The sequence below is a fragment of the Pezoporus occidentalis genome, unplaced genomic scaffold (genome assembly GCF_034315485.1).
Source record: "Pezoporus occidentalis ecotype Australia unplaced genomic scaffold, CSIRO_AGI_Poc_V1 ctg373, whole genome shotgun sequence".
Taxonomy (NCBI): Eukaryota; Metazoa; Chordata; class Aves; order Psittaciformes; family Psittacidae; genus Pezoporus; species Pezoporus occidentalis.
Window position 1 is genome coordinate 67,486 of NW_026915695.1, and position 62,552 is coordinate 130,037.

General features: G+C 60.9%; 10 protein-coding genes, 1 long non-coding RNA gene and 1 other non-coding gene across 21 annotated transcripts; 7 read left to right on the plus strand and 5 right to left on the minus strand.

The window, feature by feature from the left end:
* Positions 1 to 268: 268 nt before the first annotated feature.
* Positions 269 to 19,509, minus strand: NPR1 (natriuretic peptide receptor 1). Of its 5 annotated transcripts, none has more exons than XM_062631741.1 (21): positions 18,807 to 19,508; positions 15,389 to 15,588; positions 13,873 to 13,986; positions 13,481 to 13,616; positions 12,828 to 12,919; positions 12,609 to 12,744; positions 12,438 to 12,522; positions 12,228 to 12,348; positions 11,019 to 11,093; positions 10,837 to 10,918; positions 10,627 to 10,731; positions 8,881 to 8,952; positions 8,643 to 8,802; positions 8,397 to 8,552; positions 6,917 to 7,085; positions 6,665 to 6,762; positions 4,829 to 5,021; positions 4,572 to 4,746; positions 2,625 to 2,723; positions 643 to 734; positions 269 to 492 (listed from the first exon to the last, which is right to left on the minus strand). In XM_062631741.1, the coding sequence occupies exons 1-21, from the start codon at positions 19,477 to 19,479 to the stop codon at positions 430 to 432; spliced, it is 3,096 nt and encodes a 1,031-aa protein (XP_062487725.1). In that variant the 5' UTR covers positions 19,480 to 19,508; the 3' UTR covers positions 269 to 429. The 5 variants fall into 5 exon arrangements, with proteins under 5 accessions (XP_062487725.1, XP_062487724.1, XP_062487727.1 ...); XM_062631740.1 differs by having other exon boundaries at positions 271 to 492; positions 6,665 to 6,811; positions 10,841 to 10,918; positions 18,807 to 19,507; XM_062631743.1 differs by lacking the exons at positions 269 to 492; positions 643 to 734; positions 2,625 to 2,723 and having other exon boundaries at positions 4,625 to 4,746; positions 6,665 to 6,811; positions 6,940 to 7,085; positions 10,841 to 10,918.
* Positions 5,184 to 8,468, plus strand: LOC134170386 (uncharacterized). Its single transcript, XR_009967262.1, has 3 exons — positions 5,184 to 5,237; positions 8,000 to 8,039; positions 8,362 to 8,468. It is a non-coding gene; the product is annotated as an uncharacterized LOC134170386 (long non-coding RNA).
* A 550-nt stretch (positions 19,510 to 20,059) lies between the features above and the next one.
* TRNAM-CAU (transfer RNA methionine (anticodon CAU)) lies at positions 20,060 to 20,131 on the minus strand. The gene has a single exon. It is a non-coding gene; the product is annotated as a tRNA-Met (tRNA).
* Positions 20,132 to 20,332: 201 nt separating this feature from the next.
* Positions 20,333 to 25,335, plus strand: ILF2 (interleukin enhancer binding factor 2). 2 transcript variants are annotated; one of them, XM_062631746.1, is made up of 14 exons: positions 20,333 to 20,427; positions 21,058 to 21,097; positions 21,532 to 21,576; positions 22,328 to 22,432; positions 22,672 to 22,749; positions 22,894 to 22,996; positions 23,076 to 23,141; positions 23,299 to 23,415; positions 23,532 to 23,610; positions 23,686 to 23,773; positions 23,854 to 23,915; positions 24,611 to 24,725; positions 24,798 to 24,888; positions 25,032 to 25,335. In XM_062631746.1, exons 1-14 carry the CDS (start codon positions 20,423 to 20,425, stop codon positions 25,190 to 25,192), a joined length of 1,155 nt encoding a protein of 384 aa, XP_062487730.1. In that variant the 5' UTR covers positions 20,333 to 20,422; the 3' UTR covers positions 25,193 to 25,335. The 2 variants fall into 2 exon arrangements, with proteins under 2 accessions (XP_062487730.1, XP_062487729.1); XM_062631745.1 differs by having other exon boundaries at positions 20,347 to 20,427; positions 21,058 to 21,117; positions 21,534 to 21,576.
* Positions 25,336 to 25,372: 37 nt separating this feature from the next.
* On the minus strand, positions 25,373 to 26,782 carry SNAPIN (SNAP associated protein). The gene is made up of 4 exons (XM_062631747.1): positions 26,628 to 26,782; positions 26,327 to 26,373; positions 25,819 to 25,937; positions 25,373 to 25,716 (listed from the first exon to the last, which is right to left on the minus strand). The coding sequence occupies exons 1-4, from the start codon at positions 26,756 to 26,758 to the stop codon at positions 25,612 to 25,614; spliced, it is 402 nt and encodes a 133-aa protein (XP_062487731.1). The 5' UTR covers positions 26,759 to 26,782; the 3' UTR covers positions 25,373 to 25,611.
* Positions 26,783 to 28,254: 1,472 nt separating this feature from the next.
* CHTOP (chromatin target of PRMT1) lies at positions 28,255 to 35,891 on the minus strand. Of its 2 annotated transcripts, none has more exons than XM_062631749.1 (6): positions 35,733 to 35,891; positions 34,691 to 34,772; positions 33,064 to 33,217; positions 30,074 to 30,257; positions 29,816 to 29,953; positions 28,255 to 29,041 (listed from the first exon to the last, which is right to left on the minus strand). In XM_062631749.1, the coding sequence occupies exons 2-6, from the start codon at positions 34,753 to 34,755 to the stop codon at positions 28,839 to 28,841; spliced, it is 744 nt and encodes a 247-aa protein (XP_062487733.1). In that variant the 5' UTR covers positions 34,756 to 34,772; positions 35,733 to 35,891; the 3' UTR covers positions 28,255 to 28,838. The 2 variants fall into 2 exon arrangements, with proteins under 2 accessions (XP_062487733.1, XP_062487732.1); XM_062631748.1 differs by having other exon boundaries at positions 30,074 to 30,260.
* A 2,441-nt stretch (positions 35,892 to 38,332) lies between these two features.
* On the minus strand, positions 38,333 to 40,674 carry S100A1 (S100 calcium binding protein A1). Of its 2 annotated transcripts, XM_062631759.1 has the most exons (4): positions 40,550 to 40,567; positions 39,021 to 39,093; positions 38,698 to 38,846; positions 38,333 to 38,597 (listed from the first exon to the last, which is right to left on the minus strand). In XM_062631759.1, the coding sequence occupies exons 3-4, from the start codon at positions 38,836 to 38,838 to the stop codon at positions 38,454 to 38,456; spliced, it is 285 nt and encodes a 94-aa protein (XP_062487743.1). In that variant the 5' UTR covers positions 38,839 to 38,846; positions 39,021 to 39,093; positions 40,550 to 40,567; the 3' UTR covers positions 38,333 to 38,453. The 2 variants fall into 2 exon arrangements, with proteins under 2 accessions (XP_062487743.1, XP_062487742.1); XM_062631758.1 differs by lacking the exon at positions 39,021 to 39,093 and having other exon boundaries at positions 40,550 to 40,674.
* Positions 40,675 to 42,681: 2,007 nt separating this feature from the next.
* Positions 42,682 to 44,046, plus strand: S100A13 (S100 calcium binding protein A13). The gene is made up of 2 exons (XM_062631754.1): positions 42,682 to 42,996; positions 43,867 to 44,046. The coding sequence occupies exons 1-2, from the start codon at positions 42,847 to 42,849 to the stop codon at positions 43,999 to 44,001; spliced, it is 285 nt and encodes a 94-aa protein (XP_062487738.1). The 5' UTR covers positions 42,682 to 42,846; the 3' UTR covers positions 44,002 to 44,046.
* Positions 43,991 to 47,138, plus strand: S100A14 (S100 calcium binding protein A14). Of its 2 annotated transcripts, none has more exons than XM_062631750.1 (4): positions 43,991 to 44,070; positions 44,919 to 45,019; positions 46,382 to 46,528; positions 46,639 to 47,138. In XM_062631750.1, exons 1-4 carry the CDS (start codon positions 44,001 to 44,003, stop codon positions 46,756 to 46,758), a joined length of 438 nt encoding a protein of 145 aa, XP_062487734.1. In that variant the 5' UTR covers positions 43,991 to 44,000; the 3' UTR covers positions 46,759 to 47,138. The 2 variants fall into 2 exon arrangements, with proteins under 2 accessions (XP_062487734.1, XP_062487735.1); XM_062631751.1 differs by lacking the exon at positions 43,991 to 44,070 and adding an exon at positions 44,146 to 44,720.
* A 3,221-nt stretch (positions 47,139 to 50,359) lies between these two features.
* On the plus strand, positions 50,360 to 53,230 carry S100A16 (S100 calcium binding protein A16). 2 transcript variants are annotated; one of them, XM_062631753.1, is made up of 3 exons: positions 50,360 to 50,490; positions 52,578 to 52,739; positions 52,827 to 53,230. In XM_062631753.1, the coding sequence occupies exons 2-3, from the start codon at positions 52,584 to 52,586 to the stop codon at positions 52,989 to 52,991; spliced, it is 321 nt and encodes a 106-aa protein (XP_062487737.1). In that variant the 5' UTR covers positions 50,360 to 50,490; positions 52,578 to 52,583; the 3' UTR covers positions 52,992 to 53,230. The 2 variants fall into 2 exon arrangements, with proteins under 2 accessions (XP_062487737.1, XP_062487736.1); XM_062631752.1 differs by lacking the exon at positions 50,360 to 50,490 and adding an exon at positions 51,642 to 51,879.
* A 2,752-nt stretch (positions 53,231 to 55,982) lies between these two features.
* On the plus strand, positions 55,983 to 57,075 carry LOC134170394 (protein S100-A4-like). Its single transcript, XM_062631755.1, has 2 exons — positions 55,983 to 56,136; positions 56,877 to 57,075. The coding sequence occupies exons 1-2, from the start codon at positions 55,996 to 55,998 to the stop codon at positions 57,039 to 57,041; spliced, it is 306 nt and encodes a 101-aa protein (XP_062487739.1). The 5' UTR covers positions 55,983 to 55,995; the 3' UTR covers positions 57,042 to 57,075.
* A 1,474-nt stretch (positions 57,076 to 58,549) lies between these two features.
* Positions 58,550 to 59,501, plus strand: LOC134170395 (protein S100-A4-like). Its single transcript, XM_062631756.1, has 3 exons — positions 58,550 to 58,672; positions 59,021 to 59,175; positions 59,278 to 59,501. Exons 2-3 carry the CDS (start codon positions 59,038 to 59,040, stop codon positions 59,440 to 59,442), a joined length of 303 nt encoding a protein of 100 aa, XP_062487740.1. The 5' UTR covers positions 58,550 to 58,672; positions 59,021 to 59,037; the 3' UTR covers positions 59,443 to 59,501.
* Positions 59,502 to 62,552: the final 3,051 nt, after the last annotated feature.

Sequence of the window (62,552 nt, forward strand, 5' to 3'; positions counted from 1 at the left end):
AGGGATGTGGGGCACAGGAGGGACCCCGCTGTGGGGCTCAGGACCGGCCCCATCACCCCATGTCCACATCACCTTTATTATAAAATTAGAGCTCTCGTGACCCCCCCCCGGCCCCACACCCCCCCACAACCCCCACCCCCCAGCCCCCCCAGGCCCCCCAAGCCCTGCACCCCCCCTTTCCGGTGCCCGTGCCCGGGGGGTCCCATGGGGTCCCCCCCGGAGCAGCCGGGGTGCACTGGGATGCGTTAGGATGCATTGGGGTGCATTGGGATGCACTGGGATGCATTGGGGTGCATTGGGATGCACAGGGATGCATTGGGGTGCACTGGGGTGCATTGGGGTTCATTGAGGACCGGGGAGGGGGGGGGAGGCTCGGAGGCGGTGCCTGGTGCAGCCCCCCCCGGGGGTCTGGGTGCTGCTGGGGGGGGGTCAGCCCCGGGTGCTGCCCCCCCGCTCCCCCAGCAGCCAATAGGTCCTCACCTTCCCCTTGCCCTATGGGGAGAGAGGGGGGGGGATCAGACAAAGGGGGGGGGGTCCCAGGGTGCCCATGGCCCCATCGGGGCTATGGGATGAGGATGGGGGGGGGGGGGGGATGGGGCCCATTGGGGCACCCATGGGGGTGGGGGAGGGGGCAGGACCCACCTTCATCTCCACGTCCCCCCGGAGCTCCAGCTCGAAGCAGCCGAACTCCTCCAGCACGGCCTTGGTCGCGGCGGAGATGTGGATCTTCAGGGCTGGGGAGCGGCGGCACCCATGGGTGCCCATCAGCACCCATAGGAGCCCATCAGCACCCATAGGAGCCCATCAGCACCCATGGGTGCCCATCAGCACCCATAGGAGCCCATCAGCACCCATAGGTGCCCATCAGCACCCATAGGAGCCCATCAGCTCCCATAGGAGCCCATCAGCACCCATAGGAGCCCATCAGCACCCATGGGTGCCCATCAGCTCCCATAGGTGCCCATCAGCACCCATAGGAGCCCATCAGCACCCATAGGAGCCCATCAGCTCCCATAGCTGCCCATCAGCACCCATAGGAGCCCATCAGCACCCATAGGTGCCCATCAACAACCGTGGGTGCCCATCAGCACCCATAGGAGCCCATCAGCACCCATAGGAGCCCATCAGCACCCATAGGAGCCCATCAGCTCCCATAGGTGCCCATCAGCACCCATAGGAGCCCATCAGCACCCATGGGTGCCCATCAGCTCCCATAGGTGCCCATCAGCACCCATAGGAGCCCATCAGCACCCATAGGAGCCCATCAGCTCCCATAGCTGCCCATCAGCACCCATAGGAGCCCATCAGCACCCATAGGAGCCCATCAACAAGCTTGGGTGCCCATCAGCACCCATAGGTGCCCATCAGCACCCATAGGAGCCCATCAGCTCCCATAGGAGCCCATCAGCACCCATAGGAGCCCATCAGCTCCCATAGGTGCCCATCAGCACCCATAGGTGCCCATCAACAACCGTGGGTGCCCATCAGCTCCCATAGGTGCCCATCAACAAGCTTGGGTGCCCATCAGCTCCCATAGGTGCCCATCAACAAGCTTGGGTGCCCATCAGCACCCATAGGAGCCCATCAGCACCCATAGGTGCCCATCAGCACCCATGGGTGCCCATCAGCTTCCATAGGAGCCCATCAACAAGCTTGGGTGCCCATCAGCACCCATAGGAGCCCATCAGCACCCATAGGAGCCCATCAGCACCCATAGGAGCCCATCAACAAGCTTGGGTGCCCATCAGCTCCCATAGGTGCCCATCACCGCCCATGGGTGCCCATCAGCAACCGTGAGTGCTCATCAACAACCATGGGTGCCCATCACCAACCGTGGGTGCCCATCAGCACCCATGGGTGCCCATCACCAACCATGGGTGCCCACCAGCACCCACAGTTGACCATCAGCACCCATAGGAGCCCATCACCAACTGTGGGTGCCCATCACCAACCATGGGTGCCCACCAGCACCCACAGGTGACCATCAGCACCCATAGGAGCCCATCACCAACTGTGGGTGCCCATCAGCTCCCATGGGTGCCCATCAGCAGCCATGGGTGCCCATCACCAACCATGGGTGCCCAGCAGCACCCATAGGAGCCCAGCAGCACCCATAGGAGCCCATCACCAACCATGGGTGCCCATCACCACCCATAGGAGCCCATCAGCTCCCATGGGTATCCATCACCAACCATGGGTGCCCATCAGCACCCGTGGGTGCCCATAACCACCCATAGGTGCCCATCAGCTCCCATGGGTGCCCATCAGCTCCCATAGATGCCCATCACCACCCATGGGTGCCCATCAGCTCCCATAGATGCCCATCACCAACCGTGGGTGCCCATCAGCTCCCATAGATGCCCATCACCAACCGTGGGTGCCCATCAGCTCCCATGGGTGCCCATCACCCATAGATGCCCACCAGCTCCCATAGGTGCCCAGCAGCACCCATAGGTGCCCATCACCACCCATAGATGCCCAGCAGCTCCCATAGGTGCCCAGCAGCACCCATAGGTGCCCACCAGCTCCCATAGGTGCCCAGCAGCACCCATAGGTGCCCAGCAGCACCCATAGATGCCCAGCAGCTCCCATAGGTGTCCCTCAGCACCCACGGGTGCCCTCACCTTCCCCATTGGACTCCATGCGCGAGGCCGTGTTCACCGTGTCCCCGAACAGGCAGTACCGGGGCATCTTGAGCCCCACAACCCCGGCACAGACGGGTCCTGGGGGGCACCCAGTGAGCACCCCCCATAGCTCCCACCCCACATGGCCCCACTGCCCCCTGGGCTCCATGGGAGGGCTGGGTGCCCATTGACCTGTGTGGGTGCTATGGCCCTGTCCCCATCTCTCCTGACCCATGTGGGTTCCCTCTCCCCATTGACCCATACGGCTTCCATGTCCCCAGCCCCACTGACCCCATATGGGTCCACATCCCCATTCCCCTCCATGGGTCCCCCCTCCCCATTGCCCCCCATGGGTCCCCCATTCCCATTGACCCCCCATGGCTTCTCTATCCCCATTGACCCACATTGGTCACACGTCCCCATTGACCCACATGGGTCCCATGTCCCCATCCCTATTGACCCATATGGGTTCTCCATCCCTATTGACCCCCATGGGTTCCCCATCCCCATTGCCCCCATGGCTTCCCCATTGCAATCACCCCCCATGGCTCCTCCATCCCCATTGCCCCCCATGGCTTCCCCATTGCAATCACCCCCCATGGGCTCCCCCATCCCCATTACCCTCTATGGGCTCCCCCATCCCCATTGTCCCCTATGGCTCCCCCATCCCCATTCCCCCCCATGGCTCCCCCATCCCCATTCCCCCCCATGGCTCCCCCATCCCCATTGCCCCCCATGGCTTTCCTATTGCAATCACCCCCCATGGGCTCCCCCATCCCCATTACCCCCCATGGCTCCCCCATCCCCATTGCCCCCCATGACTTCCCCATTGCAATCACCCCCCCATGGCTCCCCCATCCCCATTACCCCCAATGGCTCCCCCATCCCCATTCCCCCCCATGGCTCCCCCATCCCCATTGCCCCCCATGGCTCCCCCATCCCCATTCCCCCCCATGGGCTCCCCCATCCCCATTCCCCCCCATGGCTCCCCCATCCCCATTGCCCCCCATGGCTCCCCCATCCCCATTGCCCCCCATGGCTCTCCCATCCCCATTCCCCCCCATGGCTCCCCCATCCCCATTGCCCCCCATGGGTTCCCCATCCCCATTAACCCACATTGGTCACATATCCCCATTGACCCCCATGGGTCCCACGTCCCCATCCCCATTGCCCCCCATGGGCTCCCCCATCCCCATTGCCCCCCCATGGGCTGCCCCATCCCCATTACCCCCCATGGCTCCCCCATCCCCATTGCCCCCCATAGCTTCCCCATTGCAATCACCCCCCATGGGCTCCCCCATCCCCAGTGCCCCCCATGGCTCCCCCATCCCCATTGCCCCCCATGGCTCCCCCATCCCCATTGCCCCCCATGGGCTCCCCATCCCCATTACCCCCCATGGCTCCCCCATCCCCATTCCCCCCCCTGGGCTCCCCCATCCCCATTACCCCCCATGGCTCCCCCATCCCCATTGCCCCCCCATGGGCTCCCCCATCCCCATTACCCCCCATGGCTCCCCCATCCCAATTGCCCCCCATGGGCTCCCCATCCCCATTACCCCCCATGCCTTCCCCATCCCCATTACCCCCCATGGCTCCCCCATTGCAGTCACCCCCCATGGCTCCCCCATCCCCATTGCCCCCCATGGGCTCCCCATCCCCATTACCCCCCATGGCTCCCCCATCCCCATTCCCCCCCATGGGCTCCCCCATCCCCATTACCCCCCATGGCTCCCCCATCCCCATTCCCCCCCATGGCTCCCCCATCCCCAGTGCCCCCCATGGCTTCCCCATCCCCTTTTCCCCCATACGTCCCCCATCCCCATTGCCCCCCATGGGCTCCCCCATCCCCATTCCCCCCCATGGCTCCCCCATCCCCATTGCCCCCCATGCCTTCCCCATCCCCATTCCCCCCCATGCCTTCCCCATTGCCATCCCCGCCCCACTGACCCGTGTGCACCCCGATGCGCAGGCGCAGCTGCTGCTGGGGCCGGTGGCGGATGCGGAAGGAGCGCACGGCGTCGAGCAGCGCCAGCGCCATGCGCGCCACCTCGGGCGCGTGCTGCCGCCCGTTGCGCACCGGCAGCCCCGACACCACCATGTAGGCATCGCCGATGGTCTCCACCTGCGGACCGAGCGCCGTGGGGTGCCAACAACACCCAACAACACCCCCCAATGCGGGGGTCCCCATCATCCCCACCCCAAACCTTGTAGACGTCAAAGTGGTCGATGATGGCGTCGAAGCAAGTGTAGAGGTCGTTGAGCAGCGTCACCACCTGCATGGGCGTGCTCTGCGCCGACAGCGCCGTGAAGCCCACGATGTCGCTGAAGTAGATGGTGACGCTGTCGAAGGCCTCCGCCGGCACCGTCTCGCCCCGCTTCAGCTGCTCCGCCACCGAGCTGTGGGGTGGGGATGGGACATGGGGGGGGGGTGTCCACAGCTGCTGTAGGCATCCCCAGCCATGCAGGGGTGCTTGGATGCACCCATCAGCAGGTCCAGCCACCCATCAGAATGTCCAACCACCCATCACCATGTCCAAGCACCCATTAGCAGGTCCAACCACCCATCACCATGCACAACCACCCATCAGCAGGTCCAACCACCCATCACAGGAGGTCCAACCACCCGTCACCAGCTCCAACCACCCGTCACCATGCCCAACCACCCGTCACCATGTCCAACCACCTGTCACCATGCCCAACCACCCATCACAGGAGGTTCAACCACCCGTCACCACGTCCAACCACCCATCACCGTGTTCAACCACCCGTCACCATGTCCAACAACCCGTCACCAGCTCCAACCACCCGTCACCAGCTCCAACCACCCGTCACCAGCTCCAACCACCCACCCACCCACCCATCACCGTGTTCAACCACCCCTCACCAGCTCCAACCACCCCTCACCACGTCCAACCACCCCTCACCACGTCCAACCACCCATCACCAGCTCCAACCACCCATCACCATGTCCAACCACCCAACCACACATCACCACCTCCAACCACCCATCACCATGTCCAACCACCCATCACCAGCTCCAACCACCCGTCACCAGCTCCAACCACCCCTCACCACGTCCAACCACCCATCACCAGCTCCAACCACCCATCACCAGCTCCAACCACCCATCACCAGCTCCAACCACCCATCACCATGTCCAACCACCCAACCACACATCACCACCTCCAACCACCCATCACCATGTCCAACCACCCATCACCAGCTCCAACCACCCATCACCAGCTCCAACCACCCATCACCACGTCCAACCACCCCTCACCACGTCCAACCACCCATCACCATGTCCAACCACCCATCACCAGCTCCAACCACCCATCACCAGCTCCAACCACCCATCACCACGTCCAACCACCCCTCACCACGTCCAACCACCCATCACCATGTCCAACCACCCATCACCAGCTCCAACCACCCCTCACCATGTCCAACCACCCATCACCATGTCCAACCACCCAACCACCCATCACCAGCTCCAACCACCCCTCACCACATCCAACCACCCCTCACCATGTCCAACCACCCATCACCAGCTCCAACCACCCCTCACCACGTCCAACCACCCATCACCACGTCCAACCACCCCTCACCACGTCCAACCACCCATCACCATGTCCAACCACCCATCACCAGCTCCAACCACCCCTCACCATGTCCAACCACCCATCACCATGTCCAACCACCCAACCACCCATCACCAGCTCCAACCACCCCTCACCACATCCAACCACCCCTCACCATGTCCAACCACCCATCACCAGCTCCAACCACCCATCACCATGTCCAACCACCCAACCACCCATCACCAGCTCCAACCACCCATCACCACATCCAACCACCCATCACCACGTCCAACCACCCACCCACCCATCACCATACCCACCCACCCATCCCCACGTCCCAGCGCCCCCCCCAGCAGGGCAGGATTGTGTGCGTGTGTGTGTGTGTTTGCGCGATGCTGCCGTGGTACCCCACAGCGCGGTGGCTGGGGGGTCTCTATAGGGACCCCCATGGACGCTCACTGGGGCAGGATCTGGTAGAGCAGCGCCTCCGCCTTGCGCTTCTCCTCCAGGTAGGCCTGGGTGCGCTCCTCCACCAGCTCCTCCAGGTTGTTGGCGTACTGCTCCATGCGGGACAGCAGGTTGTCCAGGATGTTGCTGCTGCTCCCCCTGCGGGCAGGGGCTCAGCACCCATCTGGGGACCCACAGGGGTCCATCCGCCCCCCCCCCCCGCCGCGGTGGGGCTGGGGCCGGGGATGGGGATGGGGTCGGTACCTGTTGAACCTGCGGAGCTGCACCTTGATGTGGTTGAAGTCCGGGCGCTCCAGGGGGTCCTCGGCCCAGCAGAGCTGCATGAGCTGCCCCAGCTCCTCCAGCTGGCACCCCACGGCGGCCGAGGGGCGGAAGCTGGGGCGCTCGCCGCTCTTCACACGCTCGATGATCTCTGGGGAGGGGGACGGCAGCACCCGTCAGAGGGGAGCAGCACCCATCAACTGGTGCCAGCACCCAGCGATAGGTCAAAGCACCCATCGACTGGTCTAAGCACCCGTTGGTAGATCCAAGCACCCGTCGGTAGGTCCCAGCACCCATAGGTAGATCCAAGCACCCATCGGTAGATCCAAGCAACCATCGGTAGATCCAAGCAACCATCGGTAGATCCAAGCAGCCGTTGGTAGGTCCAAGCACCCATAGGTTGATCCAAGCACCCATCGGTAGGTCCAAGCACCCATCGGTAGATCCAAGCACCCATCGGTAGATCCAAGTACCCATCAGTAGATCCAAGCAGCCATCGGTAGGTCCAAGCACCCATCAGAAGATCCAAGCACCCATAGGTTGATCCAAGCACCCATCGGTAGGTCCAAGCACCCACCGGTAGATCCAAGCACCCATCGGTAGGTCCAAGCACCCATCGGTAGGTCCAAGCACCCATCGGTAGATCCAAGCACCCATCAGCTCATCCAATAACCCATCAGCAGGTCCCAGGACTCATCAGCTCATCCAAGCACCCATCAGGAGGTCCAAGCACCCATCAGAAGGCCCAAGCATCCATTGTCAGGTTCATGCACCCATTGTCAGGTCCAAGCACCCATCAGAAGGTCCAAGCACCCATCACAGCACATCCAAGCATCCATTGTGAGGCCCAAGCACCCATCAGGAGGTCCAAGCACCCATCGGAATGTCCGAGCACCCATCAGAAGATCCAAGCACCCATCAGAAGGCCCAAGCACCCATCAGAAGATCCAAGCACCCATTGTCAGGCCCAAGCACCCATCGGAAGGCCCAAGCATCCATTGTCAGGTCCAAGCAGCCATCAGAAGGTCCAAGCACCCATCGGAAGGCCCAAGCACCCATCGGAAGGCCCAAGCACCCATCAGAAGATCCAAGCACCCATCGGAAGGTCCAAGCACCCATCACAGCACATCCAAGCATCCATTGTCAGGCCCAAGAACCCATTGGAAGGCCCAAGCACCCATCGGAAGGCCCAAGCACCCATCGGAATGCCCAAGCACCCATTGGAAGATCCAAGCACCCATCAGGAGGTCCAAGCACCCATCGGAATGCCCAAGCACCCATCGGAAGATCCAAGCACCCATCGGAAGGCCCAAGCACCCATCAGAAGATCCAAGCACCCATCGGAATGTCCAAGCACCCATCAGAAGATCCAAGCACCCATCGGAATGTCCAAGCACCCATCAGAAGATCCAAGCACCCATTGTCAGGCCCAAGCACCCATCGGCTCCTGCTGCCCCCCAACCTTTGGGGCTGAGGTCCATGCCCTCCACGTAGAAGACCCCGTTGCGCAGGGCGATCTCCTGCAGGATGATGCCGAAGCTGTAGACATCCCCCTTCTGGGTACCACGGCCCGGGGGCTGCTCCATCCTCAAGAGCTCGGGCGCCGTCCACAGCTTCTCTGTGCCACCAAGAAGGGTGCTGAGGGCGAGCGGGGACCCCGGGGGTTGGGTGCTGGGGGGTGGTGGGGGGGATAGGGTTGGGTGCTCACTGGCGAAGAGGGCATGGGTGTCCTCCCCATCGGGGGGCAGGCGGAAGCTCTCCAGCCCATAGTCGGTGATCTTGAGCACGAAGCGGCTGTCCACCACGCAGTTGGAGGACTTGAGGTTGCCATGGGAGACGATGACGCCGTTGTGCAGGAATTGCATCCCCTGGGTGGGTGGGGGGGGGGTCAGGCTTGCGGCTGATTCCCGACGTCGGGAATGGGGATGCTGGGATTGGGCTCTTACCTTGACGATGTCGTGGGTGAGGGAATAGCGGAACATCCAGTCCAAGGTGATGCTCTCGTTCTCCAGGATGTCCTGAGGAGCACAGCACCGCCAGGGATTGGGCCGGGATGGGGACCAGCACCCATCGGCTCCGCCCACCCCAGGCACCCAGGGAGCATCGCCAGCCCCGATGGGTGCTGCAAGCAGCCCCATCCCCAGTGGGTGCTGGATGGAGCATCCCCAACCCAATGGGTGCTGGAAACAGCCCCATCCCCAATGGGTGCTGGATGGAGCATCCCCACCCAAATGGGTCCTGGAAGCATCCCCATCCCCAGTGGGTGCTGGATGGAGCATCCCCAACCCAATGGGTGCTGGAAACAGCCCCAGCCCCAGTGGGTGCTGGATGGAGCATCCCCACCCTGATGGGTGCCGGATGGAGCATCCCCAGCCCGATGGGTGCTGAATGGAGCATCCCCACCCTGATGGGTGCTGAATGGAGCATCCCCACGCTGATGGGTGCTGAATGGAGCATCCCCACCCCGATGGGTGCTGGATGGAGCATCCCCATTCCAATGGGTGCTGGATGGAGCAGCCCCATCCCATTGGGTGCCGGATGGAGCATCCCCACCCCGTTGGGTGCTGGATGGAGCATCCCCAGCCCGATGGGTGCCGAATGGAGCATCCCCACCCCGATGGGTGCCGAATGGAGCATCCCCACCCCGATGGGTGCCGAATGGAGCATCCCCACCCTGATGGGTGCCGAATGGAGCATCCCCATTCCAATGGGTGCCGAATGGAGCATCCCCACCCTGATGGGTGCTGGATGGAGCATCCCCACCCCGATGGGTGCTGGATGGAGCATCCCCATTCCAATGGGTGCTGGATGGAGCAGCCCCATCCCATTGGGTGCTGGATGGAGCATCCCCACCCCGATGGGAGCCGAATGGAGCATCCCCACCCCGATGGGTGCCGAATGGAGCATCCCCACCCCGATGGGTGCCGAATGGAGCATCCCCACCCTGATGGGTGCCGAATGGAGCATCCCCACCCCGATGGGTGCCGAATGGAGCATCCCCACCCCGATGGGTGCCGAATGGAGCATCCCCAGCCCGATGGGTGCCGAATAGAGCATCCCCATTCCAATGGGTGCCGAATGGAGCATCCCCAGCCAATGGGTGCCGAATGGAGCATCCCCACCCCGATGGGTGCCAAATGGAGCATCCCCACCCCGATGGGTGCTGAATGGAGCATCCCCACCCCGATGGGTGCCGAATGGAGCATCCCCACCCCGATGGGTGCCGAATGGAGCATCCCCATTCCAATGGGTGCTGGATGGAGCATCCCCACCCCAATGGGTGCCGAATGGAGCATCCCCACCCTGATGGGAGCCGAATGGAGCATCCCCACCCCGATGGGTGCCGAATGGAGCATCCCCACCCTGATGGGTGCCGAATGGAGCATCTCCACCCTGATGGGTGCCGAATGGAGCATCCCCACCCTGATGGGTGCCGAATGGAGCATCCCCACCCCGATGGGTGCCGAATGGAGCATCCCCATTCCAATGGGTGCTGGATGGAGCATCCCCACCCCAATGGGTGCCGAATGGAGCATCCCCACCCTGATGGGAGCCGAATGGAGCATCCCCACCCCGATGGGTGCCGAATGGAGCATCCCCACCCTGATGGGTGCCGAATGGAGCATCCCCACCCCGATGGGTGCCGAATGGAGCATCCCCACCCCGATGGGTGCAGGTGGTCCCTGGGGTACCTGCAGGCTGCCCCGGGGGCAGTACTCGGTCAGGATGCAGATGTTGGGGGGGTCGGTGCAGGCGCCGATGAAGCGGGTGAGGTGCTCGTTTTGGACATCCCGCATCTGAGAGAGGGGAGCAGGGGCTGGGAGCGGCCCCACGGCCCCACGGCCCTCCCCATAGCCCTCCCCATGGCCCCATAGCCCTCCCCACGGCGCCGCGCGCTTCACCTACGTGCTTCAGCTCGAAGAGGACCTTGCGCGTGAGCTCGATGCGCGGGCGGTTCAGGTGCTTCACGGCCACCAGGTTGCCCTGGGAGGGGGGCACAAAGGGGTGGGGAGGTGCCTCCCACCCCATATCCCCCTGGGAAAGGGGGGGGCTTTCAGGGCCAGGCCAGCCCGTGCCGGGGTACCTTGTAATAGGCGGTCTTGGCGTAGACCTGGAACTGCCCCTCTGTGGTCATCAGGGAGCCGTAGTTGGAGCCCCTCTGGATGGGGAGGGAAGCGGCGTGAGCCCTGCCCCTGCTCCCCATCACCTCCAAACCCTGACCCCATCACCTCCAAACCCTGACCCCATCACCTCCAAACCCTGACCCCACCGCCTCCAAACCCTGCTCCCCATCACCCCCAAACCCTGATCCCCATCACCCCCAAACCCTCACCCCACCACCCCCAAACCCTGACCCCACCACCCCCAAACCCTGCTCCCCATCATCCCCAAACCCTGATCCCACCACCCCCAAACCCTGCTCCCCATCACCTCCAAACCCTGATCCCCACCCCCAAACCCTGACCCCATCACCACCAAACCCTGACCCCATCACCCCCAAACCCTGCTCCCCATCACCCCCAAACCCTGACCCCATCACCCCCAAACCCTGCTCCCCATCACCTCCAAAGCCTGACCCCATCACCTCCAAACCCTGCTCCCCATCACCCCCAAACCCTGCTCCCCATCACCCCCAAACCCTGACCCCATCACCCCCAAACCCTGCTCCCCATCACCCCCAAACCCTGACCCCATCACCCCCAAACCCTGACCCCATCGCCCCCAAACCCTGCTCCCCATCGCCCCCAAACCCTGACCCCATCGCCCCCAAACCCTGACCCCACCGCCCCCAAACCCTGACCCCATCACCTCCAAGCCCTGACCCCATCGCCCCCAAACCCTGACCCCACCGCCCCCAAACCCTGACCCCATCACCCCCAAACCCTGCTCCCCACCGCCCCCAAACCCCGCTCCCCACCACCCCCAAACCCTGCTCCCCACCACCCCCAAACCCTGAACCCATCACCCCCAAACCCTGCTCCCCATCACCTCCAAAACCTGCTCCCCATCACCTCCAAACCTTGATCCCCATCACCTCCAAAGCCTGATCCCATCACCCCCAAACCATGATCCCATCACCTCCAAACCCTGACCCCATCACCTCCAAACCCTGACCCCATCAACCCCAAACCCTGACCCCATCACCTCCAAACCCTGACCCCATCACCTCCAAACCCTGACCCCATCACCTCCAAAACCTGATCCCATCACCCCCAAACCCTGCTCCCCATCTCCAAACCCTGACCCCACCGCCCCCAAACCCTGACCCTCCGCCTGCTCCCCACCACCTCACCAGGGACAGGGTGAGTTTGCTGCCGGCGCTCCGCAGGTGCTTCTCCAAGCTGCTCATCTGCACATCTTCCCACCGGATCCGCCACAGCTCGGCCGCCAGCTCCTTCTCCAGCGCCAGCTTCCTGCTCCAAGGCAGCATCCCCATGAGACCCCCCCCCACAACCCCAAAACCCCGTCCATCCCCACCACCTCTGGGCACAGCAGCACCTACCTATAGATGAAGAAGGAGGTGACGGTGATGGCCAAGAGGATGAGGCTCACCACAAGGGACAGGACCTCCAGGGTGGACAGGCTGCCTGCAGGGTGACAGGAAGCCGATGGGTGACCGGGTTGTGTGGGGGGGTCCATGGCCTGTGTCCCCCCCTCTATGGACCCCGCTCACCTTTGTGGCACTGGGGGTCACTGTTGTCAAAGCCACAGGGGGGGACATCGGAGGGGACCACGTTCCCCGGCCAATGGATGGCGCGGCCCGGCACCATCTGGAGCTTCTTGGTGGTGCCGTTGTAGTTGGCCACAATCTGATGGGGGATGAAGGGGGGAAGCGGGTGGGAGGAGGCCCCCGGTCGCCCCACGGGAGGGGTGCTCCCCTGTTGGGGCTCACCTGGAAGTCCCCCCGCACCGGGTCCATGTCCCAGAGGGAATAATCGCTCTCCCGGTCGCCGTTCTCATCGATCTTCAGGAAGCCGGTGACGCCTGAGGGTGAGAGGTGGGAGGTATGGATGGGGTGGGGATGGGGTGGGAATGGGGTGGGGATGGGGATGGGGTGGGATGGGAATGGGATGGGATGGGATGGGATGGGGATGGGGATGGGATGGGGATGGGGATGGGATGGGATGGGATGGGATGGGGATGGGGTGGGGATGGGATGAGGATGGGATGGGAATGGGATGGGGTGGGGATGGGATGAGGATGGGATGGGAATGGGATGGGGGGGAATGGGATATGATGGGAATGGGATGGGATGAGATGAGATGGGATGGGGATGGGATGGAGATGGGATGGGATGGGGATGGGGATGGGATTGGATGAAATGAGATGGGATGTGATGGAATGGGATGGGATGGGGATGGGATTAGATGGGAATGGGATGGGGATGGGGATGGGGATGAGGATGGGGATGGGATGGGGATGGGATGGGATGGGATGGGATGGGATGGGGATGGGATGGGATGGGATGGGATGGGATGCAGATGGGATGGGATGCAGATGGGATGGAGATGGGATGTGATGGGATGGGGATGGGATGGGACCCACCATAGAAGGTGCGGTTCCACATCTGGCGGGTGACGGCGGTGGCGTTGCTGATGGAGCCGCCGCGCTCCAGCGTCTCGTTGAGGGCCTGTGCGTAGAGCAGGACCCCGTCGTGGAAGGCGGCCGCGATGAAGTTCATCTGGGGGCATGGGGACAGCTCGGCATGGGGAACGGCTTCAGCTCCATCCCATGTCCCCTCGTCCCCATGTCCCCGTCTCCATCCCATGGCCCTCAGCAGCTCCATCTCCATCCCATGCCCCATCTTCATCCCATACCCCCTTGCCCCCAGCTCCATCCCGCATCCCTCAGCAGCTCCATCTCCACCCTATAGGATTTGTCCCTTATCCCAGTTCCCTTCACCCTTCAGCTTTCCCGTTGCCATCCCTATATCCCACCAAGCCGTCCTTCATGGAGAAGTTGAAGTGAGCCATGGCCTCCTCCTTCAGCCGCGCCAGGAAGGGCCGGTACTCAGGGTTTGTGGGCTCCTTGTAGGTGATGATGGTGACAGCCTGGGAAGGGGAGAGCGGGTGGAGCTGGGACACAGGGCCATCAACTGCAACCCTCCAAATGAGGAGCACCCATTGCATCATGATGCTCACACGATGGGTACTGGTACCACACATGATGGGTACCGGTATCACACACAGTGAGTACCAGTGTCACACACGATGGGTACCGGTATCACACACGATGGGTACCGGTATCACCCACAATGGGTACCGGTATCACACCCCATGTGTACCGGTATCACACCGACGATGGGTACCGGTATTACACATTATGGGTACCGGTATTACACACAATGGGTATTGGTGTCACACATGATGGGTACTGGTGTCACCCACCATGGGTACCGGTGTCACACACGATGGGTACCGGTGTCAGCCATGATGGGTACCGGTGTCACACACGATGGGTACCGGTATCACACACGATGGGTACTGGTGTCACACATGATGGGTACCGGTATCACACACTATGGGTACCAGTGTCACACACAATGGGTACCGGTGTCACCCACGATGGGTACTGGTGTCACCCACGATGGGTACCGGTGTCACACACGATGGGTACCAGTGTCACACATGATGGGGACTGGTGTCACCCACCATGGGTACCGGTGTCACACACGATGGGTACCGGTATCACACACTATGGGTACCAGTGTCACCCACGATGGGTACCGGTGTCACACATGATGGGGACTGGTGTCACCCACCATGGGTACCAGTACCACATATGACGGGTACTGGTACCACACATGATGCGTACTGGTATCACACACATGCTGGGTACGAGTATCACACAGGATGGGTTCCAGTGTCACCCATGACGGGTATCGGTATCACACATGATGGGTACCGGTATCACACACATGATGGGTACCTATATCACACATGATGGGTACCAGTATCACACATGATGGGTACTGGTATCACACACAATGGGTACAGGTATCACACACACAGTGGGTACCAGTATCACCCATGATGGGTACTGGTATCACACACAATGGGTACTGGTATCACCCATGATGGGTACCGGTGTCACACACATGATGGGTACCGGTATCACCCATCATGGGTACCGGTATCAAACACGATGGGTACCGGTATCACCCACGATGGGCTCCGGTGTCACCCATGATGGGTACTGGTGTCACACACACGATGGGTACCGGTATCACCCACGATGGGTACCGGTGTCACCCATGATGGGTACCAGTGTCACACACGATGGGTACCAGTATCACCCATGATGGGTACCGGTGTCACACACGATGGGTACCGGTATCACACACGATGGGTACCGGTGTCACACACGATGGGTATCAGTGTCACCCATGATGGGTACCGGTATCACACACGATGGGTACCGGTGTCACCCACGATGGGTACCGGTGTCACCCACCTCGAAGGCCCTGCGTGCGGCCGCGTCGTGGCGGTCCCCGCGCCTCCATGGCCGCTGGGGCTCGGGGAAGCGGCTCCCCTGCAGGCTGGCCCCGAAGATGTCGATGTAGAAGAAGACGAAGTCCCCGCGCGTGAGCCCCTCGCGCTCCGCCTGCAGCAGCAGCTCCCGCAGCGTGCCCGGGGCGCAGCACACGTAAACCACTGCGGGAGGGACACGGCGGCAGCCCTGAGACACCGCGGCCCGGCCTATGGCAACCGGGGACATCCCCATCCCTGCCTATGGCAACCGGGGACATCCCCATCCCTGCCTATGGCAACTGGAGACATCCCCATCCCTGCCTATGGTAACCAGGGACACCCCCATCCCTGCCTATGGCAACCGGGGACATCCCCATCCCTGCTTATGGCAACCGGGGACATCCCCATCCCTGCCTATGGCAACCGGGGACATCCCTGTGTCCATCCCCCTGCTCCATCCCATGTTCCTCAGCAGCTCCAGCTCCACCCCATTTCCACAGATCCATTCCATGTCCCTTGTCCTCATTTTCCCAGCTCCACCCCGTGTCCTGCAGCAGCTCCAACTTCATCCCATGTCCCAGCTCTATTCCATATCCCCATGTCCCAGCCCCACCCCATATCCCCTGTTCCCATGTTCCCCAGCTCTATCCCATGTCCCTCAACAGCTCTAACTCCATCCCACATCCCCTGCTCCATCCCACGTCCTGCAGCACCTCCAGCCCCATCCCATGTCCCAGCCCCATCCCATGTCCCAGTTCCATCCCATGTCCTGCAGCAGCTCCAACTTCATCCCATGTCCCAGCTCTATTCCATATGTCCATGTCCCCAACTCCATCCCATGACCCTCAGCAGCTCCAGCCCTATCCCATGTCCCAACTCTATCCCATGTCCCAGCCCCATCCCATGTCCCAGCCCCATCCCATGTCCCAGTCCCATCCCATGTCCCCTGTTCCCATGTCCCAGCCCCATCCCATGTCCCCTGTTCCCATGTTCCCTGTTCCCATGTCCCCTGTTCCCATGTCCCAGCCCCATCCCATGTCCCCTGTTCCCATGTTCCCTGTTCCCATGTCCCCTGTCCCCATGTCCCAGCCCCATCCCATGTCCCAGCCCCATCCCATGTCCCAGTCCCATCCCATGTCCCCTGTTCCCATATCCCCTGTTCCCATGTCCCAGCCCCATCCCATGTCCCCTGTTCCCATATCCCCTGTTCCCATGTCCCAGCCCCATCCCATGTCCCCTGTTCCCATGTCCCCTGTCCCCATGTCCCAGCCCCATCCCATGTCCCAGCCCCATCCCATGTCCCAGTCCCATCCCATGTCCCCTGTTCCCATGTCCCCTGTTCCCATGTCCCAGCCCCATCCCATGTCCCAGCCCCATCCCATGTCCCCTGTTCCCATGTCCCAGTCCCATCCCATGCCCCTGTTCCCATATCCCCTGTTCCCATGTCCCAGCCCCATCCCATGTCCCAGCCCCCCCCCGCCCCATGTCCCCTGTCCCCATGTCCCAGCCCCATCCCATGTCCCAGCCCCATCCCATGTCCCCTGTTCCCATGTCCCAGCCCCATCCCATGTCCCCTGTTCCCATGTCCCAGCCCCATCCCATGTCCCCTGTTCCCATGTCCCCTGTTCCCATGTCCCCTGTTCCCATGTCCCAGTCCCATCCCATGTCCCAGCCCCATCCCATGTCCCAGCCCCATCCCATGTCCCCTGTTCCCATGTCCCAGCCCCATCCCATGTCCCCTGTTCCCATATCCCCTGTTCCCATGTCCCAGCCCCATCCCATGTCCCCTGTTCCCATGTCCCCTGTCCCCATGTCCCAGCCCCATCCCATGTCCCAGCCCCATCCCATGTCCCAGCCCCATCCCATGTCCCCTGTTCCCATGTCCCAGCCCCATCCCATGTCCCAGCCCCCCCGCCCCATGTCCCTCGCTGCCCCCCCCCGCCCCATGCCCTGTGCCCGCTCCGGGCAGGGGCCGCAGGGAGCCCCCCCTTTCCCCCCCGTTGCCCCCCCCATGCCCGTTCCAGGTTTCCTGTTTTCCCGACTCCGCTTCCTCCTCCCCGGGCCCGATCCCGGCAGAGCCCGACCCCGGCCACGGAGCGACCCCGAGCCTGCCCCCGATCCCCCGGGATCCATTGGATCCAATGGGACCCCAGGGAACTGCCCTGTGAGGGGGGGGGGGGGGGGTGTCCGGCCGCGCCCCCCCCCAACCCCAGCGCGGCACCCACTGGGCACGGCCGGATGGCACCCACCCAGCGCCAGCGCCGCCGGCACCACCCGTTGGCTCCGGCTGGAGCGGATGGGGACGGGATGGGAGTGGGAATAGAATGGGAATAGGGAGGGAATGGGATTGGGATGAGAATGGGATTGGGATGGGAATGGGGATGGGATAGGAATACAGATAGGAATGGGGATGGAAATGGGATTGGGATAGGAATATGGATAGGAATGGGGATGGGAATGGGATTGGGATAGGAATGGGGATGGAAATGGGATTGGGATAGGAATATGGATAGGAATGGGGATGGGAATAGGAATGGGATGGCAATAGGGATGGGGATGGAAATGGGATTGGGATGGGAATAGGGATGGGAATGCAGATGGGAATGGGAATAGGGATGGGAATGGGGATGGAATAGGGATGGAATGGGGATGGGAATGGGATGGGGATGGGAATGGGGATGGAATAGGGATGGAATGGGGATGGGAATGGAATTGGGATGGGAATAGGGATTGGAATATGGATGGAATGGGATTGAGATGGGAATGGGGTGGGAATAGGGATGGGAATGGGAATAGGGATGGGAATGGAATTTGGATGGGAATAGGGATGGGAACAGGAATGGGAATAGGGATGGGAATGGGAAGCGAATTGAGATGGGAATAGGAATGGGAATAGGGATGAGAATGGGGATGGGAATAGAGATGGGAATGGTGGCCATGCTCAGCAGCCCCCAGTGGGTCACAACACGGGGTGAGGGCAGCACCCATGAGTGCAGTCATACAACACGCCTGTGCAGAGCCATGTAAAGTTGGGTAGAGCCAAGTCAAGGGGAATGGGGTTGGAAATGGGAATGGGGATGGGGATAGGGACGGGAATGGGGATGGGAATAGGGATAGGGATGGGGATGGGGATAGGGATAGGGATGGGGATAGGGATGGGGATGGGGATGGGGATGGGATGGGAATAGTGATGGGGATGGGGATGGGGATAGGGATAGGGATGGGGATGGGGATGGGAATGGGACAGGGGCTGTCGGCCGCCCTCATCATCTCCCAGCTGCTCACAGCACGGGGTGAACGCAGCCCCTTCAGCCGCCCGCACCCGCACCACCCCGAGCCCATCCCCGCTCATCCCCCTTCCCCTACCGATCCCCATCCCCATCCCCATCCCCGGCACCCACCGCGCCCCTTGTGCTTGATCTCCTGGATGATGAAGGAGAAGTTCCCCCCGCCGCGGAACACCACGTCCAGCACGGTGAGGTTGCGCAGGGCCGGCAGCTGCACGTAGAGCCCTTCGGCGGCGAAGAAGTAGGGGCGATCGTCGACCTTCTCGTCCCAATAAACCAGCAGCGCCCGGCGGGTCCAATTGAAGCGGCGGTGGAGCTGCACCCCCAGCTCGCCCAGCTTGCGGTGGCTGGGACCGGCTCTGGTCGTGAGCCCGAACTGCTCCCGTTTGTCGTCGAAGCCGTGAGCCTCGGCCCCGGCCGTCACCAGCGGCAGTCGCCAGTGGCTCGTGAAGCGGGCGACCGGCGCCGCCGTGTACACGCAGCCCGGCCCGAGGAAGGCTGCGGGGTGATGGGCGAGCTGCAGGTCGACGGCGGCCAAAGGCGCGGCCATCTCGGAGCAGACTCCGTGCCCGTCCTCGCTGCTGCCGAACACCCAGCGCAGGGTGAAGCCCGGCAGGAGGTCGGAGCGGGCGTTCACGGCGCCCACGGCCAAGCGCACGGCGGGGCCCACGCGTGGCCAAGCCCAGGGGTAGCTGAGGTTGCGCTCGGGCAGGACCACGGCCAAAGTCAGCGCCGTGGCCGTCGCCGTCGGTGCCGCGCAGCAGAGCGCGGCCAGGACCGCGAGCATCGCCCCACGGAGAAGGACTTTGGGACTGCCCCCCCCCACACCCCCCCACCCCACCTCCTCCTGCCCTCCAACCCAGCGGCACAACGGGGCTGAGCCCTTCCTTCCCCCCCCCCCCGTTATCATCCACACCGAGCTTAACCCCTTCCTGCCCGCCCCGGCGGAGCGCTGCGGGACGGGGCCGCCCCGTGGTGGGTGCGGGAAGTTCCACCCGTGGGGTGTTAAATGGGGGGGGGTGTGGGGTGTGTTAAGGGATGGGACCCCCATGGAAAAAGGGGGTGCTGGGACCTCCCAAACTCGCCCCACGGAGCCGCCCCGTCGGGGTTCAATGGGGCTCGGGCACCCACGGGGAGGTGAGCGCGGGGCGGTGCTGCTCCGGTTCCCCCCCCCCCCGCCCCATCCCACCCCACCCCACCCCACCGGATGCGAGTTGGGGGTTTGGGGACACGGGGAGCGCGGCCTCCCCCCGACGCTCCCAACGCACCGTGCGCCCCATAAGTGTGCGATGGGGGGGGGTGTGAGAGGAGCGGCGGCAAAATGAATGTCATTAATTAAAGTGTTAATGAAGGGGAAAAAAAGAAGCTAGCAGAGGATGGTTTCGATCCATCGACCTCTGGGTTATGGGCCCAGCACGCTTCCGCTGCGCCACTCTGCTGCTGGCGCTCACCGGCGCTATCAGCGCTGTAAGTACCGACTCCGCTTTGCGCATGCGCACCACCCGCTGCTGTGTTACTGCCCATCGCGCGCCCTCCAGCGGCCACCCGCGCCATCACCGCTCTTGTTCCCCCCCCCACGCTTTGATCGACATCTGCTTGAGCCAATAGCGTGTCACCTCCGCGCTGGCAGTGGGCGGGCCTAAGCCTGCGTGAGCCAATAGGGGGAGAGGTTGTTGCGTGGTGCCGGCAGCGCAGAGCGGCGGGGTCTCATTGTTGGGCACGGCGGGATCATGAGGTGCGGGGACGGGAATGGGAATAGGAATGGGGATGGGATGGAATGGGAATGGGGACGGGAATGGGGATGGGATGGGAATGGGGACGGGAATGGGGATGGGGACGGGAATGGGGATGGTGATGGGATGGGAATGGGGACGGGAATGGGGATGGGGATGGGATGGGAATGGGGACTGGAATCAGAATGGGATGGGGGTGGGAATGGGGATGGGGACGGGAATGGGGATGGGATGGGGAAGGGATGAGGATAGAGATGGGAATGGGGATGGGATGGGAATGGGGACGGGAATGGGGAAGGGATGGGGATAGAGATGGGAATGGGGATAGGGATGGGGATGGGAATGGGGACGGGATGGGAATGGGTATGGAAATGGGGATGGGATGGGAATGGGGATAGCAATGGGATAGGGATGGGGATGGGATGAGAATGGGAATAGGATGGGGATGGGAATGGGGATAGGGATGGGATGGGGATGATGGGAATGGGGATGGAATGGGAATGGGATGAAAATGGGATAGGAATGGGGACAGGGATGGGAATAGGATGGGATGGGAATGGGGATGATGGGAATGGGATGGGGATGGGGGGGTCCCGGTCCCCGTTAACGCCGTTCCCTTCCCTCTCCCGCAGGGGCGACCGAGGCAGAGGCCGCGGCGGACGCTTTGGTTCCAGGGGAGGCCCTGGCAGTGGGCGAGTCTGGCTTCTGCTCTAGCGAGGGTGGCTCTTTAGCACGGCAGGACCTAGCGGGGGGGGCCCGCGGCCGCTGCGGCCGCGCTGTGGGGCGGCAGGAGCCGGGGATTGGGGGGGGGAACGGAGCTGGCAGCGTAGTGCAGGAGAACGATGAGGAGTAGAGCACCGATGGGGGGGGGGGGGTTGGAATGGAGCGGCCCCTCCGGGCCGGTGGGCACAGGGGAGCCCCGGTGCGCGGCCATTGCCCGTAGGCACCGGGGTGTGGGGCTGAGCTATGGATAGCGGGGCTCAGAAGAAGCCTTTCCCGTTTCTATAGGGCTTTTCCGGCGTCTCCGGGCTGGGCTGTGGGGTGGTTGGGATCCCCCCCTTCCCCATCAGAGGATAAAGTTGGTTCTTGTCTTCTTTTATCCCTTTAGGTTCCGGCCCTTTGTGCCGCACATCCCCTTTGATTTCTATGTCGTGAGTAAGCTGTGTGCAGGGGACAACTCGTGTAAAGCTGCATCCACACCCCCAGTGTGCTGGGGATGGTTTAGGGTAGCCGGAGGCAAGGAGCACACTGGAGATGCTGTTGGTTCCGTAACCAACCCCACGTAGATCGCCTTGTGCGGAGTCTTTGTGTTACCTGGGATGCAGTGGGGTAGCACCCACAGTCAGTGCTTCCAGTGAGGCTTTTCTGCCTCTCCCCACCCCAGGACCCCCAGCTCTTTGTCACCCAGACCCTGGAGCTGGGCCCATCGGGTGCTCTCCAGGCTCTTTGGGCTGTGTCAGTGGTGGAATCGCGCTGCATTGGGAGGAAGGGAGCTTAAAACTCCTCCTGGTCCAAGCGCCTGTGTCCAACGTGGCCTTGAGCACTGCCAGGGATGGGGCAGGCGCAGCTGCTCCGTTCACCCCATTCCAGTGTCCCATCACCCGCACCGGGAAGAGCTGCTTCCTCACAAGGAGCAGCAGCAACGTGCATGTACCCCCTTTAGACGAGGACCTGATTCCCTCCTCCCGCCCCACGTCTTCCCTTTAGGACCTGTGACATCCAGAGCAAACAGATGCATTGAATCATCCGTTCCAGGGACTGAAACCCCTCTCCCTAAACCCCTTCCTCGTTAGACCTGCCCTGCCTGCATGCTGGACAACGTGACAGTGTGGTTCTGAAGGCACCACAGTGTGGTCCAGGCTCTGGGGGCAGGATGGAGCTCATCCCTGCTCCCTTTTCCAGTGTGAAATGGCTTTTCCCCGCGTGAAGCCGGCCGCGGATGAGACCGCCTTCAGCGAGGCCCTGCTCAAGAGGAACCAGGACCTGGCTCCCACTGCTGCCGAACAGGTTCTGGGTCAGAGCCCTTTGGCTGCATGGGAGCAGGGGGTTAGGGAGCCCGGAGCGTGGGCTGCAGCGTGCTTCAGGGAGGGGCCCTGCAGGTGCTACGGGAGCAGAGGTCTGCGGGCAGTGGGGTTTCAGTGTGGGTCTCCATTACAGAGCAGGGCTGTGTGCGTGGTGCTGGGTGTTCTGAGGGGGGGGGACGGACAGAACTGACCCACCCCCCCTTCCATGCACTTCCTTTCCAGGCCTCCATCCTTTCCCTGGTGACCAAGATAAACAACGTGATCGACAACTTGATCGTGGCACCGGGGACGTTCGAAGTGGTGAGGCCAAAAGCAGGGGGGAGATGGGGGGGGTGTGTGTGTGTGTGGAATTCCATGTTCCTGCTCCCAAACCTGCCTCCGAGGGATGCTCGGATGTGGCCCGTGGGTTGCGTTTCCTCATGGTTGCTCTGCTCTTCCCCACAGCAAATTGAGGAGGTTCGTCAGGTGGGCTCCTACAAGAAGGGGACCATGACCACAGGCCACAACGTGGCCGATCTGGTGGTGATCCTCAAGATCTTACCCACCCGTGAGTGCTGGCCGCGTGTCCTCCTCCTGGCGCCAGCCTCAGCCCTGCTCTCACCCCTGCTCCTTCTCCTTCTTCCCAGTGGAAGCGGTGGCAGCCTTGGGGAACAAAGTTGTGGAGAGCCTGCGAGCTCAGGACCCTGGTGAAGGTGGGATGGGGCCTCTGTCCCTATGGGCTTGAGGGGGGCAACCACTGCAGCTCAAACCCCTTGAGCCCTGGTGCCCAGCTGGGGTATGTGCCCCCTTTGCTGGTGTCCTGTCCCCCCCCCAGCCCTTCCATGAGGAATTCTCCCTCTGTGTCCCCAGTCCTGACCATGCTGACCAACGAGACGGGCTTTGAGATCAGCTCGGCCGACGCCACGGTGAAGATCCTCATCACCACGGTGCCCCCCAACCTGCGCAAGCTGGACCCGGAGCTGCACCGTGAGGGCTCCCTGCTGCCCACGGGGGGGAACCCTTCCTGGGGCCCGGGGAGCTTCCCAAAGGCCCATCCCTGTGCTCCTTCCCGTTAAACCCAACCCTTTGTGCTGTACTTGCAGTGGACATCAAGGTGCTGCAGAGCGCCCTGGCTGCCATCAGGCACGCGCGCTGGTTCGAGGAGAACGCGTCGCAGTCCACGTGAGTTGGGGCCTCCAGTGGGAATTCCGCCCTGGAAGAGCCTCTCCTGAGCCGCCTTCCCGTTGTCTGCCCCAGGGTGAAGGTCCTGATCCGGCTGCTGAAGGACCTGAGGATTCGATTCCCCGGCTTCGAGCCCCTCACGCCCTGGATCCTGGACCTGCTGGTGAGCAGACGACGGGAATGCCGGCAGCGGCGTTCCCGGCCTCTCATCCCAACGCCCTCTTTGTGTGTTCACCTCTGCAGGGCCACTACGCTGTGATGAACAACCCCACCCGGCAGCCCCTGGCTCTCAACATCGCCTACAGGTCTGGGGCTGCTTCCTTCCCTCCTAGAAATCCCTGTTTTGAACACATCCAAGGAAAGCAGCAGCATCCCATAGCCTTGGAGGGACCTTTCCATGCTGGAATGGTCTCCTAACCTCAAACCATCTCATCCCATAGGCTTGAAGGGACCTTTCCATGCTGGAATGGTCTCACTCCGAACCTCAAACCATCTCATCCCATAGCCTTGAAGGGACCTTTCCATGCTGAACGGTCTCCAGACCTCAAACCATCTCATCCCATAGGCCTGAAGAGACCTTTCCATGCTGGAATGGTCTCCGAACCTCAAACCATCTCATCCCATAGCCTTGAAGGGACCTTTCCATGCTGGAATGGTCTCCAGACCTCAAACCACCTCATCCCATAGCCTTGAAGGGACCCTTCCATGCTGGAATGGTCTCCGAACCTCAAACCATCTCATCTGATGGGCTTGAAGGGACCTTTCCGTGCTGGAATGGTCTCCCTCCTAACCTCAGACCATCTCATCCCATAGGCCTGAAGGGACCTTTCCATGCTGGAATGGTCTCCTAACCTCAAACCATCTCATCTGATGGGCTTGAAGGGACCTTTCCATGCTGGAATGGTCTCCTAACCTCAAACCATCTCATCTGATGGGCTTGAAGGGACCTTTCCGTGCTGGAATGGTCTCCCTCCTAACCTCAGACCATCTCATCCCATAGGCGCTGCCTCCAGATCCTGGCTGCGGGGCTCTTCCTCCCCGGCTCCGTGGGCATCACGGATCCCTGTGAGAGTGGGAACTTCCGAGTCCACACGGTCATGACCCTGGAGCAGCAGGTGAGCTCCTGCCCTGCTGTGGGACGGGATCAGGACCCCTCCGGGCCCTGACCGGGCCCTCTTCCCCTGCAGGACATGGTGTGCTACACGGCGCAGACCCTCGTCCGCATCCTCTCCCATGGAGGCTACAGGAAAATCCTTGGCCAAGAGGGTGATGCCAGTTGTAAGTGGGGCTGGGGCCAACGCCTGGCACCGTGGGGGCTCTCACTGAGCTGCTGGGAAGCCTCCTGGAGCAACGGGAAGGCTTCCATGGGGCTGGGGTTTGGCTGTGCTGCTCCAAGCCCTCCCCTCGTGTTGGGTTTGCAGACCTGGCTTCGGAGATGTCCACGTGGGATGGGGTGATAGTGACGCCTTCCGAGAAGGCTTATGAGAAGCCTCCAGAGAAGAAAGAAGGGGAAGAGGAAGAAGAGAACCAGGAGGAACCTGCTGCAGGTGAGGAAGAGGAGAGCATGGAGACGCAGGAGTGAAGGTGCCCATGGAAAGCCTTGGGGGCTGCTGCAGTGCCCCAAGCAGAGGCTGTGCTAGAACCTGAGCAGAGGAACGAGCCCACGACCTCTCCCTTGGCTGTGTTTTTATAAGCTGCCCATTAAAACGTTTCCCCCCTTTTGGAGCACGTCCTGGTTGGTTCGAGTGCAAGACCCACGATGGGAAAGGGGCCGGGATGCAGTCGTCAGCCCATCAGCACCTCCTTTATTACAGCACCTCCAGCTCTGCCCAGCCAACTGTGGCTCTCCCCTGCTCCTCACCCTGGAGGCCATCTCCATGCCACAACCAAGGCGGGGTGGGGGGGGGATCCCTGCTCCCCTCCTGGCCCATTCCCATCATTGTCCTTTTGTGGGGCTCACACCCCCAGCAGCCCCCAGCTCGTGGGGCTCTGGGCACAGCCTCACTTGCCCGGCAGCCCCTGGGGGTAGGCCCCGGCCGCCTCCAGCATCGCTCTCCTCCGCACTGTCTCCTTGGCCACGCTGTGGTTGAGCCTCCGCAGCCGTTCCTGTGCCAGGGGAGGAGGAGGAGCAGCGGCAGCCGTCAGGATGGAGGGGATTGGAACCCCCGTTTGCTCCCCATTCCCCCCCATTGGGATGCCTGGGCTGACCTGAGCGTTCTGCAGGATGTTGTTGACCAGCACCACCCGGCGCCGGGCGTTCAGCAGCTTCTTCACGTAGGGGTCGAGGTCCAGGGCCACCTTCTGGTCCTCATTGATGCGGCAGAGCTCTGGGGAGAAGGGGGCAGAGGTGGGGGGGGGAGGGGGGGGGGGCATGTCTTGGGCATGCCCCCCATATCCTGGAAGTGATGCCCCCATATCTTGAAAGTGATCCCCCATGTCTTGGAGAAGCCCCCCATGTCTCGGAGGTGCCCCCCCACGTCTTCGAGGTGATCCCCCCCATGTCTTGGAGGAGGCCCCCATGTCTTGGAAGTGACCCCCATGTCTTGAAGGAGCCCCTCATGTCCTGGAGGTGCCCCACATGTCTTGGAGGTGCCCCCCCATGTCTTGAAGGTGATGTGTCCCCATGTCTCAGAGGTGCCCCCCATGTCTTGGAGGTGGTGCCCCCCATGTCTCGGAGGTGATCCCCATGTCTCAGAGAACGCCCCCCCAGTCTCACCAGTGGCCAGGCTGTCGATGTGCTCCCGCAGCTCCACCTGGCTCTCCCTGCGGAGGTCACAGCTCCATGCCCCACGGCCCGGACACCCCAAACCCATCCCTGCTCCCTCCACCGCGGACCCAGCGCCCCATTACCCCTCCCTCCAGCCCCGTGCCCACCCCAAACGCTCCCTGCGCTCCCCACAGCCCAGCCCCAAACCCCTATGTCCCCACGCAGCAGCCCCGAGCTCCCCTCAGGCCCCGTCTCCCCCCAGGCCCCGTCCGCCCCGGTTCCCCCCCGCCCCGTTCCGCCGCTCCCGGACCTGACGGCATGGACGTGCCCATCGAGCTGCCGCACCGCCGGGCGCAGGAACTGCAGCAGCCCCTCCGCGAACAGCTCCCGAGCCGCGGGGCCGGGGCCGGGGCCGGTGCTGGGGCTGCTGCCCGCCGCCATCACGGCCGGGTGAATGGCGTCCCCTCAGCGCTGGGCGGGAAAGGCCGCTTCCGCGGGGCATGATGGGAAATGTAGTCCGGAACGGGGTAAAGGGAACGGGTTCTGGCTGGAGCCGCGGGGCATGCTGGGAAGTGTAGTCCGCAAGGGAGAGCTGGAAGCCTATTGGTCTGCGGCGCAGGGGATGCTGGGTAATGTAGTCCGGAAGGGACAGAGGATGGAGGCTTTGGTCCGTGCCGCGGGGGATGCTGGGACATGTAGTCCGCAAGGGGGCGCGCGCGGAACTCGTCGGCGAAAACGCGCTGAGGGCGTTTTTGGGTTTATCGTTTTGGGGTTTTTTAATCGTTTTTTTTTGTTGGTTTTTTTTTTTTTCTATCGTTTTCGGCCGTTCTACACTCAAAGCTCAGCGCAGGAGCCCGGCCGCGGGGGGGGGTCAAGGTGAGGAGCTCCCGGTCCAGCAGCTGCAGAGCGTGGGGCAGCAGCACCCGGACCCAGCACGGGCTGAGCGAGCACCTGAGGGATCCCTTAACATGGACAGGGGGTTCTCTCCATCCCTTTAACATGGACATGGGGCTCCCTCCATCCCTGGGACCCTTTAACATGGACATGGGGCTCCCTCCATCCCTGGGACCCTTTAACATGGACATGGGGCCCCCTCCATCCCTTAAACATGGACATGGGGCTCCCTCCATCCCTGGGACCCTTTAACATGGACATGGGGCCCCCTCCATCCCTTAAACATGAACATGGGGCTCCCTCCATCCCTGGGATCCTTTAACATGGACATGGGGCTCCCTCCATCCCTGGGACCCTTTAACATGGACATGGGGCTCCCTCCATCCCTGGACCCCTTTACTATGGACATGAGGCTCCCTCCATCCCTTTAACAGGGACATGGGGCTCCCTCCATCCCTGGGACCCCCTAACAACGACATGGGGCTCCCTCCATCCCTGGACCCCTTTACTATGGACATGAGGCTCCCTCCATCCCTTTAACAGGGACATGGGGCTCCCTCCAACCCTGGGACCCCTTAACACGGACATGGGGCTCCCCCATCCCTTTAACTCACCTCCTCCAGCCGGCTCTGCCCACTCGGGGCCCCGCTCCCGCTGCATCTTCTCTGGCTGCCTGCAGCCCTGCCCGCGGTCCTGTCCCTGCTTCCCGGGACCCCCCGCTCAGGGCCCAACAATCCCCCTTTGCATGGAAAACAAGGAGCACAGAGTCCACAACCGCTTTGATAATGACTTTTCCTTTGTTAACAACAAACCAGAACTACAAGATTCCATGGGAACTGGAACGGTTCACATTATGGCTGAATCCAACGGGGTACAGACCCCTGCCTACACAGGCACAAGGGAGAACTGGGGAGAGGGGGTTATACCATAAAGGATGAACGTTGGACCCCATTGTTTTAGGGGCCCAACTCCTTTTCACCTTCCCTGCTGTCATTTGAACTTCCTGCTTCCAATTCCTTTCACCAGATACGGAAACCACCGGCTCCAACGCAACGGAAAGAAGCCAAACTTTAATCTAAAAACCATCGGAAAACCCAACTAAAGGAAGTCTGCAACCTGGGCAGTGCCCTGCCCGCAACGCTGGCTACCGACAACGAGAGGAAACGGTGGTGGTGAGGCAAAGCCTGGCGTGGGGAACGCCACAAGGAAACCTGCCCCGAGGGTTTGTCCTCCTGGGAAGAGGTTTTTGTTGCTTCAAGATGGGTTCAAATTGAGCCCTGGGTGTAAGCTCGGCCCTGCGGTGGCGTTTGGGGATGGGGGTGATCCCAAAATGCCACCACGGAGCTTAAAAAGAGGCACGGAACCGCAGGATCGTGTCACCAGCACCAATGCCAGCGGGTTCACGTTCGTGTTGGGGGGGGGGGGAAGAGGAAAAATAAAGATATAAAAACAACCCCAAAGGAAGAGGTTTTCATACAACAGAGAGTATCAAAAGGTGAAAGGAAGACACTAAAGCCCGGGCTGCTCCCTACGCCGGCGGCTCCTCCCGGCAGGACTCGGGCTTTTCCCATGTTTAGCTTTACGGGCACCACACACCAACTTCCACAAGGTCTCTGGGAAAGGCCCTTCAGTCGTTGGACTCGGGGTCTGTCTGAGCCATGTAAGCATCCAGCTCGGCGTCCAGGTGTCCTTTCGTCTTAGACATGTAGGCATCCAACTGGTTATCCAGCTGCTCCTTGGTCAGCGCCGGCCGCGCCGATCCTCTGCCTCGGCCCCGGCCTCTGCCGCGGCCTCCGAAGCCGCCCCGGCCCCGTCCGGCCATGCCACGACCTTGGTGGGACACAAGAGGATGGTTACAGCCAGCATGGGCTTTGGGAATGCAGGTGCCTGATCCCAGCTCCAACACTCACCCCCCCGTTGAGATTCCCAAGATTCCACACGCCTCTGGGTCAGCCTGAAGCTTTTGATGGCCAAGGAGCAGCAGCATCACCCCTTATAAGCCCATTTTGCCATGGAATCCGGAGTTTTTCAGCCTAACTCAAATGTGTCAGGCTGAAGTTGTGGAGGGATCAGCAGCTTCCTGGGTAACTGCTCCCACAAACACGGAGCCAATTCCACAGGATCATGAGAGCACATCTGGCTGAAACACGAACCACCACCCAGCACAGCTGTCTCGTTTCCTCCTGCTTCCCCCATCCCTGTGGTGAAGAGGGTTCACTTCCCCAAACTGATTCAGTTCCAGAGGCTGAATTTGAGTTTATTTTGCAGGGTTCAGACTTTCTCCTCTGCTCATTTCCCCCTGACTGATGGGTTTAAGAGCCTCGTGGTCTGCACAGGCCCTGCATCACGTCCTTCAGCACGAGGAGACGGAGCGGTCTTCCTCAACAGGAGTACCTGCTGCCTCCCCACTGTTCCAAGCCATGGGTACAACTTCAGCAGCCATGCCCAGAGCCCTCTGTGGACACAGTCAGGGAGCCCCAGTGGGTGTTTTGGGAATTAAATCCCTCATTTAGCACTATGCCATGCATGGATTCAGAGGGGTTGGGGGCTGCACCACAGGAGAAGGAATTACAGCTGTGTGTTATTACCCTTGTGAGCACCAACCTCTGCCTCCGAGTCCCCCGCGGCCCATCGCGCCTCGGCCCAGACCTCCTCTTCCAGGGCCACCACGGCCTCGAAGGCCACCTCTCCTGAGGCCCATCCTGGGGGATATCCCTCGTCCTCCACGCAGCAGGCTCTGACCTTTGAGAGGGAATTCCAACGGGAAAGCGATCAGTTTTCCGACAGAATCAGAGTCACGCTGTCCACAACATCCCTGGTGACAGCCCAGCAGCTCCAGTGCCACACGGATTGGGATCTGACCTCGGAGCGGAATCCCTCCTCGCAGCAGAGCTCTGGCTCCCCGGCCTCCACGCATGGCTCCCCGTGGCAAACCCCTCTGCCCCATGGACAATCCTCTTCCCCCCATGGCTCCGCGAGCGAGGGGCCCCGCTGGTCGGCCTAACCGGGCCTGGATGTTGCTTTTCCCGAGGCGTTGCTTCAAGCTCTTCTGGAATAAAAGATGTGTAAGAAAGGGGAGAAAAAGTCATGCAGCAATCGTGGACTTGCCCCACAACCAGCACAGTTGTCACCCATCAACACAACAGGGGTGATGCCCTGGTGTATCTCACTGTAAGGAAACCAGAGGGCTACCAGCTCTCTGCAATGGATGATCAAGCTTCAAAGGCAGTCAAATCTGGTCTGGGAGGGAGAACTGGTGCAGGGCAGAGAGCAAAGCCCTGTGTCTGTCCAGAGACAAGGAAGCACTTCGCTCTCTGCTTTCAGCAGTGCTGCTCAGGCCAAAGCCAAGCAGATCCTTCATCCTAAAGGCAGCCCAATGATCCCTTCTGCTGGGATAGTCCAAGCTGATCCCTACTGCACAAACCCAGCCTCCCTCCACGGAGCGAGTGACATCTGTGAGCCACACACCATGGATATCATTCCCTAACCCCATCCTGTTTCCATACAAAGCTAGGAAAAGCATCCACTTTTCTGTTTATACAAGCAGCAAACTATACTGAAGAGATTTACCCTCACCAGAGCAGCTGCAGAACAGTCATCACTGTGTGTTTGGCTTTTGAAGTGGGCTCTTCACCAGAATCCATTCCCTGGAGCTCCTGCTCCCAAATGCTCACACAGAAGGGCTGCAGACACGGCTCAACTCCTCACCAAGGTGGGCTTTACATCCCAGCTTAAGACAGTTTACATCCCAGTTTAGTCATATTCCCAACAGCCTAAACCAGGAGCCTCTCTCCTGCGCCCAGCCTCACCAGCAGGAAGGAAAGAGAAAGCATGTGTACGATCCACATCCAACTACTCCTTGATGTCACTTACCACCCGAGTTTAAAGTTAAGCTGCTGGACCTGGGGCTGAAACAGGCCCGAGAGGCTCAGCCCTTCTGCTCTGCCCCAGAGCACCTTGGTCTGCTCCAGCTACTAAACAAAGGCACGTCCAGAACCAGTCAGTACAAACGGGTTTGCATTAAAGACAGAACACGGGAGGTTTATTTAAGCACTCGTGCACTCAGCTGCAAACCACAGACCCAGGAATCGCACACCAAGTGCTCCACAGGAGCTCAGAATGGTCCCTTCGCAGAGCACTCACATCCCAGAGGATCAGAAATGCTCCTGGTGATAGCCTGCACTTGGGAAAATCCCATCGCCACATCAACTTCCAGAGCCCAGAGAGCAACACAACAGAATCCAGGCTCCGAAATACCCCCACGGCCCCCCTTTTATGTGCAGAAATCCATGGAAGTACATTTACGCTGAACACAGAAATCACAGGGGTTTAGGAGCTAAGCCAAAAGATCAGTTCTTCCCTGCTCCTTTGCAGCACTTCAGCACTAAGTTCACCCTTTAAATCCAGTTTCACTTATCACTTGTGAAATTCTTAGCTTTCCAAACATCCTGAAGCCGTTTCCAGAGCTGCTGTTTCCAGGCTCTGTGAGGCTGCCTGCCACCACAGCCTGCTCTTAACAACAGGAGCCTCAAGAGATCTTAAACAGGAGCTGCATTCCTCTTTATCAGAGTGAGCCCCCAACGGGGCAGGCTGAAGAATTCCAGCTATGTGGGGAGGCAGCTCAGCTGAGACATTTCCAAGGAGACACTCCCAAGGCTTCCTCCTCATGTGGGAGAGAATGTACAGAATTACATGGAACTAATGGTGCAGTCAAGTCATGCGATGCTGCTGCTTGAGCTCGCGGCAGAGCTGAGGCCCTACCCCACAGGCTTCCATTTCATAGGATCCCAGACTGGTCTGGGTTGAAGGGAGCTTAAAGCTCTTCCAGTCCCATCCAACCTGGCCTTGAGCACTGCCAGGGATGGGGCAGCCACAGCTTCTCTGGGCACCCTGTGCCAGCGCCTCAGCACCCTCCCAGGGAAGAGCTTCTGCCTAAGAGCTCATCTCAGTCTCCCCTCGGGCAGGTTAAGGCCATTCCCCTTGGCCTGGCCCTACAGGCCCTTGTCCAAAGCCCCTCTCCAGGTTTCCTGCAGCCCCTTTAGGCACTGGAGCTGCTCTAAGGTCTCCCCTTCAGGAGCCTTCTCTTCTCCAGGCTGACAGAGCCCAGCTCTCTCAGCCTGGCTCCAGAGCAGAGCTGCTCCAGCCCTCGCAGCAGCTCCAACACCCCACATCCTTTAATGCTGCGCCCTACACATCCTCTTTAAGCTTCTCTTACCAGCCACCCCTCCTGCCACTTCTTTCAGTCCAGAGTTAGGGAGAAACACACTCATTTCAGCAGGGAAATTAAGATCTAACAATTGTGCTCGGGTCTTCTGCTCTACTGCCAGAAAGCAACTGGAGGAACACAATCTGTAAGACTCAGCACCGAAAGGTGAAATGATAAATACTCTTTATCTAAGGAGAATTCAACCCTGTGCCTTAAATCCAGGCCTGCATTCTAGCGTTCAGCCCCACATCAGTTTGTTCCTCTGTTCCTCGCAGCCAGCTGCTATGAAGGGAGTGCACCAGGAGAGGATGGAGCTGGGGATGGGAGCAACCAGCCTCAACTGGCCAGTAAGTACTGGGAACAACCCACAGCAGTTGGAACTGCAGCTAGAGTGTGAGGCGAAGCGCTCGCAGATCCAGAAACCCAGACTGAGAACCACTGCTCTGAAAAAACAGAGAGGAGACATCAACAACCAGCACAAAACACCCCCAACGTGAACCACTGAGTCACAAAAGCATTACTTATCTAAAGGGAAAAGCGGCATCTCCTGCAAGGCCCTTCCAGGTCTCTCAGTTTGAGCATCCAAGGCCATTTTCCCCCATCCACGTGCTGCTGGCAGGCATCAGAACCCGTGGCCGTCTCTCACCTGTTTGAGCTTCAAAGCCGCCTGGACAGAAGGTCTGTTCTCCATCTGCTGGGCCAGTCTTCTGTTTCTGGCACTGGCTAGCTGCTGCTGCTGCTGCATGGTAGCCCGAATATTCACTGGCATCGGCTGTTTGTTCTTCAGCATGTTAGTAAAGCTTCAAGGTCGAATAAAACGGGTGTTTAAAGAAAGCTTTTATTACATACATTTATTGGCATTTCATGGTTCTCAAGACTGGATCTCCAGATCCCATGAACCTTACGTAAAGAGTGGTACTTAGGTCACGGCATATGGGATTAGGTATTCCTCGTTTTCCACAAGTGTGCAAGAACTGGAAACTCAGAAATGATGCTGCGTATTAATCGAGAAGTGAGAAAGCTTTAGGTTACTGAGGTTAGAAATGGCAGAAGGAATGACAACAAGCAAGAAGCAGAGATGGCCGTGACAGATGGGAGAGGACATCACAGGAACACAAAAGCAAAGGGAAATCTGACTGCAAAAGACAAAATTCACCCCCCAAGAGGGTTAAAAACTCAAGGCCAAAAGGCACCTTAACAAAAGACATCCCCCTAAGGACAGTCTGGTGGCCTCTGGTGCCCCATAGGAGCAATGCCACGACCCAAGCGTGGCTGCTCAGAGAAACACTTCACTTGGCAGTTTCTTTGGGGCACAAAGGATCTTCTCTTTAGGAGGATCCAGGAGCAGCAAGATGGCAAGCCTCCTTAGGAGCAGCCCATCTGCATCCTGCTGGGTGCTGGGGCTGGGAAACAACACTTAGAGATGGGGAATATGGCCTGAGCAAACCAAAACGGGCTAACAAGGCCTCCCCTGCCCTGCCCCTCATCTTGCCTAGGATAACTCTGAGCACCAGTTTGGCCTCTCCATCCATCTCCCTGCAGCACTTGCTAGAGCAGGGGCAACACAAACACGGCTCTATTTCCCCCTGGCTCCATGCTACCAACAAAAGATAATCCAAGAGTGGTTAGGAGGAAAGTGAAACAGAACTGCATTGCTGTTAGTGACCACTGTCGAACTGCACGAGCTCAACAGCATGGAAAACCAGAGGAATACTCAACAGAAGAAATAAAGGAATCGAGGCAAGAGAGAGAAAAAGAGATGGAGATGAAGCAAAGCATTTGCCTCTTACAAGGCCCAGAACGTTGTTAAAGGGCCTTTGGGCTTGTTCAGCGGCCCGCTGCCTGCCTCTTACAGGCCAGACCACATGCACGTGTGTCTGCCTTGGACAAAGCAGCAAGCCTCCTGCAGCTTGGGTAACATGCTACCGTGCTGCAGCGTCGCCTCTATCAATGTAAAACACACGTGGAAGAGAAAAGGGAGGGTGTGAGCTTTTCTCTCTCTCTTGGGTTATAACACATCCCACCACATTTACGTGTCGCAAGGGTTTCCTATTAAACCGCGACGGATCAAACCGCTCCGAAAACGCTCGCCCTTTAAACCTTGCGTGCCACCTTTGGCGTGGTTTAAGGCAGAGGTGCACAGCCATCGGCTTGCTTTAGTGAGCTTAAAAGAGGGCCGAAACCAGGCTGGGTGGGTTTGGTTTTTTTTTGTGGGCAGTGATAACTAAGGACAACGATTTCTTATGAGCTGAAGCTGCTGTTGGCTTCCTCACCGCTCGTTCAGAGACATCTTGGTGGTGCTCTTGAGCACGACCTTCGGCGCTGACTGTGCAGCCATCTTCAGCTCAAGAGAATCTGCAAGACAGGAGAGGCGGCCTCAACCAAACAGCACTGAGGATCTCCCACGGAACCCCCCCGAAATGACCGCATCCTGCCTGCCTCGAGGGGCAGAAACAACGACAGGTATTGCAGTAATGCGCTGGGTAGCACGAAACCCAGGATACAGCGGGCTTCACACATCCCCAAGTCAAACTTAACTCATCCTTACTAAGAAATGGGACCACTGGCAGGGGCAATGATGCAAAACCCACCCCCCCCCCCGCCACCAAACCAGCACCTCAATGCCTTCTTTAGGGCAGGCTCCAACGCACTGCCACGCTCCCTACGCTCCCAGCATCAGCAACAGGGAAAGGCCACCTTGGTTTAAGGCAGGTATCACCCCCTCCGCAAGAAAACCTCGACATTACATTACAGAAGTCCCAAATGGCTTAAACCCATTGAGGTTTCACCCTCTGAATGTGATTACAACCACCTGGGACAGATGTAAGCGGTAAACAGGGGGGGGTTAGGACCTAACGCTGCTCTAATGGGGCTCTCCACCACAGGAGCTGCCTATGAGCGCAGCACAGGGATTTAACGGGAGCTGCTCCCGATGCTCCAAGCCCCAGTGAGAAACCGCTTTCTTTACCGAGTTTTAGCACAGATCACATAGAAACGGAGCCAACAGGCAGCCGGAACCCGCTTTTTAACCAAAAAATGCGGTTTAAAAGCATTTTTTTTTTTTTCCCCTTCCTCAACAACGCAGAGGCAGGGGAGAAAGGTGAGGCCTGCCCTGGGCCGGCAACCGAGCCCTACAAGCCCCTGGCAACGGCAACGACAACGGCAACAGCCGCCATCCATGGAAGCAAGGCTCAACCTCCCCCCCTCACCCCCGGCACCGCCTCACCGCGCCCTGCGGCCTCCCGTTCGCAGCCGGTCCCCGTCCCGTCCCTCCCCGCCCCGCCGCAGCCCTCGGGCAGGACCGGACGCTCTCACCGAAGCCGACGGTCGCCAGGTCCCGGCAGCGGTGGCTGCGGGTGGCGCGGGGCAGACTCAGCGCCCTCCGCCCGCTCCCGCCGTGCTCGAACGGCCGCGACAAAATGGCGGCGGTACCACAGGAACAGCCCCCCCCCCGCCTTCTCCCTCCAGCGGCCAAAATGGCGGCCGCGGCGGCGCGCAAAGGGAAGGGGCGGAGTCAGGCGCGTCCCGACGGCCTCTGCTATTGGGTGGGCTGCGGTGACGTTGGGGTTTCCCGCGCGGCTATTGGTTGGTGACGGGAGGGGGTCCCTCGGGCGGGCGGGATAGGGATGGGGAGGGGATGGGGATGGGGATGGGATGAGATAGAAATGGGGATGGGATGGGATGGAGATGGGGATGAGATGGAAATGGGGATGGGATGAGATGAGATGGAATGGTCTGGGGATGGGATGGGGATGGGGATGGGGATTGGGATGGGGATGGGATGGGATGAGATGAGATGAGATAGAAATGGGGATGGGATGGAGATGGGATGGGATGAGATGAGATGAGATAGAAATGGGGATGGGATAGAGATGGGGATGGGATGGAGATGGGGATGAGATGGAAATGGGGATGGGATGAGATGAGATAGAAATGGGGATGGGATGGAGATGGGATGGGATGAGATGAGATGAGATAGAAATGGGGATGGGATAGAGATGGGGATGGGATGGGGATGGGGATGAGATGGAAATGGGGATGGGATGGGATGGAGATGGGGATGAGATGGAAATGGGGATGGGATGAGATGAGGTAGAATGGTCTGGGGATGGGATGGAGATGGGATGGGATGAGATGAGATGGAAATGGGGATGGGATGGAGATGGGGATGGGATGGGATGGAGATGGGGATGAGCTGGAAATGGGGATGGGATGAGATGAGATGGAATGGTCTGGGGATGGGATGGTAATGGGGATGGGATGATGAGATGATGAACTGAACTTAAAGCTTATCCAGCTCCAAAGCAGGGACCCCTTCCACTAGAGCAGGGTGCTCCAAGCCCCGTCCCACCTGGCCTTGAGCACTGCCAGGGATGGGGCATCCAAACCTTCCCCATCCAACCCATCCCAGTGTCCCACTGCCCTCCCAGGGAAGAGCTTCTGCCTAAGAGCTCATCTCAGTCTCCCCTCGGGCAGGTTAAAGCCATTCCCCTTGGCCTGGCCCTACAGGCCAAGCCCCTCTCCAGGTTCCTGCAGCCCCTTTAGGCACTGGAGCTGCTCTAAGGTCTCCCCTTCAGGAGCCTTCTCCTCTCCAGGCTGACTCAGCCCAGCTCCCTCACCCTGGCTGCAGAGCAGGGATGCTCCAGCCCTCACAGCACCTCCAACACCCCACATCCTCCCTCCCCTGCCCTACACATCCTTTTTAAGCCCCTCTTACCCCCCCCATCCCCTTTAAATGAGCCAAACCCTGCAGCGAGCAAGCGCACGAGCGGCTCTTCTGGGTATTAAAGTGGTTTCTACCCTCTTGCCCCCCTGCCTCTCCTCTAGCCCCAGAGAAGGGCACTGATTGCAGCAGGGCAATAAGGATGCAACCAGCGCGACCCACATCGCTTCCTTCCCATCCCATCCCATCCATCCCATCCCTTCCATCCCATCCACCCCATCCCATCCCTTCCCATCCCTTCCCGTCCCTTCCCGTCCCATCCCACCCCATCCCATCCCATCCCATCCACCCCATCCCTTCCCATCCCTTCCCGTCCCATCCCATCCCATCCACCCCATCCCACCCCATCCCATCCCTTCCCATCCCACCCCATCCCATCCATCCCATCCCGTCCTATTCATCCCATCCATCCCATCCTATTTATCCCTTCCCATCTCATCCCATCCATCCCATCCCACCCCATCCCATCCCTTCCATCCCTTCCCATCCCATCCCATCCCTTCCATCCCTTCCATCCCATCCCACCCCATCCCATCCCTTCCATCCCTTCCCATCCCATCCCATCCCACCCCATCCCTTCCATCCCATCCCACCCACCCCATCCCATCCCTTCCCATCCCATCCCACTCCATCCCATCCATCCCATCCCATCCCATCCCTTCCATCCCTTCCATCCCTTCCATCCCATCCCACCCCATCCCATCCCTTCCATCCCTTCCCATCCCATCCCACCCCATCCCTTCCATCCCACCCCATCCCACGGCCGGGATTGCCCCACGGGGACCCGACGCCGTCCCCGCTACCCCCCCCCCCCCCCCAACCCCGGGAGCTCCGCAGCGGGCCCGGCCCCAGCCGCGGCAGGCGATGGCGCTGCCGGCCCTGCGCGGGGCTCAGCGCGGGGGCCGCTGGCTCCGCTCCCGCTGGGCGAGCCGATAAGAACCGGTTCCTCCAGCCCCGTGGGGCGCAGGGCCCGGGACGTGCCACAGCCTGTGGGGGCCCCCCCATCCCGGACCCTCAGAGCCCCGTATTCCCCCCCCCCCCCCCGCTATGTCCTGCACCCCAATGGGTGAGACCCTATGGGGCAGGGTGCGATGGAGGGAGCACGCTGCCCTCAGACCCAGGGTGGCTTTTTCCCTATGGCTTAGGAGAGGGAATGCTCCCGGTATCCCCAAGGAAGGGGACAGCCTTGGAAGCTGGGTCGGTGCCTTTATTATGGAGCTGGATGCCAAGGGGATGCTGCGGGCTGGGAAGCGGAGGGGGAGAGCTGGGGAAGGGCTGCTCTGTGCTTCGGGGGTGCTCGGCCGGGATGGGGGTCAGGCGTTCTCCCAGAAGAAGGTGTTACAGGCCACGGTGAGGGCGGCCACCAGGACCACGTATTCCTGGAAGTCCACTTCCCCATCGCCGTTCTCATCCAGGTCCTGCATGATCTTCTCCACGGCACCCGTGTCCTTCTGGGTCTGTGTTTGGGGGAGGGTGTGTGACAGCGTCAGCATTGGATACCCCATAGCATGGAAAGGAAAACGGGGACCCCCCCCCTGCATCCCATCGCATCCCTACCTCCAGGAAGCAGCCCAGCTCGCTCTGCAGCAGCTCCTTCAGCTCCTTCTTGCTCAGCTTGTACTTGTCCCCCTCTTTGCCCGAGTAGTGATGGAAGACGTTGATGAGCGTCTCCATGGCCCCTTCCAGCTGCGATGCCATGATTCCGGCTGCGGGGAAGCACCCACTGGGTTACGGGGGGCACCCACCAGCTTCCCCCTTTAGCATAAGGAGCATCCCTCGATCGCATCCGCTTTGGCCTTCACTATAGGGCAGAGCTGGCTATGGGGGGGGGGGTGTCTGCACCTCCTCTCCTTGCATCCCACCCATGGACCTGGGCTCACCTGAGCTCTGCGCTGCTCCGAGTGCTCCAGGCTGGGCTAAGCGGGGCCGTTAAATAAGCTCCAGGCCCCCTCCCTGCGGGAGGATCCGATACCGGGGCTGGACAGTCCGGCTGGCACCGCCGGGCCCCCCTCGCGGGGGCCGGGATACGGGGAGCCCGCATCCATGGTACCCCGGGGCCTTGATCACCCCACACCGGTCCAGGGTGGTGGAGAGGAGCGCGTCCAGCCCCATCAGTGCTTATGGGATGGGGATGCTGAGTTACTTTGGGGGGTGTTTGGGTCTCGCTTCCACCTTCGCCATGGATGTGCCCTGTGGGTCATAGGATCGTGGAATCGTGGGAATGGCTTGGAAGGGAGCTTAAAGCACACCTAAAACCATGGAATGGTTTCCTGGAAGGACCTGGCCTTGGATGCCCCAGCGCCGGTGGGATCCCGGCATCCCCCATCACTCAGCACCGCACTGCCGGCTCCATCCCTTCCCTCCTCCCGCCGCCCGGCCGCTGGGATCCGGTGTCCTCAGCGGTGCAATGGGAGCCGATGGAGCCGGGGGGAGCCCGGGGGGGGCTATCGGGTGACCCGCACACAGAGGAGCCTCTTGTGAAGCGAACAAGAGCTCCCCAATCCCAGCCCCGAGGTTGCCGCAGCAACGGCTCCGCCGGGAAACCGGATTCCCCATCGCAGGCGCTGATAATCCCGGCTCTCGTTACGGAGCGGGAATGCGGAGCCCCCAACCTCGGGATCACCCCCCCCCCCCCCCCCCCTTTCCTTTGGGAGCTGCCCCGTGTGGCTTTTCGCAAGAGCCGGGTGGTGCCAGGCTCTTTATCCCGGATTCCAGCCCTAATTTGGGGCTAATTATATCCTGCTCCCTCCTTTGCCAGCTCCTGCGCTTCCTGTGCTTGGGAAACGCTGTGTCCCTGCCTTGGGACCCCAAAAGGAGCCTGAGGACCCCCTGTGGCACCCGGTGCATGGGGGGGGGGCTGGAGGGGTTGGGGTGATGGGGAGGGTCTTGGTGGGGGGGGTCTTGTCCTGTGCATGGAGCAGTTGAGTTGGGAAGGGGGGGCCCTGCCTGGTGTGTATGTAGGGTTCTGGATGGAATTGGGGTCCTGGATGGAATTAGGGGTCCCAGATGGAAGTGAGGGTCCTGGCTGGAATTGGGGGTCCTGGCTGGAAATAGGGGTCCTGGCTGGAATTGGGGTCCCAGATGGAAGTAGGATCCCAAATAGAAGTGAGGGTCCTGGCTGGAATTGGGGTCCCAGATGGAAGTAGGATCCCAAATAGAAGTGAGGTTCCTGGCTGGAATTGGGGTCCCAGATGGAAATGGGGGTCCCAGACCGAGCTGGGGGTCCCAGATGGAAGCTCGGGTCCTGGATGGAAGCTCCGGAGCCGCTTCCCAGCAGGACACAGCTCCCAGGCTGGCTTTGGCAGGGACGGGGGGAACCCTGGGGCCGGGGATCCCCATGGAAAACCGGCTCCAGGGCCTGGAATAGGCTTTTCCAGGGGGAAGCAGGGCAGGACCCGGTGGCACTCACTTGGCCGTGTCCCGTCCCCGGTGCGGCGGCCGCGGGCAGGATCCGGCCACCCCTTCCCGGAAGCCTGATCCCAATTGGGACGCAGCTGCCCATGACGGGAATGGGCATCGCCGTTGGGTCCTGAGCTTAAATATAGCCCCGGTCCGGGTGTGTGCAGTGGCACGGGGCCACCATGGGCTGAGTGTCCGACCCTGGCTCCCATCCATCCCCAGCCCTGGCCGGAGAGCAGGATTGGGCCAGGCTATTGCCAAGCACGGGCGCCAGGGGCCATGGCTGCGGGATGGAGGGGCCATGGTCCTGCTCCCGGCGGTGCTGGCAATGGGATGAGCGGAGCCGGCGCGGCCGCCCCGGCGCATCCCCAGGACAAGCTCTTACCAAACCGGGAGCAGCGAGGGCCGGGCCAGGAGGTTTACACACAGCTCGGAACAGGTTTCAGCCACTGCTCCACTTGCACCCAGTTCAACCGGTTGCTCCAGTTGCTGGGGCCGGGGCTGGGTTGATCTTGGTTTTCCAGCCCATTGCCGGAGCAGGGAAGAGGCTTTTCCATGCCTGGGGTTTGGAGCTGCTGTGGCAATGAGGGGGGGGGGTCATGATGGCACGGAGCATCCCTCAAATCAGTGCCGTGCAGTGATTCCTGATAGCTGGGGGGGAACACGGACACGCACAGGGGTTGGGATCCAATGGGACAATGCATGGGGACAGGGATGCGCCTGCATCCCGAGCTCTCATCCCAACACAGAGGCTCCTGGCAGTACCAGATCCCTATGGATGGGTCACTGTGCCCTGGCCGTGGGGACAGCCCTGAGGAGGGATCCCCACTTCAAGCCTGTGACTTGGCCGCATCCTGTTGCGGGGCTGCTGCAGCTCCTTGCCCCATCCTGGCACCCCGAATTCCAGAGGCAGGGAGTCACGGGCCCGCCTGGCTCTTGGGGCCGGTGATTCACCCCAATTGTCCCCGTCCCTGACTCACCCCGGAGCTTTCCCAAGCCACCATCCCTGTCCCCTGACGTGGGGCGCAGCGGAAGTCCCGTCCCCATGGCCCCCATCATCCCGGGAAGGGGATGGACCGGATGGGGCTGCAGGAAGCCAATTCCTGCCCCGTGAGCTGGTGTGACGGCTGCGGGGTGGGGACCGGGCCACCCATCCCCATCCCTATGGAGAGGGGCAGGGAGTGGGTCAGGGCTCAGCAGTGCCAGGGACCTCTGTGGGTCCCCAGAACACTGCTGGGGCGGGATCCCCTTCCCATGCGCTCTGCTGGCGGTGCTGGCATGGAGATGGGGATATCCCCATGGATACGCTCCCCATGGCATGCAGGGAATCCGGGATGCCTCTGCCATGCTCTGTGCAGAGATGAGACCCCCCCCGCGTTGGCCAGATCCAAGGAGCAGCCCCGGGACATGGGATGTGGCCGTGGGAACCGCGGTGCCATGGTTTGGAGCTGCTGCGTATCCCGGCTGGAAGCGTGCCAGCGCTGCCATGTTATAAATACCCCATGATTAAAGGGGAAAGGCTCGATCCAACCCCCTCATTAATGCGGATTAATTAATTTCCACAAAGCCCACTGTTAATAGGGGTGATGCCAGTGGGTGGCTGAGTCACAACTCTCACTCCGTGCTGGTCCCCACCGCGGGATCACAGCCTGGGATGAGCCACCGGGAATGGCAGGACATGAGCAGGGTGCTGGGGGCCTCACAGGATGAACCCCCTGGGATGCTCAATCCCTATGGGATGCTTGAGCCTGGGGGATGCTGGTGCGAACCCGCTGTGTCCCCTCATGTCCCTCTGCATCCTGGTCCCATCCTGGCGCATCCCAGCAGTGCCGTGGAGCCCGGGGTACGTTCACATCACACTGAGCTTGATCCCTTGCCCACAACGGGGAGGGAGCAGAGGAGGACGTGGGTGCGTCCGGGCAGCGTCGGTGCCTCCGTCCATCCGGCTGCAACAGGAAACCTTATTCCTGAGGCACAGAGAGGGGGAAACACGGGTCTAAAACCTCCCATAGGGCCTAAAACATCCCTGGGGCGGGGGGGGGGGGGTGTTGAGAGCTTCTCTGCCTGCAAGAGCCAGGGGTAAGTAGGGAATTCCTGCAGGGAATCGCACTGAGCACTGCGTTTGCAGCAGGAAACCTCCGCTGTGTCCCCATCCCTTTCCTGCCATGCCCCCATCGCACGGGAACACTAAAGGGCTGTGGTCCCCCCCTGCGCCCTGGGCTGGGGAAGGGGAGTGGGGTCCCCATCTCCTCATGCATCACATCCGTGCCCCCGACCCCTCTCAGCCCCGTGCCGCCGCCGTGCCCCATGGCCACGGAGCTGACCGAGCTGGAGCTGGCCATTGAGAAGCTGGTGACCGCGTTCCTGGACCATGCGGGGCAGGAGGGCAGGAAGGGCTCCCTGACCCCCAGCGAGTTCAGGGCCCTGGTGCAGCTCCAGCTGCCCAACCTGATGAAGGTGAGGAGAGGGGCAGGGTCTGTGGGGCAGTGGGGGGGGGGGGGGGTGTGGGTGGGGTTTGGAGCTGGGGCCTGCTCTGGTACCCTGGGATTTGTGAGCAAGAGCAAGTCGCAGCTCCTGCACCCCCCATCCTCATCCCGGTGCCCATCCCCTTCCCATCCCTTCCCCATCCACATCCCCACTTGCATCCAATCTCCATCCCCATACCCAGCCATCACCAACCCTTCCCCGTCTCCATCCCCATGCCATCCCCATCCTCATCTCCATCCCATCCTCATATCCATCCCATCCCCATCCTCATCCTCATCCCATCCCCATCCCATCCCCATCCTCATATCCATCCCATCCCCATCCTCATCCCCATCCTCATATCCATCCCATCCCCATCCTCATCCCCATCCCATCCCTATCCTCACATCTATCCCATCCCTATCCCCATCCCATCCCCATCCTCATATCCATCCCATCCCCATCCTCATCTCCACCCCATCCCCATCCTCATCCTCATCCCATCCCCATCCCCATCCCATTCCCATCCTCATATCCATCCCATCCCCATCCCCATCCCATCCCCATCCTCATATCCATCCCATCCCCATCCCCATCCCTATTCCATCCCCATCCCCATCCCATCCCCATCCCCACATCCATCCCATCCCTATCCTCATCTGCATCCCATTCCCATCTCCATCCCCATCCTGTCCCCATCTCCGTTCCATCCCCGTCCCCACCCCCATCCTCATTCCATCCCTTTTCCCTTCTTTCCCCTTCCCCATTCCTTCCCCTTTCTCTTCCCCATTCCTTTCCCACCCCCATTCCCATCCTGCTGGGCACCAGGACACAGCCGAGCCTCCCCTGTCCTCCCTGCAGGAGGTCCCCTCCCTGGAGGAGAAGATGCAGGAGCTGGATGTGAACCAGGACGGGGAGCTGAAGTTCAGCGAGTACTGGCGGCTCATGGGGGAGCTGGCGAAGGCCATAAGGAGGGAGAAAGCCGGGAAGAAGTGATGGGAATCTCCTCCAGCACCGAGCTAATAAAGGAGGATCCCCTGAGCCTGAGCATCGCTGCTGTTCTTAGTGAGGGGCTTTGATTCGGGCGACCCCACCTGCATCCCCCCATCACCACCACGCTGTGCGGGCTGGGGCTCACCCTGCTCTTGTGGTGACGGGGCCCTTCCCAAACCACCCTCTGCCCCCCACAGACACCTTCCTGCTCAGTGCAACCCCGACGGGTGGCAGGGATGTGGGGCTGGCGAGGAGCTCAGGACCATCTCCAGCAGCGCTGCCGCCGCCGCGGTGCCCGCGGTGGCCTTGGCACCTCCACGGCATCAGCGCTCCTCATCTTGGGCAGCGTTGGTGGGAGAAGCATCTCCCAGCGCCCCAAACCGAGCTGCCATTCCCAGCATCCAGCTCCCAAACCCTGGCATTGCCGGGAATCCCTAAACCCCCCTCCACGGGGGTACCCGGCGGCTGTTCCCACGCGGTGCCGCGCGGCTCCGACCATCCCGGCTTTGCCTTTGGAACCGTCCCGGCTTTGCCTTTGGAACCATCCCTGTGGCCGGGAAAGGAGGCGTTTCCCAGCCCCACGCTGGCTCGGGGCCAGGCTCTGGGATAAGGCCTTGCCCCACACCGCAGCCGGAGCGCAGGGAGCTCCCACTCACACCTCCCCTGGTATAAAACCCCTGCGCGCCGCAGCCCGCGCACACCCGGCGCAGCCCCAGGAGCAGGTGAGTGACCCAGCACCGCCATAGGGGTGAAGGGGAGGGGGGGTCCCAGCAGCACCCATCCTGCTCCCATTGGCTTTGCCATGACTTGTTCCCGCTGGGACGTGTCCCGGCAGCTCACCGCATCCTTGCGCTGCGCTGAAGGAGGGGAATCTTCGCCCCCTCACCAAGCCCATTGCTGAGCCTGGCTTTCTCCTGCAGCTCCCCGTTGGAGAGGACAGCCCAGCACCGCTGCCAGCGAGGACCCGCAGACCCCGTGCGGAGCAGCAATGGGCCAGTGCAACTGCCGCAAGAAGCGCAAGGTCCATGAGCGATGCTGTTGTTGGCAATGGGAGGGCCGGGACCCCCGTTGGGATGCGGGGCGCAGGGCCCCATCCCTGGGAATGGGGGGGACTCGGAGCATCACGGCCCCGTCCTGGAGGCAGACTCCGGTAGAGGAGCCAAGGGGCTGCTTTGGGCTCGGAGCCGCTTGAAAGCCCAGGGAAGCAGGCAGCTCCCATGGATTTGCCTTCGGGAGCCGTGCTTGCTCCTTGCGACTGCTCTGAGGATGCCCCCTGGCACAAAGGCTCCTGTTTTCCTCAGCTCTCAACCAAGGGGCTGCCCTCCTCTTGCACCCCCTTGGCACCTGAGCAGGATTTGGCCGGGGCTGAGGCTCTGAAGATCGCTGCCTGCTTCCTAATGGGCTTTGCCTGCTGTGGTTTGAGAGCGTCGCAAGGGGAAACCGCAGATGCCGAGTGAATCACCGCCGTTTCCCTCCCGACACGGCTTTACCCATTGAGTGCATGGGGATGCTGAGCGCACGGGGCTCTGCCCCCCTCAAAACCTGCTTGGGAAAGGGGAGGTGGTGGTGGTGGGGGGGTTGTTCTGCAACCCCAATGGGGCTCCTGCTGCCTCCGAGCCCCAGCCCGGCACTGACTCATTGCCTCCATCCACCGCTTGTGCAAAGGAGAGGAAGAACCAGTCCGGACGGCAGCGGCGGCCCCCGCGCGCTCTGGGTGTTGACGCCGGGGTGGCTGAGCCTCGCTGGCCCCGGGCAAGGAGAAGCCCGGGCAAGCAGAGGCAGGGGGGTGACAACGCGGCAGGGATGTGGGGCACAGCAAGGTGGAGGGGTACGGGAGCTCCAAGGCAGGGGGGCTGAGGCTGGGCAGAGCTTGTACGGAGGGATGCGACATCTGGATGGGAGGGATTCACATCTGTATAATGGGGTTTCGCATCTGGATGGGAGGGTTTCACATCTGTATAATGGGGCTTCAGATCTCTACGGTGGGGTTTCACATCTGGATGGTGGCGTTTCATATCTGGACGGTGGGGTTTCACATCTGGATGGAGTGGTCTGGCATTGGTATGGAGGGGTCTTGGATCCATACGGAGGGGTCTCACATCTGGATGGAGAGCTCTGGAGTCAGGACGGAGTGGTCTTGCAGCTGTGTAGGCTGGTCTCGGGCCAGTACGGAGGGGTATCACATCTGGATGGAGTGGTCTTGCAGCTGTATGGGGGACTCGCATCTGTGCAGTGAGGCCTTACAGTAAGAGGGGGTCTCACATCTGTGCTGAAGGGGATCGTGTTGATAAGGGGGCTCATGGCGTTGTTTAGGGGTAGAACATCTGGCACATCTGCTCGGAGCCTTCCGCCCGTCTGAGCCTTCCCTCTTTTCCCTGCTCAGGACTGCCAGGAGCTCACCGACGTGGAGCGCGCCATCGAGACCGTCATCAACCAGTTCCATTGCTACGCCGTGAAGGGGCAGAAGGAATACCTGACCCCCAACGAGATGCAGGAGCTCGTGGTGCAGAAGCTGCCCCACTTGGGGAAGGTGAGATCAGAGCCTCGGGGTGGGCAGGGTAAGGGGGCCACGGGCTGCCTGCGGGACCCCACAGCTCCATCACCCCAATGCTTTCTTCCCCCCTCCTCATCCCGCTGCAGTGTGTTGGACCACTGGAAGAGAAGATCGAATGCATGGGAGACCCTGATGAAGCCAAGCTGGAGTTTGGAGAGTACTGGGACATGATGGGGGATGCGGCCAAGGGCTGCCGGAGGAAGTAGAAGGGCGGCGGGGGGACGGGAAGGCGCCCGAGGCCTCAGGCTCTGCACCGTGGGTGCATGCAAGAGGCTGCTGGTCCCGGTGGGATGCGCTTGGGAATGCACAACGCTGCTCATCTCCTCCCCGCATCCCTGCCCGGGGCAGAGGGATCCCCCTCGCCGGCTCCCTTCCTGCCCTCTCCTTCCCGTCAGGACACCTCCCTTCCCATCCCCAGCAAGGGTGTGGTAAAGGGGGTTCCTGGCTCCAGCTCCGGAGCCGCCTTTCTCCGTCCTTTGCTCCAGAGCCTTTATCCCAGGGGTTATCCCACCTCCGGCCCTGAAAAGCCTCTGGTTGCAGGTCCCCCAGCCCCGGAGCAGCGCAGCGAGAGGGACTCGGCTCCTTTCCCCCTTCCTCCCCCCCCTTCCCCCCCCCCCCCCAAATCCCTTGGATGTTTGGGCTCGTCCCCCTGCCACTGATGGGACCCCCTGTGCCTTGTGCTTCGAGCACCTCCGGGGTATCCCAGGCTCCGGGGCCAGCACCAGTGTCTCCATGCCTGGCCTGGGTCTTATTCCCTGCTCTTCCCGCAGTGCAGGGACCGTGGTGCCTTGCTCCTGGCCAGGTTTCGGGGGTGCTAAGCCAGGGGGGTACCGTGGTGCTCCCCCATTTGCCCCTCTCCAGGGATGCTGGCCCCTGGCTGGGCTCGGGGCTGGGATGGTGGCGGGTTGTTACCAGCTTGCAACCAGTTTTGTATAAATTAATAAAGGAAAACACTGGAAAATCCCAGCCAGAATGGGGTGATGTTGTTTGTCTTTGGTGGGAGAGGGAAAGGGGGGGGGAAAAGAGGGATGGGGCTGCAGCCACCATGGCTTTGAGCATCGCTCGCTGCTGGGTTGCTGGCCCCAGTACTGAGCTTAGGGTACAAGGGCTGCTGCAGGGGTAGAAGGGATTCTGTGGGGGTACAAGGGATGCTGCAGGAGTACAAGAGATGCTGTGGGGTACAAGGGATGCTGTGGAGTACAAGGGATGCTGCAGGGTGCAGGGGATTCTGTGGGGGTACAAGGGATGCTGCAGGGGCATAAGGGATGCTGTGGGGGTGCAAGGGATGCTGCAGGATTACAAGGGATGCTGCAGGGGTACAAGAGATGCTGTGGGGTACAAGGGATGCTGAGGGGGTGCAAGGGATGCTGCAGGGGTACAAGAGATGATGTGGCATACAAGGGGTGCTGTAAGGTACAAGGGATGCTGCAGGGGTACAAAGGGTGCTGTAGGGTACAAGGGATGGTGCAGGGTACAAGGGATGCTGCGGGATACAAGGGGTGCTGCGGGGTACAAGGGATGCTGTGGGGTACAAGGGATTCTGTGGGCTACAAGGGATGCTGCGGGGTACAAGGGATGCTGCAGGGTACAAGGGATGCTGTGGGATACAAGGGGTGCTGTGGGGTACAAGGAATGCTGTGGGGTACAAGGGGTGCAGGGTACAAGGGATGCTGTGGGGTACAAGGGATGCTGCGGGGTACAAGGGATGCTGTGGGTGAGCATGGTCCTGCTTTAATGGTTCTTGGTTCCTGGGGTGGCTCCTGCTCAGTGGTCCCCATTTGTGGGCACCCCACAAGCAGAACCAGTGTGGTGTGCACAGACCAGGCACCCCCAAAGCTCAGGGCACGGGCTCAGAAGGGTCCCCTCCATGTCACAGGAGGTGGGATTTCGCTGTCGTTGCAGCACATTGGAAAGCAGGGAATGCCACAAAGTGGTGGCTCAGCGGGATGGGGCTGAGTGCGTGGACGGCCAAAGAATGGGCTTGGAAGGGTGCAGAGGGCTTTAAGTTATCCCCCTCTTCCCTCTTCCACTGCTGTGCTCTGTGTCCTGGAGGCATCTCCATGGGATGGAGACCCCTGAAACAGAGCTGGCGGAGGGGCCTCAGCAGCGTTGGTGCTGCAGGGACAAGCCCAAAGGTGAACAAACCCAACCCAAACGTGATAGGACCCGAGGCAGGGCCATGGTGGCTGCAGCGCCGACACCGTGGCTCGGCTGTGGCCACCCTGTGTCTCCTCTCACCTTGGGCTGGATTTCACAACGGGAATGACTATTTATTGTCCCTGCCTTGGCAACAAGTCCATGGAAATGAAGCAGAGAGGTGTGGTGTGTGCTTAATGAGGCAGGAAATGTGTCAAATGGTTGGGGTGATGATGGGGGGAAAAGGGGAGCCGAGGCTCCGGGATCTTCTTCCCAGCACCAGGCTGGGAACGTGCCATGGGCCTCTTGGCTCCCATTTGTGGTTGGGAGACCGGCTCCTCGGCGTGACGGGGCTGTCGGGAGCTCGGGAATTCCTGCAGCGTGAGGCAGCCTTGATAAGGATCTGTTGTAGATGGGAAGCCCTTGGAGGTGGGAGGAAGAGCTCAGGCCAAGGTGGTCGGTGCTCCTTGGGGAGCCAGTGTTGACCATGAGGGCAACGCCATGCAATGCGCTGTCTGTGCCGGGAGCACCATCACGGTGGTCCCCCAGAGACCCCCAGATCTGGGTCTCGTTGCCCCCCCTTTCCCATGGAGCAGCGCTCGTCCATGAGACACCAAAGTGCTCCTGACCCTTCAGACCTGAAGCTGGTGGGCACCACCGGGGAGCCCCAACCCCATGGGGAAGTGCCTTGTGATGGCTCTGGATGGGACGTGGCTGCTCCGAGCACCCGCACACGCCCTGGATGCCTTGTAAAAAGAAGGGCCTGGATGCGGTTGTGACATCTGCCAGGCCCAGGAGGATAATGAAAGGCCGTGATTCAGAGGTGAGCTGTCTGCCTGCAGGGTCCGGGAGGGATTCCCACCCTCCTGGGATGTTGCATCAACGATACGGGAGCATCGCGGTTGAGAGCCGGCTGCTTCCTCCCAACCGAGATTAGGAGGAAGCCAGTGGAGAGCCTCTGCGATGACACATCTGGGGTGTCCCTAAAGGTCCTCTGAGCAGGTAGCTCCTGCCTGGAATAGATCACCTCCTCCTGCGCATCCTTAAATAGGCAGCTCCCAATAACGCCCCTATCTCATCTTGGCATCAAATCGCTGGGCCATGGCGCTGGGAGACGTACAAGGGTACAATTTGCTGGGACAATTAATTATGGAGGTGACTACACAAGCACAGCTACCAGGTGGGGAAGAGCTTTAGCTGGCCCAGTGCACCTAGGGATGGTTGAGAGATGGAGAAAACCCTGCTTGGAGCCGGTGCTGATGCTTCCAGCCCCCCAAAGAGCAGCCCCAGCCCCTTGCACCCTTGAGAACAAGTGGTTTTGGTTCAAATAAATGACGTCTGCACCTTGTGGGACAGCTCCCGTCCCACACCAGCCCCATAGTGGGTGGTTTGGAGTAAGGATGGGTGATGGGGATGCACCAGGGGATGGAGGAGCTGGGTTTTAGTGTGGTGCGTGGCTGGATGGGAGCCCACCACCCCTTCGGCATAATGGGGTCTTTTGGGGTGGTCCCCAAGCACCTTCCATCACCCCTCTTCCATGCATGGGAAGGAGCCGGAACCGGGTCCTGCTGCTCGCACCGACCCGTCTCGGGTGTTGCAATCGCACGGAGCCATTTCCCAGGTGAGCTCCGGCCTGGGAACGCCCCGGGAACGTCAGGGAGGGGTGGGAGCCTCTTTAAAAGCCCTGCTGGGCCCCGTGCTATGGGTGCAAGGTGAGCAGAGAGCGGGTGCCGTCGGCTCCCATTGACCGTGCTGCCGGAGCGGGGACAGACAGACACAGCGGGACCCACGCGGGCTCTGAGGTGGGGAGCAGGGAGCCAGCATGGGGATACTGGGGTGGGAATGTTCAACCAGGGACGTGCTGGGGCACGTCGGGTGCTGGAATCCCCTTGAGCCCTTCGGCAGCTCCAAGTGTGTGGGGCCGGGATGGAGGGGACCCGATGGATACAAGGGGAGCGTCAAGGGGGTGCGTGGTCCAGAGTGGGGCTCAGCAGCTTCCATCGAGCTCTGCTGCCTATGGAGGGGCAGCACATGGGGGGGGCGCCGGGGGGATCTGGCCCCTGGAATAGGGATATTTGCTTCCTGCTGTGGGTACTGCCGAGCATGTGAGGAAGAAGAGGGAGAGGTGAAGGAAGAAGGGGGACCATGGGCAGCCTCGTCCCCTTGTCCCCCTATGGGGACAATGTCCCCGTGCCCCTGCCTGGCCTCGGGGGCTCGTGGTGGGGCTGGGGTGCAGGCAATGGCAGGAGCTGTGAGTCAGCACTGAAGCAGCAGCCACGATGCCCCAAGGATGGGCTGGATGTTGGTGGCCGGGGATCGGTGATACCAGTGTGGGGTCTGCACCCAGTGGGTGCAGGGGGTGGGTGCTAGCTCCCAGGGTGCTGCTGATGAGCTTTTGTTGGCTATTAATGGCCTGGAATGAGGAAGGGTCGGGGCTGGAGATCTCCTGTGAGCGGTTCCAGCTCCCAGTACCCTGCAAGTTGGGGATGGTCCTGCAGGATACAGACACAGCAAAGGCTTTCATGGGGACAAGGATGGCTTGGGAGGGCACCCAGCCATGCCAAGGGATGCAGGGATGAGCCTCGTGTCTCCTGTCACCACCCTGAGGTGCCGACGTCCCCGGCCTGGAGCTGGATTGGGGAGGATCAGTGCAAAGGGAGAAGGGACCCGAGGCAAGTCTGGGGCACGGGGCAGGTCCTGCCTGCTTCCAGGATGGAGTCACCCTCCTGGATGATGCCCCAGAGCAGGGAACGTGCTGGGTCACCCCTTTGGGGCCGTTCGTGCCGCCCCGTTGGCTTCCTCCACTGCTGCGATGGTGGCCATGGGCTGGTGTGGATCAGCATGGATATTGAAGTGACTGGGAACAGCATTCCCAGCTCAGCCCATTCCCTGCCATCGGCAGGGCAGGAAAGAGCCGAGGCCGGACAAGGTGACGCAGTTTCCTTCCCTGCCTGCATCCTGGGCAGGATGCGGCCGCCGGACCCCGTGACGAGGCCCATCCTGTTGGGTCCATCCATAGGAACGAGCTCGGAACCCACCGGGAAGAGAGAAAGGGGACCCGGGACATCGAGCAGAGAGGCAGGATTGGAGCCGGGCTATGGGGCTGCTGTTGGCTGGGGGGGCTCGGGCAGATCCAGACCTGCCCTGGGCAGGGTGTTCCCGGTGCGGTGAAGCAAGAGGAGGGCTGGCCGGTAATTCCTGCCCTCATCCCATCGCACGGCTCCTCCCTAGGCAGCCCTGGGAAGCCGCGGCCCCGCGGAGCCCCGGTGCCGTAATGACTGCCCCGACCCACGCATGGAGGCGGCCGCCCCGAGGGGCAGGAGGGGCTGATGGTGTGGGGCGGGTGCACGGAGCAGCGCCTGCCCATGGGCACTGCTGGCTCTATGGAGCCCTTCCATAGAGGCTGGGGTTTGCCTGCGTTGGGGCTTGCGGTGCCCCCCATGGAGGGAATGGGTTGGGTTGGATTGGGTTGGGTTGGAAGGGAGCTTAAAGCTCATCCAGCTCCATGGGCAGGGACAGCTTCCACCGGAGCAGGGTGCTACTTGAGCACTGCCAGGGATGGGGCATCCAAACCTTCTCCGTTCAACCCACCCCATGTCCCACCACCCTCGCAGGGAAGAGCTTCCTAAGATCCCATCTCCAACCCCCCTCTGGCAGGTTAAAGCCATTCCCCTTGTTCTGTCCCTCCATCCCATTGTCCAAAACCCCTCTCCATATTTCCGGCACTGGAGCTGCTCTGAGGTCTCCTCTTCAGGAACCTTCCCTTCTCCAGGCTGACCCAGCCCAGCTCCCTCAGCCTGGCTCCAGATCCTCCTTCTCTTGCCCTCCTCTATGATGGGCACACAGAGGCTCCCACATCCCCATGCTTGACCCCTAACCCGCCCCACAGGCATCCATGGCCGAGTGCACGGAGCTGGAATGGGCCGTCCAGGTCCTGGTGAACAACTTTGACAAGTACTCGAGCCGCCGCTGCTGCTGCAAGAAGCCGCGGCGCATCAGCAAGAAGGACTTCCGCAAGATGCTGAGCTGCGAGCTCAACCACATGCTCACGGTGAGCTTGGGTTCATGGGGTCCCCCCCAACACCCACGTCCCCCTTGGTCCCCGGGCTGAGCCCTCTCCGTGTCTCCTCCCCTTCAGGACACTGGGAATCGCCGGGCGGCCGATAAACTCATCTGCGACCTGGATGAGAACAAGGACGGGCGCATCAGCTTCGAGGAGTACTGGACCTTGATAGGCGGCATCGCCAGCCCCATCGCCCAGATCATCCGCCAGCAGGAGCAGAGCGTCAAGCACACCAAGTAGCGGCTCCAGCCGAGCCTCCGGCATCACCTCCCGCTCCTCCATAGCTCCCTGCTTCTCCCCCCAATCCCATTGCTAAGCCCTGCCCCGAGCCCCAGCTCGCCCCGGGGCACCCTGGTCTCCCAGAGCCACGCCAGGGTGTGATGGGGTGGGAAGACCCTAAGGGTGGGAGTTGGGGGGGTGCGAGGCCATGGCAGCCTCCGGGGGCCCTGGGCCGTGCTATCCCTGCCTTCATCCTCACCCACAAGAAGGGATGGGATGGGCTTCTCCTCATCTAGGACATGAGCTCTGTCTGTTCTCAGCCCTCCGGGGCGCCAAGCCCATCGCAACCCGGACCCCCTTCAAAGCGATGGGGTCTTTCTATGGGATGAAGGGTGCCTTTCCCCTTGCCCAAGCTGGTGAAGGCTCTGCCCTGCTGGTGTCCTTCAGGCTCGGGGAGCGGCGCGGTCCCATCCGGCCAGCACCACCCGGGGTTATTTATTGCAGCAATAAAGAACGGAGGAGCAGCGGGTGATGCTCAGGCTCTGCCTTCCCTCCATGCGCTCTGGGGACATGTGTGGGGCAGAGGGAGGGGTCTGCCCTGGCCCCATAGCCCCCGAGCCACCACAAGGTGTCAGCAGACACCGCGGTCTCCCAGCCCCATAGCACCCAAACCCATTGCCTGCGGCGCTGGGCACGGATGCTGCTGCCCCACACCATGATGGGGGGGGGGGGGGCACTCTTCATGCCCTCATTGAGGGGTCCATCCGGACGCTACAGCCCCACATCCATGGGGTGCATTGGGGATGCATCTCGGCACACTGAGATTCCCACTCATCACTCCGGGATGAGAAAGGCTTCGCGGCCCCGCTTGTGCCGGGATATCCCGGTGGGAAGCGCGCTGCAGCGCATCCCTGCCATGTCCCCATCGCTGGCATCAGCCCAGCGCAGCAGCCCTGGGGATTTTCCACTGGGATCGGACTCATCCCAGGGTCTGTGAGCAGGGAATGCCCCCCCCCCCCCCCCCCCCCCACGGCAGCCCCTTGGAGCCGGGATCCCGTTGGAGCCGGGATTCCCTTCCAGCCGTTCCCCCTCCGCTTCCCACCCGAAGCAGGAGCGCCGCTGGTTCCTGCAGCACCGAGGGTCCAGGGCAGACCGGGGGTGTTCCCATGGGATGCGGTGATGGGCAGGGCTGCGGCTGAGTCATGGAGCAGGAATCCCGCTGGGCGAGGGCAGGGCTGGTGACTCACGGGCTGGTGATGGGGCTGAGCGGGGTTAGGCTGCACCCACTGCTCACACGGGAACCCATGGATTAGGGATAGACCCTCAGGGTGAGGGGCAGGCAGCTCCCAGCTCCCTATTCCTGGCTGCAGACTGTGCAGGATGCAGGCATCCGGGCTGGGACCTGAGCAGCCTCTGTGTCCATGCTGGGTGATGCTGGGTGAGGGACCCAACCCTTTGGAGCAAGCAGGAGGGGATGTGTGGGTCAGGGACAGGGCTGCATGGGCACGGGGTGCGCTGTGTGCCTGGCTCATCCCATCTCTCCCCACCGCTGCGGAAGGGCTGGGGGGCAAGGAAGGGCTCTGATCCTGAAACTGATCCCCCCCATTTGCCAAACCCACACATTGAGGTTGATGCCGTGGCCAGGGAGCACCATCTGTGACTCCTCCGATGCCCTGTGCCAGGAACAAGTGGATGAAGGACCTGGAGGACAAGGAAAACACGATGGACATCAATGGGCTGCTTTATCATGCTCTGCATTGACTTCTACACTGAAGCCAGGCAGCATTGAGCCCTATGGCTTGAATAAAACCATTGTCACCTCCCCAAACCCTTGTGGAACGCATTAAGGGGGGGGGTGTGCTTGGGACCATCTGTCTTGAAAAGGGACCCCTTGGTGTGGGGGACAGTGCAGTGATCCATGGAATGGGTTGGGTTGGAAGGGAGCTTGAAGCTCATCCGGTTTCAACCCCGTGGAAGGGAACCCTTCCTCTAGAGCAGCTTCCTCCAAGCCCCATCCAACCTGGCCTTGAACAGTGCCAGGGATGTGGCACCCACAGCTTCTCCCTTCAACCCATTCCAGTATCCCACCACCCTCCCAGGGAAGAACTTCCTTATATCCAGCCTGAACACCCCCTGTTCCCCCTTGTCCCATCACTACAAGGGAGGAGATGGGCTGAGGAGCCCCTAGGGATGCCCCATCCCTTTGCTCGCGCCTCCATCCCCAGCCTCCCCCAGCAGCACCCAAACCCATCCACCTCTTCCTAATGGGATCACTCGGCTCGGTAGGCAAAAATGAGGTGTGGATGAAAGCACCTGCATGGAACAGCCCGGAGGCAAGAGGGCTCCATGGGCTGTGCCACCAGAGCTGGGCTATAAATGCCCATCGAGCCCCGGCGGCAGCATCCTGACTCCTCACTGCTGCCTGGTCCCTGGTGAGTCCCTGCTCCCCTTCCTCTTCCATCACCCCTTGTCGCTGCCCCTCTGCAGCATCCTCACTCCTCACTGCTGCCTGGTCCCTGGTGAGTCCCTGCTCCCCTTCTTCCATCACCCCTTGTCGCTGCCCCTCTGCAGCATCCTGACTCCTCACTGCTGCCTGGTCCCTGGTGAGTCCCTGCTCCCCTTCCTCTTCCATCACCCCTTGTCTCTGCCCCTCTGCAGCATCCTCACTCCTCACTGCTGCCTGGTCCCTGGTGAGTCCCTGCTCCCCTTCCTCTTCCATCACCCCTTGTTGCTGCCCCTCTGCAGCATCCTCACTGCTGCCTGATCCCTGGTGAGTCCCTGCTCCCCTTCCTCTTCCATCACCCCTTGTCGCTGCCCCTCTGCAGCATCCTCACTCCTCACTGCTGCCTGGTCCCTGGTGAGTCCCTGCTCCCCTTCGTCTTCCATCACCCCTTGTCGCTGCCCCTCTGCAGCATCCTGGCTCCTGGCTTAGGCACCGTTCGCATCAGGGTGCTGGGAATTGGACCCGTCCCCATCCTGACCCCGTCCCCGGTGCTGTGCCCTGCAGGCACACGGCAGGCTGGCGATGGCGTGTCCCCTGGAGCAGGCGCTGGCCGTGATGGTCACCACCTTCCACAAGTACTCGGGCAAGGAAGGGGACAAGTACAAGCTCAGCAAGCAGGAGCTCAAGGAGCTGCTCAACAAGGAGCTGCCCGTCTTTGGGAGCGTAAGTGTGGGGACGCACCCCTTGGCTCTAGGGGCTGTAGGGGCGGGAGCAAACCAGCCTTGGGTCTTTCCATGGATCACACTGATCTGTGCATCCCTGCCCGAGGGATGCAGCCCATGTGGAGCCATGGAATGGTTTGGATGGGAAGAGCTCTTAAAGCTCCCTCTAGAGCAGGTTGATCCAAGCCCCGGCCAACCTGGCCTTGAACGCTGCCAGGGATGGGGCAGCTTCTCCATCATCCCATTGCAGCTCCCCATCACCCTCATAGGGGAGAACTGCCCCAGATCCCATCTTAACCTCCCCTCTAAGCCATTCCCCCTTGTCCTGTCCCTGTGTGCCACAAAAGGCAGGATGAAGCAGGGAGGACCTGAGCTGGAACATACTTGGACCTGAAGGAAACTTGGCTTTCTTGTGCTCACACCAATATTTTGCTTGGCAAGGAGAAGCCTGCTCCAATTTCACTGTTTTATATTGGGCTTAACCCTTAATTCCCTTTAAAATGGGAGGTGAGATGTTTTAGCCCAGCTCCTTCATGCCCAAGAGGCGCATTTGCTGTACCCATGCCGGCACACCCCACATCTCAGTATCCACCTGCATCCCTAAAGGCCCTTTCCTTCTCCTTGAACCCATAGGGATGGAAGCCAAGGCTTTCACACCCATCCTTGTGAGCAGTGGGGCTGGATGGGGAGCACCTCACTCATCCATGCACCCCAAAACCCCACTTTTCCCCCCTCCTATAGAAGCAAATGGATGATGCCGAGTTCAAGAGGCTCATGAACGACCTGGACCACGACAAGGACAGCGAGGTGGACTTCAAGGAGTACGTCTGCTTCCTGGCCTGCATCACCATGGGCTTCAACGAGTTCTTCAGGGATTGCCCCACCAAGCAGCACCGCAAGAAGTGATCCCATCGGGGCTTCCAATAAAGGCTTTCCCAAAGGCTGGCGTTGTGCTTGGGGTGACTCACATCTTCCTCCTGCTCCTTGGGGTTTTCCATGGAAGCATCCTTTGGAAAAGCCAGCCCTGGCTGCAGGCAATGGATTGGGATATCCCCCCCCTGCACCATCCCTGCTGGCTTGGGGGGAGGTTTAATGCATGTTGGGGTTAAACCCGAGCTTCCCTGAGCCTGGCTTGGCTTAAAGCTCAGCACAAGCTCCCATTGGGTTTGGGGAGGGGAAGCTGGGCTGGAGGAACCACAGCAAGACGCAAGGGCCATGCAAAGCGTAGAAGCCAGAGCGCATCCTGCAGGGAAAAGCTAAAGGAGACCCTCGGGGTATGGATAAACCCATGGGGATCACCCTGAGCCCCCCAGGTTTACCATGGGGCCGTGGTGAGCACATCAGGCTATGCCAGCGCTTGTGGAGCTCGGGTTTTGCCCCCCTTCCACCCATGGCCACAGCAGACGATGCTGCAGCCCCGCTTCAGCCTGCCCCCATAGCCCCAAAGGAACCATCCTAGATCCAAAGAGCTTTCATCAACCCCCTACAGCATTGCATGGTAAAGAAGACCCTAAAGTCCTCCCTGAGCCCCAGACTTCACTTTGCCCCTTCCCAGGGTCTTTATAAAGAGCCCCTTGCAGTGATTTACACCACTTTGCACTGGTTAATAGAGGGATGGGGGTCAGGTTTGTGCCTTTCTCTTGCCCATATGGTCCTTAAAGAGCCCCCTGGCCTGGGGAAGCTTCATCCCCTGTTTTCCCTCACCCTTCTAAAGCCTCATTTCCAGGCTCCAAAAGTTCAGCTTTAGCTCACAAAGTCTCCTTTTCGCATCCAAGTGCTTCAGTTCTAGGCTCTGGATTAAGATTTTTAGGCTCCAAGCAGTTTCTTGAGTGTCCAAACCCTCTTTTGGAGGCTCCAAGCCCCTCTTAAAGGGCTCAGAGCCCCCTGTTACCCATTGCTCTTTATCCCGGGGGGGTCAGGGACACTTTGGGTGTTTATCAGGGGATTCCAGGCTCCCAGCTCCTGCTTTCCCCTTGCCACGTGCCCGGGGCACGCAGTCAGCAGCATCATTCCCCGTTACACAACGGGGCTCTTGTGACTCATGGCCCTTGCACTTAGGAAACAGAAACCGAGTTAAAAACAGAACAACTCCCCCCCCCCCCCCCCCCATTCCCAACCCGAACTCCAGCACAACAACAAACCCATGGATAAATCCTGCTCGGCTCCAGACATCCCTGGGGATGCTGCCAAAACCATCTTGCCCTGCACTGCATCCCCTGCCCTCGCTGGCAAGGGTGGGATGAGGTGCCCCCCACTCCCTTGACTTCATCCCTTATCCATAGGGATTCTCCTCCGCCCCATCCAGCCCCATTGTGCTCTTTCCATCTACTCAGTGGTGCAGGAACGGGATGGTCTGGGGGGGTCAGGGCTGCTCCTGTGGTTTTTTCCTCTCCTCCCTTGCCAGCCAATGTCCAGGCAGGCTCTGGATCAGCATTGGTGCCTTCCCAACCGGATAGCGAGGGAGGTGTCCCAGGCAGGGCTATAAATGCTGCCTCATCCTGCCCTTCCCATCCTTGGCTGTTCCCTTTGAGCTGTTGGTGAGTTGCTTTTCCCCTCTTTTCCCCCTTTATCCCACTCTCCAGATGTTGCTAAAGGCACATCTGCCCCATCCCACAATGGGGTCCTCCTATAGAGGTTTTCCCCTTGGGGCTTCTCCTGCAAGGAGCTGAGTTTGGAGGCTGGGAAAGCTGCTTCCCCCCATGTTCTCCCCTTTAATATGGCTTTTTTGGGGGTACCCAATGTGGGAGGGTGAAGCTAACGGGGAAGTGGTGATGCAGGAGTGGGGCATCGAAGAGCCTGCAGTGTCTGTGGGGTATGGGGGTGCATGGGGGTGCATGGGGATGCTGCTCTCTGTTCTCACCCACTGGTGCTGTTGGTGCCTCCAGGCTTGCTGCTCTTCCCCATGGCATCTCCCCTGGAGCAGGCGCTGGCCGTGATGGTCTCCACCTTCCACAAGTACTCAGGCAACGAGGGGGACAAGTACAAGCTCAGCAAGCAGGAGCTCAAAGAGATGCTCACCAAGGAGCTGCCCAGCTTCAGCGTAAGCATGGGGCAGGGGGTACCACATCCCACGGTGGACGCTGGGATGCGGGGATGCGGCCAGATGGGATGCAAAACCCCATTTAACCCCCTTTGCTTGCAGAGACAAGCCAGTGAGGCCAGTTTACAGCAGCTCATGAGCCATCTGGACAGCAACAGCGACAGCGAGGTGGACTTCCAGGAGTACGTGATCTTCTTGGCCTGCATGGCCATGATGTGCAATGATTTCTTCCAGGACTGCCCTGATAAGATGCCTCGTAGGAAGTGAGCAGGGAGCCTCCCGTTGTCTTCCTGATGCTCTTGTAATAAAGGATGCTTTCAACCCAATGCTTTTGCCTGCTTTGCAATGGGGGGGTTGTTGCCTCAGGGACACTGGAGAAAATCCCGGTTTCCTTGGTTTCCTTTCCGTGTGAGCATTCCAAGTTCTGCTTGGGAATAAGGAGTCTGGGCACTGCGTTCCCTGAGCCCTTGTAAAGCACCCGTTAGGATGAGTCACTGCCCTGCAGCCCTGATAACCCCTTCGTGGCCAGGCAAGGCAGGAGCTTCCCCAGGGATTAACGGGTGGATAACTCCTTGTTTCAGCCGTAATCACATGGAATCAGCATCTGTCCCCACGGGGCAGGACCTGCCATGCTGGGAATCAGTTTGTCCCCCATGTGAATCCTCCTGGAGCAGGGTTTCCCTGCATTCCTGCTCGGGGTGGGGCTTTGACGTGCAGAGCAGTGACTTCCCCATGCACCCAGCCAGCCCTGCGGGTACGACTCAGCCCGTGGCTATAGACGCAAGGAGCAGCACAGCCACAGCCCCCCCCTTCCTGCTCATGTCTTTAAGTCCCGATTTCCTCCTTCTGAGCTCCGTTTTCCCCACTGAGCAGCTGAGAACAACCTCATGTGCTGAGTCCAGATGTGCAGCCGGATGCCCCCTTCCAGATGTGCAGCTGGATGCCCCCTTCCAGATGTGCAGCTGGGTGTCCATCACTGGCACCTTCATCCCTCTGCTCCCAGAGGCACTGGTGAATGGAGATGCCCCAAAGGCTTCACCCCCTTGCCCCCATCACACCAGCCCTGGGGCTGTGTGTGGAGGCAGACAGGAGCCACGTCTGGGATGCGCCCCATGAGTCAACCTGCAGGCACCAGCCCCAGCTTGCTCCAGCATCCCAGTGCAGCACTATGGGGGGATGTGGGGCAACCTCTTATCTGCTTGGGGCCAGACCCATTGAGCTGGCTCTGAAGGGGCTTTGCCCAGGCACCAGGGCAAGGTAAAGGGCTGCAGAGCATCCTGCTGCGTGGAGAGGGAGCAATGCCCCCCACATCCCTGTGCTGCCCAGAGCTGTGACTTGGGATGGACCTGGGCCATAACAATGACAAGGAAGTGAAGTTCTAGCAGGGCTTCACCTTCCTGGGTGCCCTGGCCATGAACTGCAGCGATGCACTGAAGGAATGCAGATATAGGGCTGGGCAAGTGGCAGGGTGAGGAGGGGCCCTGGGGGCCTTTTGGGGTCCTTTTGTAAGGACCTTTGCAAAGTTTTTTGTCCTTTCCTATTACAAAGCTTTGTTGCTGTGTTCCTGGTCATTTGTGAACCACAAATAGGTTAAACCCTCATGGGCTGCACTGCTCTTGCCCTTGCCGGGGGGGTGCTCATGTCCCCACTGATGGATCCTGTTGGGTGCTGGTGATGTTCTTGCCCACCCAGGCGCTGCACCCTCATCTTTACAAGGGCTGGTTTGCCAGGAGACCGGGGTTGAAGCTCATCCCACTGCTCCCCCAGATGGAGGGTGAAGGGGCTGTTCTACGAACCTCAGATTCTGAGATCCAGTGCTCACCCGAGCATGGATACTAGGGAATGAACCACACATCCATCCCTCCAGCTCACTGGGACACCCGAGGATGGGGCTGCACTGCACTGGTGAAAGGGAACCCCCGCAAGCCCTTGGCTCTTTTCTGCCTGACCTGTGACTGTCTGAAGCTCTGCTCACAGCATCCCATCCTGCCTGCATCCATCCGCACCCTGTCACCGCCCTGCTGCTCTGCCCTCGGGGCTGTGCTGGCTCCCTCCCTGTGGCACCGACATCCCAGCCCCATGGGCACTGAGCCATGGAGCAGATACCAACACCCAGAGCACCGGAGCGTGGGCCCCAGGGCAGGGCATGTGCCGGGAGCCATTGGTGTGTGGGTAGAACAATGGATCCATACAATGGGTTGGGTTGAAGGGAGATTTAAGCTCATCCACTTCCAACCCCCTTGAACACTGCCAGGGATGGGGCATCCAAACCTTCTCCATTCAACCCATCCCGGTGTCCCACCACCCTCCCAGGGAAGAGCTTCTGCCTAAGATCCCATCTCAGTCTCCCCTCTGGCAGGTTAAAGCCATTCCCCTTGTCCTGTCCCTGCATCCCTTGTCCAAAGCCCCTCTCCAGGGTTCCTGCAGCCCCTTTAGGCACTGGAGCTGCCCTAAGCATTCCCTTAAGTGGCTTCCATGGCAGGTCGGGCAGCAATGGCAGCATGAGGACCCACAGCCCACACTTGTCCCTTCTTTCCTGCCCCACAGTGTACGCATAGAACAGTTTGGGTCGGAAAGGACCTTAGGATGATCTCCATGGCCATATCTCCTCCCACCTCCCCACATCACAGAGGCGCATCCCTTCACACCTCCCCACACAGGTCCCATCACCGATGGTGCACCCGTGTCTCGCTGATGCCCTGCGTGGGTCCCCTTCCTGGACAGGACGCGCCCGTCTCCATCCCACAACCTGCCCCCTGGTTTCAGTCTTTGCAAGGCAAGCTTTGTTCTGGCATCAGTTCCTCCAACACCCAGATTAGGAGCTCATGGGGAGATGTTTCACCACCGCCTCCTTTAAAACCCTTGACGGCTTTCTTGTGCCAGACCCATGAAGCACAGACTCGGCATGAGGGCTTGGGCATCCTCAGGTTCCTTTACCCCTTTACCCCAAGACACACCAGGTTTAGCAGCCCCTGCGTGCCAGGCACTGGGAACACCATGGGGTTTCCCACATGTTGGCAGCATCCGCCCGACAGTGGGAATAGGCAGGAATTGCCCCTGACCTCGGTTATCATCAGGCAGCAATTACGGCTACCAGGAAATGCCACCTCCTAAGAGGGTTCCTGGCACTTGGTGTGTCTGGATTTGGCAATCCCTTGGCTCCCTGGTTTGCTGTTGGAAATGATTCAGGAGGCATCACTGCTCCTCTTTACGGAGGGGATGTGCTGGCCAGTGGGATGCTGGGGACACACATCACACCTCCAAGCCAAATTGAACCTCTTCAGGGCACATAACGGAGTGATGGAGACCATTCCCCATTGGGAAGTAACAGCATTACCCCATTGGAGACCCTCACCCAGCACCTTCTGTGTGATGCT

Bases quoted from the DNA above. Each gene is read 5' to 3' on its own strand.
- SNAPIN (XM_062631747.1), bottom strand. From the start codon at position 26,758: ATGGCGGCGGGCAGCAGCCCCAGCACCGGCCCCGGCCCCGGCCCCGCG. The intron at 26,374-26,627 runs GTCCGGGAGCGG...TGACCTCCGCAG, and splicing joins GGGCACGTCCATGCCGTCAG to GGAGAGCCAGGTGGAGCTGC. The intron at 25,938-26,326 runs GTGAGACTGGGG...CCTTCTCCCCAG, and splicing joins CATCGACAGCCTGGCCACTG to AGCTCTGCCGCATCAATGAG.
- LOC134170394 (XM_062631755.1), top strand. From the start codon at position 55,996: ATGGCGTGTCCCCTGGAGCAGGCGCTGGCCGTGATGGTCACCACCTTC. The intron at 56,137-56,876 runs GTAAGTGTGGGG...CCCCTCCTATAG, and splicing joins AGCTGCCCGTCTTTGGGAGC to AAGCAAATGGATGATGCCGA.
- S100A14 (XM_062631750.1), top strand. From the start codon at position 44,001: ATGGGAATCTCCTCCAGCACCGAGCTAATAAAGGAGGATCCCCTGAGC. The intron at 45,020-46,381 runs GTCCATGAGCGA...TTCCCTGCTCAG, and splicing joins ACTGCCGCAAGAAGCGCAAG to GACTGCCAGGAGCTCACCGA. The intron at 46,529-46,638 runs GTGAGATCAGAG...ATCCCGCTGCAG, and splicing joins AGCTGCCCCACTTGGGGAAG to TGTGTTGGACCACTGGAAGA.
- ILF2 (XM_062631745.1), top strand. The intron at 23,142-23,298 runs GTGGGATGGGGC...CTGTGTCCCCAG, and splicing joins AGCTCAGGACCCTGGTGAAG to TCCTGACCATGCTGACCAAC. The intron at 23,774-23,853 runs GTGAGCAGACGA...TCACCTCTGCAG, and splicing joins CCTGGATCCTGGACCTGCTG to GGCCACTACGCTGTGATGAA.
- S100A13 (XM_062631754.1), top strand. From the start codon at position 42,847: ATGGCCACGGAGCTGACCGAGCTGGAGCTGGCCATTGAGAAGCTGGTG. The intron at 42,997-43,866 runs GTGAGGAGAGGG...TCCTCCCTGCAG, and splicing joins AGCTGCCCAACCTGATGAAG to GAGGTCCCCTCCCTGGAGGA.
- S100A16 (XM_062631753.1), top strand. From the start codon at position 52,584: ATGGCCGAGTGCACGGAGCTGGAATGGGCCGTCCAGGTCCTGGTGAAC. The intron at 52,740-52,826 runs GTGAGCTTGGGT...CCTCCCCTTCAG, and splicing joins AGCTCAACCACATGCTCACG to GACACTGGGAATCGCCGGGC.
- S100A1 (XM_062631758.1), bottom strand. From the start codon at position 38,838: ATGGCATCGCAGCTGGAAGGGGCCATGGAGACGCTCATCAACGTCTTC. The intron at 38,598-38,697 runs GTAGGGATGCGA...CCCCAAACACAG, and splicing joins AGCTGGGCTGCTTCCTGGAG to ACCCAGAAGGACACGGGTGC.
- NPR1 (XM_062631740.1), bottom strand. From the start codon at position 19,479: ATGCTCGCGGTCCTGGCCGCGCTCTGCTGCGCGGCACCGACGGCGACG. The intron at 15,589-18,806 runs GTGGGTGCCGGG...TCCCTCCCGCAG, and splicing joins GATCAAGCACAAGGGGCGCG to TGGTTTACGTGTGCTGCGCC. The intron at 12,745-12,827 runs GTGAGCCCCAAC...ATCCCCCATCAG, and splicing joins CGGTGCGGGGGGACTTCCAG to ATTGTGGCCAACTACAACGG.
- CHTOP (XM_062631748.1), bottom strand. From the start codon at position 34,755: ATGGCTGCACAGTCAGCGCCGAAGGTCGTGCTCAAGAGCACCACCAAG. The intron at 33,218-34,690 runs GTGAGGAAGCCA...TCGACCTTGAAG, and splicing joins AAGATGTCTCTGAACGAGCG to CTTTACTAACATGCTGAAGA. The intron at 30,261-33,063 runs GTGAGAGACGGC...CTTTTATTCCAG, and splicing joins CGGCTTTGAAGCTCAAACAG to AAGAGCTTGAAGCAACGCCT.
- LOC134170395 (XM_062631756.1), top strand. From the start codon at position 59,038: ATGGCATCTCCCCTGGAGCAGGCGCTGGCCGTGATGGTCTCCACCTTC. The intron at 59,176-59,277 runs GTAAGCATGGGG...CTTTGCTTGCAG, and splicing joins AGGAGCTGCCCAGCTTCAGC to AGACAAGCCAGTGAGGCCAG.